The sequence below is a fragment of the Phodopus roborovskii genome, unplaced genomic scaffold (genome assembly GCF_943737965.1).
Source record: "Phodopus roborovskii unplaced genomic scaffold, PHOROB, whole genome shotgun sequence".
In the NCBI taxonomy this organism is placed as follows: Eukaryota; Metazoa; Chordata; class Mammalia; order Rodentia; family Cricetidae; genus Phodopus; species Phodopus roborovskii.
This window is the reverse complement of record NW_026125377.1, coordinates 4,580-76,668: the sequence shown is the minus strand read 5'-3', so window position 1 is coordinate 76,668 and position 72,089 is coordinate 4,580. Positions and strand designations below refer to the sequence as shown.

The 72,089-nt window shown below is 41.7% G+C and overlaps 1 protein-coding gene across 1 annotated transcript; it reads right to left on the bottom strand.

Moving 5' to 3' along the window:
- Positions 1 to 38,959: 38,959 nt before the first annotated feature.
- LOC127214614 (forkhead box protein P1-like) lies at positions 38,960 to 68,120 on the bottom strand. Its single transcript, XM_051174955.1, is given in 10 exon segments — positions 38,960 to 39,900; positions 44,963 to 45,042; positions 45,044 to 45,130; positions 49,423 to 49,492; positions 51,267 to 51,388; positions 54,363 to 54,464; positions 55,117 to 55,193; positions 55,303 to 55,504; positions 64,169 to 64,252; positions 68,040 to 68,120. Coding segments are annotated over 10 exon segments (1,050 nt in total). The 3' UTR covers positions 38,960 to 39,755.
- Between the last annotated feature and the right edge of the window lie 3,969 nt (positions 68,121 to 72,089).

The following is a 72,089-nucleotide window of genomic DNA, read 5'->3' as shown; positions in this document are numbered from 1 at the left end:
CCAGAAGGTGTTGCTCGTATGTTCATAGTGAAGCTGATCTAAACAAATTCACGGTGCTGTCAGTCAGGTCCAAATTCAGTTCACGGTTATACAGAACATATAATACTTGATAAGAAATAGCATTGTTACTGATTATGTATATTTTTTGCTCTAATTTTAAAAAGGTCCCTATACAGCTAGATGTTGGTGGCACATGCCTTTAATCCCAACACTTGGGAGGTAGAAGAAGACAGATCTCTGTGAGTTCAAGACCAGCCTGGTCTACAGAGCTAGTTCCAGGACAGGCTCTAAAGCAGTACAGAGAAGTCCTGTCTGGAAAAACAAAATAAATAGATAAAATTAAAAGGTCCCTATAGAACAACAGTTAGCTGTGCTGTGCCAGCAGCAACCTCATATATCTCCTGCTCATGGGGACTTTGCATCATTTTCTCTTGTGCTTAATCTAGTCTCCTGTTGCCTTTTTGTTATGCTTCAAAAGAAATAGACTCTACTTTATATAGGCTATACTTCTCATACACACACATACCCACACACACACACATACACACACACACACACACACACACGAGAGAGAGAGAGAGAGAGAGATACACATATGTATTGTAATACTTTTCTCATTTCTACAACCAAACATCTTATAAGAACCAACTTTAAGGGAGACAGGGTTTATTAACTATAAATAGAATGGTTCCAAAGCATTATGGCAGAGAAGACATGATGGTAGGGTGTGTGGATATCTGATCACATTTATATACATACTCAGGAAGCAGAGAGCAAACAGGAAGTGGGGCCAGCATAGAAAGCCTTAAGGCCCATCCTCAGTAACTTAGTTCCTTCAGCAAGCTTCTACCTCCTAAAAGTACCAGAACCTCTCAGAACAGTGCCACCAGCTGGGAACAAGAGTTCAAATGAAAAAAAAAAAAAAAAAAAAAAAAAGCAGTTCAAATGTATGAGCCTGTGGGGAGACATTTCATATTCAGACTACAACACAAATGCATGCACAAACACCTTATACTTCAAGTGTACAGTTGTACTATTGGGGTGGTTTGAATAGTTATGGTCCACATAGACTCCTGTGTTTGAGTGCTTGGCCCACAGGGAGTGGCACTACTGGGGAGGAGACCTTTTAAGTGTGTTTGTGCTTGTTGGAGGAAATGTGTCAACTGTGGGGGCAGATTTTGAGGTCTCATATATGCTTGAGCTTCACGCAGTATGGTAGTCTCTGACAAAATGTTGAACTCTCAGCTCCTTCTCCAGCACCATGTCTGCCTGCATGCTGCCATGCTTCCCACCATTAGGATAGTGGACTTAACCTCTGAAACTGTAAGCCAGTCACAATTAAATGTTTTCTTTTATAAGAGTTGCCATAGTCATGGTGTCTCTTCACAGCAGTAGAAACCCTAAGACAACTATTTAGGCTGTATCCATACACTCTGATGTTTGGAAGAGGACCACCTAATGAAGCATTTCTCCAATAGTATCCCTATTGTTAATTGACATATGACTCTGTGTGAAATGTAAAACCCAAAATTATGTATGCACATAAGCCAATCAGCAAAAGTATCCAGTGTTCCACTTGGGGGTATCCTGGGGGGGGGCACCATTTGATGTAAAAAGAAGTTCTTCTTTTGGATATTTGCATGTGTGTGTGTGTGTGTGTGTGTGTGTTTCCATGTGTGTATGGGTATATATGTGAAAGTGTATTGTAAAGGTCAGAGGATAACCATAGATGTTGGTCCTTAGGCGCTGTCCACCTTGTTTTTTGAGGCAGTGTTTCTCAGTGACCTGGAGCTCACCAAATAGACTAGGCTGGCTAACCAGAATTCTCCAGAGACCTGCCTTTCTCCATCTCCACAGCCCTTCCGTAGCAAGCACAGCTCCACACCTGACTTTTTTGTGTGTGTTTTGGAAGATCAAACTCAGGTCATCAGACTTGAAAGCAAGCCCTTTCTCAACTGAACCATCTCCACAGCCCTCCAGCATGCCTTACCTCAGAGATAAAGAGAATATAGCCACATTCAGAGGGCAGGGCTGGAAAAATAGCACAGGCAAGACTGGGATTCAGGAAATGGATACTCCATCTAGTTAATTAGGAGAATATAAATAGCTCATGACAGCACTGTTTTCAACACTGGAAAAATGCAGAACAGTAGGAAATTAGATTAAATGATTATCTGTAAATATGTCTGTAGCATAGTACACAAAATTCAGCCTTCTGAGAAGTTAGTGTACTCCTTCTGTATCTACAGATAGCCCGAGGCCTCTCCACTCTTCACTAGGTTAACTGTTCTTCCACAAGTACCCATGGTTCCCTGCACCTGTCTTCTGTAGCACTCAATTTGCATTTGTCACATGATGGTTATGATGTGGTTGAATAATGCCTTCGACTCCCCTGTTAGTCTATGTGTGCAGTGAGCAACACAGACCTCCAGGCTAATCATCTTCATTTTCTGTATCTAACCAAGTGTCTGCTGTATAATGGGTCCTTATTTTAAATTATTCAAACCTGTTGCACACATCCAGAAATGAAGCAGTTCACGAGTCCACATAGCATACCAACTGAAGAGAATTGCCAGTTTCTAGTAACATTTGCAGTATCTTTGGGGTTCTCAGTCCTTGCTCAGTTTCAGGGAAGAAGGAAGCTGAGTGGAGGCAGAAGGTGTGTTTGCTGGAAGATACCCCCACCCCCTCACCCCATGCCACCCCTGCACCCCGACCCCATGTACCAGCTCATTCTGCATTGTGTTTTTTACCAAGTGGTAAGTGAGGAACTAATAGTGACTCATTGGAATGCTGCCTGTTATGTATGAACAGTGATATCCTTTCCTTGAATGGTTTTAACCTTCTTTCTTAGTTACTTTAATTTTCTATTTGTGTTTATAACCATTAAAACCAAGGGGGAAAGTAGACTATTTTTATCTTAGAGAGTCGAGTACGTTGTATCTACTTTGACCCTGTCCCTCGTTCCCTCTAGACCTTATCCCCTCTGGGGTAGGATAGCCCTAGCCAGAGGCATAGAGACCACCTTCCCTAACCCTCAATGTGACAGCCTTCTGGCCACAAGGGGGTCAAGTCTCATCACTCCTATTGGGGAAATGGGAATACTGCACACATGGAGCAGCGGTGGGGACACCTCATGAACACAGTGGCACCTGCACGGATGCAGTGACAACCACAGCCCGTCAGCAATGGGTACCAGGGCATCTCTGAGTACTGCTGTGGCAGAAAGAGCAAAGCAGGAAGCTCAGTATAGGAGCAGAGGAGCAGAAGGATGCTGAGAGCCAAGAGGCAGGAAGAAATTAAAGGGTAGCTGACATTCCACTCAGCTGAAGGCATTCTTTAGAGTAAGGAGATAATAGCCATCTAGGAGAGAGCTATCTAATCACTGCTCATTTCTTCTGCTGCCACCAGCCTGGCAGAGGTCTAATAAAGTGCACGTTGTCACCTAGAGTATCTCTGATTGCTCCTTCAGGGCAGTGAACAGGCCCAGAGTACCTGGCTACCATGTGCCAGGACTCCTTGTTCTGCCACTCAGGGTTCTCCGGGGAAAGATAATCGACAGGTTACACACGTCTATGCCTGTTAAGGAGATTTACTATAGACTGTAGCTCATACAGCTATGGAGATTGAGAGACAGCAGCTCCAGGAAAGTGAGTAGTCATATCATTTAGTCTGAGACCAAAGGTCTGGAGTCCAGGAGCTGTGACATTGGAGGGTAGATAAAGGTGGGTGGCTCAGTGCCAGTGGAGGTATCACCTTCCCTCTACCTCTCAGTTCTACTGAGGCCCACCACCCATGAGAAGGGGCAGGGGAGACAGAGTGAGAATTGAGAGAACGAATCTCATACTCATTGAGATTCTTCCCCTTTTTGTCTTGAAGTCTATCCACAGGAATGGCCACATTCTGAGCAGATACTGCCTTCTTAGGTGATCCTCTCTGGAAATGCCCTCACAGATACAACCAAGACGCTCTTGAGTCATCTCCCCGGATCTCTCCGTTCAATTGAGTTGACAGTCAAGATCATCAGGGGCATTCAAGGGAAATGGGGATGCTGGCCAAGTGCACAAGCTGTAGTTGTAAAATAAATGTGATATAGGGATCTGCTGGTGAGTGTGAGGATGCTAGCTCATGATCTGGTGAAGAGGGTAGATGTTAGCTACTCACACACAGACACAAGCTGGCAGTGACACTGTGGTGCTGCATGTTTTAATTGCTCTGATTTCAGTAGTACTTTCACAGTATGTGTGTACCGTGTTGTGTGTTCATACAAGTTGTATTTAATTGTGTATCAAAAAAGCTGAAAAACAAAGCACTAATTAATGTCTGTCCTCCTAATATGCAACTAAGCTACTTAAATAAGTATGATCTTACAAAATGAGCCCAACTGTGTCACTGGTTTCTGTTAGAAGTTTTGAGTTATGTTTTCTGACACACAGTTTCCTTACTTACACTACATCCATTGTCCTTTAAAGGCAGAAGCAGGGGATGTCACAGTCCAAAGCAAGGATCCCATCTTCCTGGAAACAATGCCATTTCTTTCCTCTACCTCCATGCCTGACCCTCCTTTCACACCCAGATGCTTATTCTTGCTTTGCAGTTAGTTTGGTGCTTTCTCCAAATCCAAAACCCTCCTGTGATGGCTGGCTTTGATTGTCAACTGAGCAAGAACCAGAATCATCTTGGAGACAAATCTCTGGGCATGAACTTCTAGATCAGATTAACTGAGGTGGGAAGACAAGTGTGCCCCATCATCCATCTCTCTGCTTGTTGACTGTGGTACAGTGCAAGACCACTTGCCCCACATTCCATTTGCCATGACTTTCTGTGGCAATGTACCTTTGAGCTGTGAGCCAACACAGTCCTTTTTTGTCCCCTGAATTTACTTTGTCGGGTACTTCCTCTCAGCAAGAAGAAAGGTAACTTAACACATTTCCTTTCCTGTTGGCTAAGTGAGAATTCCCCTCACCTAAGGAGGGGATCCTTTCCTGGTATGAGCTCCCAGAGCAGTGCTGTTACCGCTAAAAGCCTTTTTCTAATAATCTGAGCACAAAATACCACACATATGGGCCAGGAGCTAGCATACAAAATAGTGAAGATGGTTAAATTGCGGTTTTACTGGGGAAGAAAAAAATCACTAATATCATAATTGTTATCTTATTTTATATCTTGTTTGTGTGTCTATAATTAGGTAATAGTGTTTACAGTATGTTGGCCTCATAAAGTAACTTTCATAAACGTTTTTGCCAAGATTTTCCACTGCTGCATTGCTGTGGAATTGCTATAGCTGCATTGCTATAGTCAGCTTGATTACCTGGTATTCACATGTCCCTCTTTGGAAACAACCCATCCATAGTGATTTATCTTCCCTTGAGAACTGCCTTAATATGGATACTCCCTTTGATAGCTCACAAGTTATTTCCACCAAAACATAAAAAATAAAAACAGACACACAAAAAAAAAAAAAAAAAGAAAAAGAAAAAGAAAGAAAGAAAAAAGGAAAACCTTTTCAGTTCTCCAAAACCAGTTTCTGATGTCAGTTTCATCAATTCCCACAACAACAACAAAAATTCTTATATTGATAAATTTTTATTACTCTAGTAGATATTTAAAATCATTTATGAGAGTGACCCCCAAACACTGAGGAGCCAGTTAGTGATGGGTGGGAAGTATTACTGAGTGGAGACGGGTCTGAGTAGCTATTGCTTTATTTGTGTTAAAATGACTTTCTTTGTTGTTTTTATTTTTGTTTCTTTGAAACTCACCCTAGGGCATTTGAAGCCAGTGGACTCTTTCTGCACACATCTAAAAATATTTGTCATAAAGCACAGATCCACTTTCAGCTTACAATTTTCCAATCTTGGGTTTGTAAATAAGAAGACTGGGATGGTTTGGTGGGTGTTAAATTCTAAAGTCAGGATTTCTGGGCATTTTAAGTCACATAAATTTCATCAGCAATGATAAACAGTCAGAGCCCTTCTTCAGAGTCTCCAGCTTTCTGTTGTGTTGTCTTTGTACCAAAAAGGTCAGTCTTGCTTAAGTTCCTCCAAAGATGGATCCGTTTGCTTCTGTTTATAGAAAATACAAAAATAGTCAAAACAATCCTTGCTGGTGAACACCATGGTGGTCACTCCTAGGATTCTTGAGTTTAAAAAAATCCTCTTCTTTCACGTTTATTGGTTTATTTTTATTGTTGTGGACGTGTGTGTATAAGGTGCACACATGGAGTTAGAATTCAAAGTTAGTCTTTCCTTTTCTGTTTAAATTGCTTGAACTTTGACCACTGAAACTATTTTCAGGTTGAATTCTGTTTCTTTCTAGGATTTTCCCCTCCCCTTTGTTTTCTGATCCTGTCTTAGTTAGGGTTCCTGTTAAAGCACTTGTGATCAAAAGCAACTTGAGAAGGAAAGAGTTTATTTCTCTCACACTTCCAGGAAACAGTCCATCACTGAAGGAAGTCAGAGCAGGAACTCAAGCAATGTAGGCACCTGGAGACAGGTGCTGATGTAGAGGCCACAGCGGAATACTGCTCACCTGGATAGCTACTTCTGGCTTGTCAGCCTGCTTCTGTGTAGCACCAAGGACCATCTTTCCAGCTTTGTCACCACCTACAAGGCACTGGGCCCTCCCATATGAATCATTAATTAAAATGTTCCTAGGCTAGCCAACAGGGCAATCTTACAGAACTATTTTCTCAAATAACCAACTCATGTGGAACTGACAAAATCACCAACCAGGACACAGCCCCTCCCACATTTCTCAAAGTATAAAGGACCTTGTCTGAGCCTTGTGTGTTCTCAAGCCCAGGCCTGAAACCAGCTACTTTTCTAAGAATCCCTGATTCCTGTTATTGGAGAGTTCTATATAATTACAGCCTCTTAGCGATAAGATTTTTGTCTCTTTATCCTTTGATCACACTTTGATATGTATAAAAGACACTGGGAGCTAGAGAGATGACCCAGAGATTAGGAGCACTTGATGCTCTTCTAGAGGATCTGGGTTCAACTCCCAGCACCCACATGGCAGCTTGCAATTGTCTGTACTTCCAGCTGTGGGATATCCAACACCCTCTTCTGACCTCTTCATGAACCAAGTACACATGTAACACATAGACAGGCATACAGGCAACACACTCATACATGTGAAAATAATAAATATGTAAATAAACAAACAATGTCACTGGCACATGGGATGCATGGATTTGTTCTTGTAGAATAAATACTTGCTTCTCGGAAGGGCCTAATAAGTCTATTCATTGATATGACATGCATATTCTAGATAGTTCATGTTGTCATTAATTGATGAACAAAGGCATGCATTTGGCACCTGGGTAAAGTTTACCATTTAATATTGTGTCTTCTTTATCCATAAAGTGGAACAAATAAAAAAGATATACCAGTTAGGAGCTAATGAATCTTTACAGCACCTGCCACAGACCGCCTTCTCAATCGGTGTTGGATCTTAGCATCATTAGTGTGTCATGCTGAAATAGGATCCTTGTGTTGGATTTTGAATCTTGCATTTCCTGTGCCAGTCCTCATTGAATGACATTAACTTCACACTTTTTATTTTTCAAGATAGGGTTTCTCTGTTCTTGTTCTGTAGACCAGGCTGACCTCAAATCCACAGATCTGCCTCCCTCTGCCTTTTGAGGTCTGGTATGAAAGGTGTGTGCCACTACCACACATCTCACACATCTAATTTTAGTTTTGTCTGCTAATTACTGCCATGTAGTAGCCTTGTGATCATTTTATACTGTAGTCTGAGAAATGGAAATGACTTTTTCTCTAGGATTTGGATCCAACTAAGGAAGAAGAAGAAGAGAGAGAGATAGAGAGAGAATACGAATTTCATACTTATAATAGGTTTTATGATTTCCTGAAGACAAGAGGTCCAAATGGCCATCTCCTTCTCCTAAGTTTGAACTTAGGGCTTGCTTCATCCTGAAGAGAGTCAAAAAAGGTGGCAGCTGCGTTGTTATCAGGTGAGACTAGAATGCCCATAAAACAGACTGCATTGGTTTAATAAAGTTACCCTGCCCAGAGAGGAGGTCTTACCCATGGGAAGTCATTTCCGCAGGACACCACCTTTCTTCTTACGAAGAGAAGCTAGTGAGCAAGAGCAGAAGCTGTCCTCTCTGCTCAGTGCTTCGAGTGAACCTGGGTGTCCACTGCACTAATGATGGGAAATGAGCTTTCCTGCCTCCCACCCCTTACTGTAAGTGTGAATCACGGAAAGCACAACATCCTTTCCTATCCATTAAGAGGCTTATGTCACATGGGAAGAACTTCAGCGGCACAAAAAGGCCTCTCTGATACACCCAAGCCAGGAAAACACAAGAGTATGATTTATTGGATATTTCACTTTCCAACCTCACTGTATTCTCAGGCCCAAAGCAAATATTATATATGGAAGTCACTTGTGTAGTTCACACAAGCACAGTTCTGTTTCCGCTGCATGAATTCAGTCCTGATAGGTCAGGAGACTTGGGTGGAAACCACAGATTTCCTTCTCACCTGTGACAGCCTGACTTGAAAAGTGAAATTTCCAGGCTTTTATGAATGGACTGATTTTATGGATGAGCTTATTGGCAGCACCAAGCCTAATGTCATGGATGCCACTTAGGTTATTGCACTCGAGGACTGGGTTTGCAGAGAGGCTGCATCTGACATGTCAACACTGATGGATTGGGAGTTAGTGGGTGGGTCTCATGCTGAGCCTCAAGAGGCCAACAGAAAAGGCAGTTGAAAGTTGCAGGAACTGGACAAGGTAAAACATAGGCAAGTGCTTGCTTTTTGTAATTCTGGATCTTACTTTTATGGTGATTTCCCAACTTGATGCACTCTTAAAAATCTGCAGTGCCCATTGGTTCATTTTTTGTTTTAGATTAGTGGTTCTCAACCCCTTTGGAGATCAAATCCATCCTTTCACAAGGGTCACCTAAGACCATCTTCATACCAAATATTTGCATTACAATTCATAACAGTAGCAAAATTACAGTTATGAAGTAGCAACAAAAATAATTTTGTGGTTGGGGGTGTCACCACAACATGAGGAACTGTATTACAGCGTCACAGCATTAGGAAGGTTGAGAACCACTCTTTTAGATTACCTTGGGAAGGTAATCTACAAGCCAGGAGGCATAAGAAATGTCAAAAGGCTACGTAACTAGAAGGCAGTGGAATTGTGAGTGTAATAAACTGTTTCCTCCCCAAGTTGCTTTTCGTCATGGTGTTTCATCATGGCAATATAGTCATTGTGCTTCATCATGGCAATAGTAACCCTGGACAGAATTGGTATCAGAATAGTGGGGTATTACTGTTATAGATCCAATGTGGTGGACTGAATGTAATTAGCCCCTATAAGCTCATAGGAGTATTAGAAGGTATGGCTTTATTAGAGTAGGTATGGCCTTGTTGGGGGAAGTGTGTCACAGTGGGGATGGGCTTTATGGTCCCCTATGCTCAAGATACTGCCCAGTGTCTTAGTTCTCTTCCTGTCACCTGTGGATCAAGATGTAGTCCTTTTTCCACTCTCAGCTTCTTCTCTAGCATCATGTATGTCTACATGCCACCATGTCCTGCCATAATAATGACTAAACTTCTGAAACTGTAAGTCACCCAATTAAATGTTTTTCTTTCTAAGAATTGTCATGATCATGGTGCCTCTTCATAGTGATAGGACTACCATGTGTTTGTTCAGAGGAATTTGGACTTTGGCACTTTGTATTAGTGAAATGCTTTAAGAACTGTTAAATGGGCCATAGTAGAAGCATGGAAGACAATTGATGCTGAAACTATGGGGGCCTGGCTCAAGAAGTTTCAGAGGAGAAGTATTTTGGTAAGTTTAATAAGTTTCCTAGAGATCATTCTTGTGATATTTTGGTGAAGAAAGTGGCTGAAGGCTAAAGTGAAGAGACTGGATTCCTCTTCCACTGGCATAGAAAAATCTCAAAACAGTCTTGTAAAAGAACTTTCCTGTTTTCTCCAAATTTGTCAAATGCAAATGGATTGAATATTGTTACTGTAATTCTTACTTAGTAACTGTGTTGTTGTACATAGCTTTAGGATATTACTAGTGTTCATACTTATAAAGATGTACAATGAAAAGGACAACCTGAGCAAGGAAAAATACAAAATGTACAATTTGGGGAGAAAAGAAGTATCAGGGAGTAAAATGGAGCTAATTTCTGTGTTCAAGGAGATAAACAGATTAATGAATGGAATACAGGGAGTGGTAACCTCAAGGCAAGGTCCCACCCAGATAAATATCCAGCTTGTGAAGGGAAACTAAAAGAAAGAAAGAAGAAAGGAAGGAACAAAGAAAGAAAAGAGAGAAATCTTAGAGCCAGGTGTGGTGGGGCACACATTTAATCCCAGTACTCCAGAGGCAGAGGTTGATGGATCTCTGAATTTAAGGCCAGCCTGGTCTACAGAGAAAGTTAAGGATAGTCAAGCTTAGGCAGTAAAGGCAACCATCAAAAACAGAAAGTTACTTGTCTTAGGTTTTTATTGCTGTGAGGAGACACCATGACCATTGAAAGGAAACATACCATTGAGGGGGCTCATGTACAGTTTCAGACATTCAGTCCATTATCATCATAGCAGGGAGCATGGTGGCATGCAAACAGATGTGGTGCTGGAAGAGTTAAGTGTTCTACATCTTGTAGGCACAGGAAATTGAACTAACACCCTGGACATAAGAAACCTCAAATCCTGTTCCCACAGTGACATAATTCCTCTAACAAGGCCATACCCACTCCAACAAAACCAAATAGTGCCAATCCCTATGTTATGGGAGCCAAATTCATTCAAACTACTAAATACACTGATAAAGATATACTTAAACAAGGAGACTATAATTCCAGCCCCAGTAAGCAGCAGACTTGGCAGCTTTGACCATATGGTTCTGATTCTAGAGTTAAAGATAGAAGGGGTCATGGAAAGCAGGTAAGACTTGGCACTGTGAGTGGCCAGAAGAGATCACTGGTGAAGATGCAACATCAGCAACAGTTGAAGCCACAGAGCTAAAGGGGTCACACAAATTGAGACTTGGTACCTTGCAGAGAGCACAGGAGAGGCTATTGGTGGAAGTACATCTCAGTATTTTAGAGCACCAGTACCATGGAATGACCACTGAGAGCTGCAGAAGCCCCCATAGGGGTGGTACTATTAGAAGATGTGGCTTTGTTGGAGTAGGTGTGGCCTTGTTGGAGGAAGTGTGTCTCTGTGAGGGTAGGCTTTGAGGTCTCCAATGCTCAAGTTACACCCAGTGTGTAACAGAGTTTACTTCCTGCTGCCTACATATCAAGATGTAGAACCCTTAGCTCCTTTTCCAGTACCATGTCTGCCTGCACACCACCATATCCTGCAATGATGATGATGGACTAACCCTGAAATAATGATTGATGTCTTCTGTAGATTCTTTTTTAACCCTGTGTATTTAGTCTCAATTTATGTTGGGTTGCTTTAAGAACACCGAAGTCTCAAAATCCATCTGGAACTGATATTTAAGTATTGCATGAAATAGGGACCCAACTTCTTGTTGTTAAAATTGAAACCCAAAATTGTTCCAACACCATTTTGTATATAATACCTCCTGTCTTATGCATCATTTCTACTCTCTCAGGGGCCGATATATGAGGGGTTTTCTTCTAGACTCAGCATTCCTCTACAGGATTTTACTTACACAAGTCTTTGACACATGGCACACTTGTCATGATCACAGCCTCACAGTAAGTGTTGGTATCTGGCAGAGTCATCTGCATCTGGTTGTCTTTCAACTGTTATAATGCCATTCTTGTTCATACAAATTTTAGGATCACATTGGCAAATTCTCTTCTATTGCCTGGCCCTCCCCAAACAAACCTTTTTAGAAGTTGTATGGAAGAAGCATCTGGTGAGAATTAATGATTGGATGATATCGGTTCTGATTTATTTGGTATATTTAAAAGAGTTTTATAACTTTCTATTGACTATAAATCTTAAAGAAGACATATCCATAAGGAGTTCTTATTTCTCTGCAAACACTTAATAGTTGTAATTCTTTTCTTTATTGAATAAACAGGACCTTTTTCATTTTGTGCATCAGTAATAATTAAAACCATAAATTTCTTGCTATCATCTTAAACACATAGTTTTTTTGATCATACATGATGTGACTAGCTATTTTCAAGTTGAAGCTGTTTCTATGTAGAATTAGGAAATTAGATAACAAATAGGTAATAGAGATGTGGTAGATAGATTTTGATCACGTTTTTAGTAGTAACATTTATAAACTTTGTCATTAAACTCTATTTTTCTTCAATAAATGTTGCAAAGACATTTCTAAAGAATTATTTGATATGATATATTTGTAATATGCTTTTACCCATTTAGGGTTCACATCTAAGAATCCATAAAAGGAAGAGGCTTGTGTCCATTATTTTCTTTGATTATTATATTTTAAAAGCAATTCTATATTTGACTTTTAAAATGAATTGTGTAACTTTCTTTCCTTCTTCTCCACCCCCTCCCTCTCTTTCTCTCCTGTGTCTCTGTGCTCATCCTCTCTCTCCTTCCTCCTCCCCTTTTACCATCCCCTCCTCTCTTCCTTCTCTTTAACCTTTCCTCCACTCTGCTCCCACTCCCTCTCCCTTCCCTCCCTAAATTCATCTCCCCTTCCGGATAAACCAAAGCAGAGTAAGGATGAAGCTTTGGAAGTTTTAGAAGGCCTTAACTGTAGAATTACTGGCCTCTACAGCTAATTGTGGAAGTAGGTGTGAATACAATTATCATTATGTTTTCTACCTTACTCTTCTATTTCATGTCAATGTCTTTCTTTTACCTTGTCCTTTTCTTTTAACATGGTTATGATTTATTTTCTTTAATTTCTGTCATTTTCCTCTTGTACTTATTGTATATCGGTGTGTGTCTATGAGCACACTCACACTCATTCTCATGTATGTGTTCTCTAGACAGTCTCAAACACGTAGAATTCCTCTCCCAAGTGGAGATGATTAGTCATCCTGGAGGTCTGCTCATCTTTACAGTGTTGTAGCTTCCCTTCTCTTAGCCTTCTTCTCTCCCCTGCATTGTATCACTGGCTATTCCTATTATGCTGGTTCCCTGTCTCCTCATTTCTCTTTGTTCTGTTTGTTCTCTAAATTTCATTTTAAGCAGTTTTATTTGCAATTGATGAAGCAAATGTAATTGCACACTTAAAGTGTAAACTTTGATATTATTTTACAAATGTAAACATACTCATAAGCCATCATAACAGTCCAAATAAACACACCTCCCGCAGCAAACTTAGCTTCCACATGTCCCCTTGTAACTCATCCCCTTCCCTCGTGTCTCCCAGTGTCCTGATCCTCATGTAACCTCTGAAATATTTTCTGTTGCTATAATAAGCTTTTATTTTATTTATTTTTATATTAACAGAGTAACTGTGTGTATTTTTTAAGCACGATATACCTCAGTGTCATCATTTGATCATTTGGAGATTGATCACACTGTTGTATCAAGTACAGGTATTGCAATAGTATCTGTTTCTCTTTATTGGTGAGGATCATCACACATGGGTAGAACAGCTTGTTTTTTCACAAATAGAATGGCTATGATTATGCCATTTACTTTGTACTGGCAATATGTACTCCTTCCTGGAGTTACTACCTAAGAGTCATTGGCTTGGTAAGTGGAAGGTATTTAAATACCTTTTTTTTTTTCAAGTAACTGAAGTTTATACTCTCTCAGTTCTGGGGTCTCAAAGTCTAAAATTATTGATGAATATTTAATTTTCTTATTAAAAGAAATCAAACAGGCTGGGCGGTGGTGGCACACACCTCTAATCCCAGCACTTGGTAGGCAGAGGCAGGTGGATTTCTGTGATTCAAGGCCAGCCAGGTCTACAAAGCTAGTTGTAGGATAGGCTCCAAAGCTACACAGAGAAACCCTGTCTTGAAAAACAACCACCTCTTCCCCAACCCCAAAAGAAAGAAAACCAACAAAGCTAATGTTAGCAAGTACCAGTTGAACACATGAATGGGGCTCTGCGTAAGATTTGCATACAAACATGTAACATACCCTGATCAGATTTGACATCCCTTTCTCCTTCTCCACTGCTCACACACTCCCCAGTCTCTAGCAATCACTATTGTGCTTTCATATTGACATTTATTAGCCTCCATACAGGAGAAAGATGTGATACCTGCCTTTCTGTGCCTCACTAGTCTCACTTAACATCCAGCTTCATCCGTTTAGCTACAGAGGAGGATATCATTCTTCTTTGTAAGTAGATGTATACGTGTGTGTGTGTGTGTGTGTGTGTGTGTGTGTGTGTATCTGTGTGTGTATCTGTGTGTGTATGTCTGGGTGTTTGTCTGTGTGTGTGTGTCTGTTTGTGTGTGTTTGTATGTGTCTGTGTATGTGTTTGTCTGTATGTATATCTGTGTGTGTTTGTGTGTGTTTCTGTGTATGTGTGTGTATCTCTGTGTGTGTGTGTGTGTGCATGTCTGTGTGTATATCTGTGTATGCCTGTGTTTTTCTGTGTGTTTATGTATATGTCTGTGTCTCTGTGTGTGTTCATTCATCTATTGTTGGGCATCTAAGCTGAGTGTCTAGCTGAGCTATTGCCCTTAGTACTCTACAGACATGGATATGTAGGTATCTTTTGTTAAGCTGACCTAATTTACTTTGTATTATATACCCAGGAATGGGAAAGCTGGATCATATGACAGGACTACTTTTAGTTTTCTGATTGTCATCTGTGACATGTACTGGTTTACATCCCCACAAATAGTGAGTAAGAGTTCTTTTTTTTTTTTTCTTTCTTACATCCTTTCCAGTGTTTGTTAGTTTCCTTTTCCTTCTTCTTCTTCTTCTTCTTCTTCTTCTTCTTCTTCTTCTTCTTCTTCTTCTTCTTCTTCTTCTTTTAATTTAAATGAGTCCTTCCCTCTGATGGGGTAAGAGGGACTCTTACTGTGGTTTTGATTTTGCATTTCCCTGATGACTCAGGACATTGAGCATTTTTATATATCTATCTATGTTGGTCATTTGTATTTCTTTTGGGAAGTGTTACTGAGATCATTTGCTCATTTTTTAAGGACTACATTGTGTTATTTTGTTGGTGGTAGGGTTTTATAGTTGCTTATATATCACAGATATGAATCCTTTGCCAAATGGATTCTTTGCAAACAGTGTCTCCTACCCTTTAGACTGTCTTTTCTCTCTGTTCATTGTTTGCTTTGTAGAAGCTTCTGAATTTAATGAAATTATTGTTTTGTTTTGTTTTTGCTTTTGTATCCCATGGTTTGGAGATCCTATCCAGAAAATTATGCCAGTGTCTAAAGGTGTGTCTGTCTGCTGTCTTTTTGTGTTGTTTGATTCATGATAGGGCTTCACTATGTAGCCCTGGATGGCCTATATAGTCCTATGTAGACCAAGCTGGCCTCAAGGTCACAGGGATCCATTTACCTCTGACTTCAAGTGCTGAGATCAAGGGTGAGTGCAACTACTCCTGGCTAAGTGTTTCTTATAGTAGGTTCAGTGATGGGAGATGTCATTCTGTAAATATGTTTCTTATATTGGTTAATGAATAAAGCACTGTTGGCCAATAGGAAAGCAAGATAGGCAGAACTAGAAGGCAAGGAGGATTCAGGAAGAGGTAGGAAAAGGGTCAACATGTAGGATCAAGGGAGCAGAGGTTCGGATCCTCTCTCTAGTAAGATAGACCATGTGGAAACACTTAGATTGATAGAAATGGGTTAATATTTAAGATAGAGCTAGCCAATAAAAAATGCTAGTAACAGGACAACAGCTTTATATCTAATACAGTGTCTCTGTGTGTTATTTGGGGCTGATGGGGCTGTGGAACCAGGCTGGTGGAAAAACTACTTGTAACAGTTCAGAGTTTTCAATCTTAGGTTTTAGATTTTGCTCCAATTTGAGATGATGTTTACACAAGGTGAGAGGTAGAGGTCTAAGAATGATATCTGGAAACTGTCCTTTCTGCAGAGTATGTTTTTGACACTTTTGCTAAGAATCAGTTCATGTTTATTTCTGGTTTTGGTATTTTCTGTTTTTTGGGTTTTTTTATTTTTGTTTTTGTTTTGATCTTTCTACCTGTTATTAGGCTACTGAGTTCTTGTGGGTCTGTCAAGTATTTTGAAATCAAGTATTATGATACCTCCAGCTTTGTGAGATGGGTCAGGATTGCTTTGGCAATTTGTTTTGTTTTTAATACTTTTCTGTGTACTTTACGATTGTTCTTTTTAATTCTGTGAAGAATGTTATTGTCATTTTGATAGGCCCACCACTGGGTCTTGAGACCAGAACCAATTGAAGCTAAACCCCAAACTCTACTTAGAGACTTCCAAAGAGTCAGTTCTCTTCCACTTACACCTCCTCTTTTTTCTACCTGCTTGTCATTGGGCCACCATACCCACTCAAGCTGATGTGGAACTTCAGCTTGGAATCAAACCTAAGTCTGAACTAGAAATTCAGGAAGTGACTCCCAGACCCAGTTCACCAGCCTGCTTGACTCTCAACCACCTGTCCTCAAAGCTGGTCCTTGGGATATCATAACTGATGCCAACCAAGCCAACCAAGAACCCTAGTGAGAAACATGCAAAGTCAGTCCCTTCCCTACCTGTCTTCTCGCCTATCAGCAACCCTACCTATTGTGCTGATCTGGGGCCATTTGGAGTCTGAACTCAAAAACACAGTGTGTCCCAAGATTGAAAACCAAGCATAAATCAGCTGATCCACAACCTGACAGATTTGGGTAACAACAAACAAAGACCCAAACATTACCCAACAAAGCAAAGGCCCAAAAAACACCACAACATGCCTGATCCAGATACCAGTTCTGATCACAAAACTACAAATGTGAGTGACCAAGACTACATGCCTCCTCCAGAAACCAGCACCCTACTCCACTACCCTCTGAGAAGAGAAATGTAGCTGACACACAAGACAAGGTCTTCAACCTAGCAATTATAAATATGTCTACTTGAAAGGGATATCCATAAATAACAGAGGGCACAAAAACACAGAGCCAAATAAAATGGTGAAAATAATATAAGATACAAAAATAGAATTTAATTTAAAAATGGGATGCTAAAGAAAAGCAAAACTAAAATTAAAGTCAAAACTAAAAGCTCAGGAAGTCAAACAAAGAGCTCAAAGGAATGCCACACCCACAAATTGGATGAAGTGAAAATAGAGCCAGGAGTATCTTCAAAACTTTTATTCTATTTAAGGTATATGGGTGTTCTGACTGCATGAATGCCTGCGCCCATGGAGGTCAAAAGGTGGTTTCAGATCTGGAACAGGAGTTGCTGTTTTGAGCTGATATGTGGATTCTGAGAATCGAACTCAGGTCCTGGTCGGTGCCTTTAACTACTGAGCCATCTCTGCAGCCCTGTGTTCATTTTAGGAGACATGTTTCCTTTAGCCAAAGAACCTGCAGCCACTTTACATCACTAATTTAGCTTGTCTTATCAGTGCTTTGTCTTTTGTTTAATAGAACAATTTCTGTATTAATATTTTGGGGATTTCACATCGCGTGCCCCAAATCTGTTCATTTTCCAGTTCCCCTTTTTCCACCCTTCACCCTTGCAGCATCCCTCCAAAAAGAAAGTTAAAACCAAACCCAAAACCCCTCTTTGGTCTTCCACCTTTCCCACCTCTCCAACATCTCTTAGTTCATCCTGATGGCATTGGGAGCCACAGGGCGTCAGTCACACAGGATACCCTTTTGTCCAATCAGCCTTACTTGCAAGTGTTCAAAGCCTCTGGTTTCTGGTACAGCATCATCACTAAACTCTCACTTAAACTCTCAGATGTCCCAGGTTGCTGGAATCATGGAGATCCCATGGGTATCATTCCATAGGACCAGTACTTCTACATACTCCGGCAGGTTATAGATGGGGTAAATGTTAGGGTAGGCCAAACTAAGGCCATGGATGTGGGCCTGGGTGGCAGCTGAGCTGGTGAGGTGGGGCACTTGGCACTGTCTACCTCAGATGAGAGGTAAAGCCAGCTCCTCTATGGCCATGCCATCAGGGCCAATTCTCCCGTGCCTGTGGTAAAGAGGTGGGGCCACTTCTCCAAAGTGGGGGGTGGGCAGTTCTCCCATGCCCAGGACATTGGGGTCAGCACTCTTGCTGCAGTATCCAGCAAGGAGCAGGACTAGCTCTCTCAGCACAGCTCTCAGATTTCATCACGCATGCTTCTTATGGCCCTCTGTAATGACATGGGCCACAGATAACAACACAGACCCCTGTTGGATCACGACCCCAGACCCAGACATGACCCTTAGCATCAACTTGGACATCACTGTTACTTCAGGTGGCAGTATAGGCTACCCAACTTAGCATAGCCCCCAAGGCAGTGTGGCCCTCAGACACCAACACGGCCCTAGGTGGCAGCCCAGATAGTAAGCATTATGGCCTTTGGTGGTAACATAGGCCATGGATTTCACCATAGATCCTGGCTGCAGTAGTACCACAAACCCAGACAGGGCCCTTGGCAGCAGTCCAGGTGCAGACAGCACCATGATCCAGAATGGCAAGCAGGCTCCCCACATCAGCCTGCCCCTTGCTGCCTTTACCTCCTCAGTTCTCCCTCTGACCACAGCACACGAATCACCCACTTCTCCCTCATTTCTCCACTGCACATTTGCTCATCAAAACGACACCCACCTGCCGGGTGCTGCAAGGTGACACAGGTTGGTCTGTGGATGTCTTTAGTCAAGCTCAGGCCTTGAGGACCCAGGCTAACCTGTGGGTGGCTTCCATCCACCTGAGCCAAATGGTATCAGGTGGGTCTGTGGATGTCTTCCCGCCAACCCAGCCTCAGTACTTTGTAATTGCAATTGTTGAATTTACATCCTCAGTTAAGTTTATTCCTCGATGTTTCATATTTTGTCACTGTGTTAGTCAGGGTCCTCTAGAGTAACAGAACTTATGGAATGAATGTCCCACCCCTCTGTGTGAGTGTATAAGTGTGTGTGTGTGTGTGTGTGTGTGAGTGTATGTGTGTGTGTGTGTGTGTGTGAGTGTATAAGTGTGTGTGTGTGTGTGTGTATGAATTAGGGATTTATTAGAATATAGGTAGATAGATAGAAAATATAAAGAATGATTTATTAGAATGACTTACAGTATAGCTAATCCAAAAATGGCTGGCTATGAATGGAAAATCTCAGCTGATTTTCAGTATATCCTGGTATCCCAAAGAAGAAGGCTCCAATGCCAGTGAAGGAATGGACTTGCTAGCAAGGTGTTCTAATTAGAGTTTCTATTGCTGTGGAGGCACACCATGATCAAAGCAACTCCTATAAAGGAAAATATTAATTAGAGCTGGTTTACAGTTTCAGAGATTTAGTCCATGGTAGAAAGTATGGCGGCATGCAGACAGATAAAGTGCTGGAGAAGTTCTACATCTGGGTCTGAGGCAGCAGAAAATGAACTGCATTCCACACTGGATATGGCTTGAGCATTGGAGACCTCAAAGCCTACCCCCACAGTGACACAGTGACAGTGGCCTCCAACAAGGCCACACCTCCCAGTAGTGCCACTCCCTATGGGTCAAGCATTCAAACAAACGAGTCTACGGGGGCCATATTTACTCAAACCACCAACACAAGATGAGAGCAAGCAAGCAAAGAGCAAAAGCTTCCTTCTTCCAGGTCCTTACATAGGCTTCCAGCAGAAGATGTGGCTCAGATTAGAAGTGGGCTGCCCCACCCCACCCATCCCCCCCACCCACCACCCACCACCCACCCCTACCCCTGCTCAAAAGATCTGGATTATAGGTGTATGTTCCCAAATCAAATTCCAGATTAGAAGTAGATCCACCTACTGCAGATTAAGCAAAATTCCCTCCCAAGTATGCCCTTCTTAATTTCTGGGTTTTAGTTCATTTCAGATGTAGTCACGATGACAACCATGAATAACCATCACAGTCGCTATAGCCAAGAGGACTGTTTTCATGGTTTCTTTCTAAGAACAGCTAGTCATTAATGATATTCAGACAATTTACTGATCCTTGTGCTTTTAGTTTGCAGACTGTTACCATACTGAATTTCTTTAATGAGTCCAATATTCCATTGAAGAATAGGAAGATTAAGTTTTTTTTTTTCCTGCACACAAAATCTTTTATAATGTTTTGGTTTTTCTTTTTTCAAGACATCCTGGACCAGGCTTCCCTCAAACTTAGAGATTTGCCTGCTTCTGCCTTCTAAGTGCTAGGATTAAAGACATGGTCACCGCTGCTGGCAATACACAGAATCTTAGCATCTCCAAACATCCAAAATATATAAAGAACACTAAATATTCAGTAGTAAGGAAATATGCAGCCCAGGTAAACACAACTAAAGATTTGGATTCTTCACCCAAAAGATATACAAATGGTCAACAGCACATGGTAAAATGTTGATAATCATTGCTTATAGAGAAATTCACATTAGAATATATATACTCTCATAATGGGATGCCAGTTTACAAGTTAAAATACTCATCATATCAAATGTTTGTTATGGTGTAGAATAACTCAGACATTTATAACACAATACAATACAACATAACTCAATACAAAATAATACATGTTGAGATTTTTTTTAATATACATACAATACTGGTAGGAATCTAAAACACAAAGTAACAAAATCACTTTGGAAAAACATTTTGTAAGGTTTTTTTTTTTTTTGGTAGTTTAAATGTCACGGTGGGCTATATTACTTCCCCTCGCTGACTCCCTATGGAGTCACTGTCTTCCTCCTAGCATTTTCAGATGCACAGTATACAACTGCTACTGCTGGTGGTCCTGATGTCTACTCTTGTCTAATCTCAGCTTCGTGCACAGTCGTCCTTTCCGCATCCCTCTTTCGCACTTACTCCCCACCCTTTGGTAACACCCTTTGTATTCTTAGCTTCTATGCTATCTGTCTTGTTATCTTCCACATTTGTAAAATATGTCCTTTGAATCTAAGATTTAAAACTTGGCATGCAAGTGTTGTGACGTGCAGGTATTTTCTTCCAGTCCATGGTGGGTGTTTCTTTTCCTGGCTGAAATAGTGCCTTTCAGAGAGCAGAAGTCTTTGTTTGAATCAAGTCACATCCATCACTCATTTTGATGTTTGTTGTTTTAATGTTACGTGCAGTAATACCTCTCTGTTTAACCCAGTCTCACCCAGACTTTTTTTTTTTGCCATATTTTCTTCTCCTTTTATTGTTTAATGCTTTATGTTTAGATTGAAGCCACATTATACATTCATCTTTATGTAATGTATAAAGTATAGATAGCAGTGATTTTATCCATGAGTATCTCATTTCTCTGTACAGTCTTCTGAAGAGGTTATATCTTTCCTGCACTGAATTGTTTTTACATTAAGAACAACATATGCCTTTATGCCCTCATCATACTTTCTGGCTAACAAGCAAGTCATAACTCTTAAACAAGTGGTGCTTGGTATCAGGATATATAGTTCAAGGGTAGGACTACTTGCCTACTGTGCATGACCAGCAGAAAGAAAGAGCGGGGAAGGGAGAGGGGTGAGAGTCAGAGATGGAAGTTTGGTTCCAGAATTATAATGGGGTGAATGTTAATTCTTCATATTAAATTTGAGAGAAGTTTTTGGGTGTGGTGGCCCATACCTTTAAACCCAGCACTCAGGAGGTAGAGGCAGGAGTTGTTTTTTTTTTTTTTTTGTTTGTTTGTTTGTTTGTTTTTTTATTCCTGGTACACTACTTTGGGAATTTCCTTTTCTTGAGTACTACATTACTCCTGGTGCCTGGCTCCCTTATTATTCCCATCATCCCTCCCTCATTTACTTCTTCTTTCCATTCTCTATTCTCTGTTATACATTTGAAACATTCCTAATACTGTCCCTTCAGGTTTCAGAAGCTTTTCTTCTGTGGTGTATATGCTGGTGCATTTTTTTTTATCTTAGTCATAGTTTACATATGTAGACATACACCCTGAGTCTTGTTTTACACATTCTCTATATCAACTTTTTCTAGCATGTGAAACAGCTATGAAAACTTACTATTATCTTCTATTATTATTTTTAATTTTCACAGATATTTGTTGTGTGTGTCTGTGTGTGCGCGTGCATGCAAGTGCATCTGCCAGAATGCATGTGTGACAGTCATAGGACAACTTACAGGAGTTGGTTCTCTCTTTCCACCATGTGTGTCCTGGGGGATTTAACACACTTTGGCAAGCTCGGTGGGAAGCACTCTTACTTACTGAGCCATCTTACCAGTCATCAGCATCAGCATCATTAGTAGTAGTACCATTAATCATTACTGAGACAATATTATCCTGTATAGGCCAGGTTGGGTTTGAGCTCACCTTGTGGCTGGATGCAGCAAAATCTTCAACTTCATGAAAAACTTGGTTATGCCTCTTTATTTGCCACTTATTGTTGTAAGATGAACAATTTAGCATTTGTAGTGCCATCTGCTTGTATTATATTTATTGATTTAGTTTCTAAGTACTTTAAAATTTTATTATGATTGCATTTGAATCAGGGTCGTTGTTTTCTAAACTAATCATCACGTAAGAAACTGTAATATTTTGCTTTTGTTTTCATGTGAGTTGCAGTGCTGAAGATTAAACTTGGGACCTTTTATATGTGTTAGGCAAATGCTATACCATTGAGCTGTAGTCCAGGCTCAAAAAATGTAATTTTATGACATTTATTCTTTACATTCTAAGGCTTATTCTTTTAAATATGTACCTACATTGAAGAATGTTTCACATATGCCTAAAAATGAGTGCTTTTATCTGATACATTTTTACCTTTCATACAAATTTATTTCATTGAGTTAACATACAGATAATTTATTCAAATGTTTCTTATTTATAGTAATTTTTTCCTCATTCTCATGCAGAGAGAAGCATGATATACTCACCCATAGTGTTTACTTATGTCTCTCTCTTAAACCTATATTGCAATTTACATTTTAACTATTTATACTTACATATGCTTTATCTCTTATTCTTCTTTGAGGTTTCTAACATTTGTCTGTCCACTGAGAATTTTTATACAATTCTTCCTGATTTTCATACCAAAATGGTTGCACTGTTTTACTTTGATTCATATTTTCTTATTATTTCCAAACTTTGTATACTTTTGTTTGCATGCTTTGCTTCTTATTTAAAAATACATATTGATAAAACTTACTCATTTTTTTAAACTCAATTAAGAGGCTCTGTCTTTTCATTTCTAAATTTAGCTTGTTTATGTTTACTATGAAACCATCATGCTAAGACTTAATCTTTGCCAGGTGGTGATGGCACAGACCTTTAATCCCAGTACTCAGCCCAGGGCAGAGGCAGGTGGATCTCTGTGAGTTTGAGTCCAGCCTGGTCTACAGAGTGAGTTCTAGGGCAGCCAGTACTAGAACAACAACAAAACAAACAAAAAAGATTTGATCTTGCTCTCGTGTTTCCTTTTCTTTGCATATTTTATGTCATCATTTGTCCTATACTGCCCTTGTTTCATTAAAATTTACTTAAATCACAAAACTTCTATAAATTCCTTCTGATTGTAAAACACTGTATATTGTCCTAAATAATAAAGCTGCTTCCACTCATTCTCTCTTTTTGCTGAACTCTCTGATTTAAGCCCATCCTTCCACACTTATTATACCAAAATTTTATTCTTGTTTAAGACTGTATATTATTTTGTATACAATACAATACTTACCTTCTGTCAAATCTAATTGTCTCCAGGACTGGTTTTCCTTTTTATTAGAGTGCACACGCTGTGTTGTTTAGAAGGTCTCTGGAAGTTTTATGTGTTGAAAACTTTTCATACTGATGTTACACAGACATGTTAGCTATTTGTCTTTCACAAATATCCTACTCTAGAGATATTTTTCCCCCTCAGAAACTGTGTCCCTATGATAATTGCTAAGTTGAGTAGCAAAGTGGATTCTGGGGAGAAGACGTTGCCTAGCAAGGATTGGGATGGGGTTCAGTGCTTGGCCCCCTAACATTATAGCCACCTGCTGGATCATGCTTTCCACTTCTCCACATGCTCAAATGAATTTTCAAGACGTCTGCTTGGGCTTCTACTGTGGATGCTAGTGTTTTCTACAATTAGAATTCCTTAGCTGTGATTTTCTATTAGAGACCGAAGAGGAAGAGGAGGAAGAAGAAGATAGAATGAATGATCATCTGAAGCTGCCTCTTCCTAAATGGACCATGCCAGGGTTTTAGACTCATATGTTACTCCCTTTCGGTTTCTAGGCTCATATTCACTTCTGGTGCTCTCCGGAAAGGAATCCACAAAAACTCTTTGTATGGCATGTCTCACTTTTGAGTCCAAGGATCCCTATTGAGTTTTCTCAAATCTTCTTTCTAGGACCTCAAAGTATCACCTGCTAATTAGAGTCCTTTCTGGACCAAACTTTCTTATTCTCTGGGTTGACTTTGAGAAAACTAGCTGGGGTAATTTTGGTTTTAGAATTTTTGAATACTTATTTGGTGTCTCTATTATCTATGCCTGCAGGAGTACTCTTTAAATTATTTGTAAGATCCAGTTATTTGGTGGGTGTTACGAGCAGCTTTTCCTCACCAGTCTGGCCCCACCACCGAGCCAGCCCCAAATAACACACAGAGACACTGTATTAGATATAAAGCTGTTGGTCAGTTACTAGTTTCTTATTGGCTAGCTCTGTCTTAAATATTAACCCATTTCTATTAATCTAAGTATTTCCACGTGGTTTTATTTTACCGGAAAGAGGGCCCAGCGTTCTACTCTCTCCATCCTCCATGTTGAATCTCCTCCCTACTTCCTCCTCTCTCTTCCAAGGAGACTAGTCCCGCCTATCTTGCTTTCCTATTGGCCAACAGTGCTTTATTCATTAACCAATATGAGAAACATATTTACAGAATGACATCTCCCATCAGGTGGGCAAGATGGCTCAGCAGGTAAAGATGCTTACTGCTGAGTCTGATGACCCAAGTTTGATCTCTAGGACCTACATGGTGGAAAAAAGAAGGCCAGTCCTCTGACTTCCATACTTGTGCCATAGTATAAACATCCTATCTTCCAGCACTCATATACCCATGCATTAAATAAATATGTATAATATAATATAATAGCTAGCCATCTAATCTGCAGTGCTCTCTCTGCACCAAGAGGTCCTTCTGCTGTTGGTCAAGCTCCCTTTCTGCTTCTCTCCTCAGACAAGCACAGAATAGACTCTGCTGGGGACTCTGAGGTGCTGTTCACAGCCCCTCCTTTCCCAAACAGAAGCTAAGCCCAGGATCCTCAGAGGCATAAGTGGACGATGATGCCGAATTCCAAATCAAACATCATCTATCTTAAACAAAACTCTGATGTATTAACCCAAAAACTTAAAACAATACAAAACATACAATACATTGCTGTCTTTGGAAACTATATCCAAGTTATATATTTTTCTGCTCACTCCCTCTTTTATTTACTTTGTCTTTGCTGCCAAGATGGCTGATTATCATTAACTGGATATGGTCTCAGGTTTCGGCATGGACAGAAACACCGTGATGGTTAGGTTCCCATTGTAAGTCTGAATACCTTTTCCTGACACCAACGTAGAATACACTTTCTCCAAGTTAAAGGGGTTGCCCAGGAGAAGACCCACCACAATCTAATTTCTTCTAGACACAATCCATAGTGCATAAAAATTAATCAAGTTCTACCCTAACTTGCTTTATTCATAATATTTAATGGTCATGTAATAGGAGTTTTTATTCAGCAGTTAAAGTTCATCAGTGCAGGTTTTACATGAAGATAGGTATTATACTGATGGTTTAATTACACACCTTTTTGCACACCAAAGGAAATAGCTTAGGAAGATTTTTATAATTAAGGGAGGGCTTCTGGGAGAGAGTGAACCTATGGTGAACTGAGATTTTCAAAAATGTTTATTTTTTAAATTAGTGACTCTTTGAAAACATCCAGCCCCAGACATGATTCCTGACATTAGGAGTTGTTTACATATACACACAGTGTGCATGCGTTCTGCCCTGGAAACACAGTTTGCTAGTTCTTACATTACAAATGAGTATGTTTTATAAACTCCATACTAAGTAGCTACAACAAATTGTTTCCCAGAGCCTACCATGAGAGGCACGTTCTCTAAGCACAGCAGTCTTAAGTTCATTAAGCAAGGCACCTGGGGTTGAGCCAAAAAAGATTCCTCTGGATGTCCAAATTTGTGTAAAATCACAATGGAATGCAGGCAACTCAGTTTCTCCTGCTATGTTCAGTTTTAATGGAACAAGGATTTAAAAAAAAAAATTAACTATTTGTGTTATTGAAACCAAAGTATAATTTACTCCTTCCCCAAACATATGCCTGTGCACATCCAGCCTCAGCCTGTTGCTAAACAGGCTCCCTTTCAGCCACCTGCTCACCCTTCCAGGCTAGATGGTTGAAAGGCATCTTGGGTGAAAAGTTTAAATGGGTGTGTTAGCATGCCCTTCTACCTATGTGCTACTATAGTCTTCTCACATTGGAAAATGGCCGTTCTGGTTTTGCAGTTCATCATTGCTAGTATCCCAGTCAGCACTGAATCTCACCAGCTGTCTTCAGACTACAGTGCCTCTTGCTAACCTTCAGTTCTTTAGCCTTCTCTACTCCAGCCACCACCACCATCCCTCAACTTTGGCATTTGCATCCCCCACATTTTCAATGCAGCAGCCAGAGGAATCCTCTAGAGCCAAGTTCTCCAATGGCTTTCATTTCACTAAGACAAAAAGGCCACTGAACTGTAGGACCCTCTATTCCCCTACTTTGACCCTCTTCCCAGGTCTCCTTGTTCCAGCATCAGGGTTTTGCACCTGTTTCTTCTGCTCTGGAATGCTGTGGTCACAGGTACCCATTCAGCTTGCTTCCTTCAGAGCTTCATTGGAGAGTCACCTGGTCTCTGTGGTCTTTGCCATAGCTACCCCTCAGCCAGTTCGTTCCCTATCTTGGTGCTTTCTAGATCATTCCTTGCCTTCTTGTTCTGCCACCAACTTATCACCAATCTAATGTTTCCTGTTTCTCCTGTCTAGAAAAGAAGACTTGGGAGAAAATGGGATTGTCCTTTCTCTTTAGTTAGCTATTGATCCCCCCCCAGAACCTATCACTGTAGTAAGTAGGCTCTCACTATGACTATATGGTGAATTGAATTTTTTTTAGCTCTAAGGTGCAATTAAATCATAGTAACTTGAGTGTGGTGATATTTTGTTTATAAGCTAACAAATAAAGCGTGCCTGAAGATCAGAGTTCAAAGCCAGCCACATTAATTAGCCATTGAGGCCAGGTAGTGGTGGCCACACCTTTAATTCCAGTATTTGGGATACAGAAGCAGATGGACATCTGTGAGTTCAAGACCACCTTGAGCTACATGAGAGCGAATCAGACTAAAAGAGAAACAGAGCTCATACCTTTCTTCCCAGCACTTGGGATGACATGCCTTTCACCCTAACTCTAGAGAAGAACATAAGGCAGGAGGAAACAGGAGCTCAGTGAAGTCTGAGGTTCAGTGGAGACAGATGTAGTCTGGAGAGGCAAACTGAGGACAGGATCACCCTTTTGGTCTGATCATTGGTAGAGGTGAGAACTCTGTAGTGGCTGGCTGCTTTGCTTCTCTGATCTTCAACCTTTAACCCCTATACCTATCTTTGCATTTTTATAACTAAGACTTATTAGAATTCATTCTACACTTGAGGACTAGGAGTATTTTGTTCAATGCTGTGAATTCAAGACAATACCTAGAATTACATTTCCTCAGAGGTGGGTGATAACTGTCTTGGCCTTCTTAGCTGTACTTCCTTTAAAAGGTGCTATTTTCACCCCTTCAATATGATTGTTTCTCTGCACAAGATGAGTCTGACAAGAGTATTTCTCATGAGCTTGAGTAACCAGAGGACACCTCTCTCTCTTATTGTGGATCACTGTAACTGGCTGAGTCAAGAATGACTAACCCAGGCTGTGTAGTTCTACCCTGGGTTGTTAGGACAGTGATACTCACTTGGGCTTGTAGAATACAGTACTGGAAGTGCTCATCTTTTTAGTGTAGAATGTTGCACAGCAGTATTGAGTGGCATGGGCAACAACTGGACAGTGGCATCACCTCAGTGGGTGCTTTTGCCAGATGTGGAACCAAGCTATGTGTTTTTGCTCAGATAGACATCAGCCTAGAGAGTTGCATAGAGAAGGAAGTAGTGGGCCTGTGTCAGATAGTCAGCATACTTTCTATCTTTTTTTTTTTTTTGACATGAACATTTGAGATCATAAAGACATGTTATGAAAAGAACACTCTTTTTGGAGAGCTTTGTGCAAATATGTGACCCTCTTCCTCTCTTTAGCTGTAATCCTGGATAAGGCCCCCTCTGTCTCATGAAGCCTCAAGCCAAATTCCCTCTGCTCAAGAAATGAGAGAAATGCTATAAAATCTCTCCAAGTCATTTTCCAGTGACCTGGGCCAACTGTCCCTTTTTGGTATCTTGCATCATGTCAGATTTTGTTAAAGCACAAAATACTCATTTTGTTTCTGCTGTAGCCTCAAAGAGCGCTTTTCTTAGTCCTGGCATCAATGTGTCTCACCACACATGTTATCTGCAGGTGAGAGAATGGTGATTCAGAGCATGAACTCAGTGTTCTCTATGGTCCTCTCTCATGAAGCCATGATAACAAGTGGTCCCCCCTCTGTGTTAGTCAAACACCAAGGTGCCCAGAAGTCCTCTTACTTCAGGCCCTATGATTATATAGACTTCCTTTTAGATTCCTGAACTCAGAGGGGCCCCTCCTACTTTAAGATCTTAATAATTGAGACTCTTGCTGTGTGACTCCCATACAGGACTGTGCGATGACCAGAGACAGAAACCAGTACAAACTGACATACACTGATACAGTTTGAGAGAGGACTTCTGAAACAAGCATGGTGTTCTGCTAGACACTGGAGAGGGGAAGCCGGTGTCTAACCCTTGGCAGTGGCCTAGGTAAGACCTCATATACAAGCACTGATTTCACTTTTTCTCAATACTCAATCCCAGTTTGGAGAACACCCTGTGTGGCCTTTACACATAAACACTACTTTATTAAATCACTATCATTCTTTAATAATCTGGGAAATTTTTATTGAGACCTAAACGAGTATAAATAACCTGCCAAAAGTTACGGAGTCATCCAAAGTCCAAGGGACCAAGTTCCATGTGTCAGGACCTAGGTCCGTGCCCCTCTCTTACACTCAGCCTTCTTCACTTTCTAACCGGCACACTCATTTTGCAAATGAATGACATATAGGAATGTTCTCTCACTGTGGGATTCTGGGTATACATGATTGCAGGCAAGGTCTTTGGCCTTGCACATACTCCTTAACAACACAAGCAATGTCTCTGTAACACGGAGAGGTGATGAGCCCAACAGAAACTGTAAAGAAGCAAGGGAGGGGTGGCAGGAGAGACAGTGGGCAGTGTGGGTACTAGTGATATTGTGTGGTCAACAAAGGCTTCTAGTCTGTGATGTGGCATGGTGGGAGAGGCAGGGAACGGATGCATGAGCCACGGGAAGACGACACTGCTTGAAATGACTTTTGAGACTTGAGGCAGCACACAGCCAGCCTGGTTAGATCAGGAAGGCCATTGTGGCCAAAAAGAAAGCATAGAGCCATGGTTCTCAACCTGTGGGTCGCCACCCTTTTGGAAAGTAGAAGGACCCTTTCACAGGGGTTGCCTAAGACCATTGGAAGACACGGATATTTACATTATGGTTCATAACAGTAGCAAAATTACAGTTTTAAAGTAGCAGCAAAAACAACTTTATGGCTGGTGTCATCACAACATTAGGAACTATATAAGGAGTTGCAGCATTAGCAAGGTTGAGAAACACTGTGTAAAGCATGAGGGCAAGGATCGTAACTCAGCCTTGCCTCTACTCTCCCCTCCAGAGAAATGACAGAGCCAGCTTGTCCATTGCACCCAGCACTGCAAACATGGAGAGTGTGCTTGTTCACTCCAGTGACAACTTTACTCAGAGTCTTTCTAGCTTAGCGCCGGCTGATCCCTGCCCTGGGATTCATTTCCTCTCATACTCCTGGCCCTTGAATTCCCTTTGATTTGGACTCTCCCTTCCTTCTTGCCATCTGACCTAAGCTTAGACATCCTTGGGGTTTTAATTAAACAGTGTGCATTCTGGAAGGCCTCGCCAGCAGTCCCCAGTGGAGTCAAGTGGTTTTCCTGTATTTTGAAACTCTGTGTCTCATTAGTACTTAGCACACTGTCACACAAACTAATGTCCCTGGTCACTTCCATATGAACAGTCCGGGACCATGAGATCAAGAGCTTTTTATTTGTCTTACTCCCCAGCTGATCTCCAGTGCTGGCTTTGGGTGTGTTATGAATGCTTCCAGCTAGATGGGCAGGTTTGTGATGGCTGTTGGGTGGAAACATGCAGGTTAGTGGCCTGTTTCAAAGAGACCATGTTATAGCAGGAGGATTCTAAGGTGATCTTAATATTGGGGAGATACAGAGTAGCACACAAACTCTCTTTGCTGCAGCTCCCTTTAAGAAAATTCCCCAAAAAGGGGATGTTATTAAATTTTGAGAACAATATAATGGGAAAGAATTCTTGTCATCTGTTAGTGAAATGTCCTGAATTCATAGGAAGAGGAAGTTGAGGACAAAAGAGATAAAAGATCTTGTCAAACCACATTGTACCTTATGGTCAGAGCTCTGAGGGGAGTGTGGCTGGCACAGTCTCCTGTGAGGATTACAGGAACCAAGTAAATTCTCTAAAGTTCCCAAGGTAAACAAGTCATGCAGATCCAATGAAAGATGATGAATTCCTGGATTAGACACACACAAGGCTTCCTTCCAATCTCCTTGGTAGGTGTTATTTTGTCTATGGTATCCTAAGGTAGCAAGCTTGAATCAAAAGTAAATTATTAGTAAACATTTGCAATTGAGCAACAAATTATTTCCCAGCACTCAGCTCCTTCCTTCAGACACACACTTAAAATTTGTAAAGACTCTATTCTGAAAGAATGCTTGAACCTCTCCCTAAATCATAACATGGGTAAACTTACTGAAATATTTTTACAATTTTATTAGAGGTTTTAATTCACTGCTTTATCTATCTCTGTTAGACTGTAAAATAGCTTTAAATATTCAAGTGGTAATTAATGAATCTTTTATGTTGCAAATCAAACATTTTTCAACTATGTGCTACTACAGGAGCAAGGAGGCAGGTTCTGGGGAAGGACCCTTTCTCCCTCATCTGTGCTGCTGACTGCCATTTATGTGATATTGGGGAGTCAGTCACATTTGCTTTCTCTGCCCTGTGGGTTAATACTCAGTGTGGACATTGTCTGTTGTCTTTCTGTAGGTCAAGATTTCTTGACATGTTGCTTGCCAGAGACATTCCCAGCTAAATGGAAAGTCTTTGGATATGGAATTTTTGCTTGAGTGCAAAATAATAAAAAGCATGTGTATTTTTTTTTAAAGGATCAGTTTAATGGCAAATGAGCAGTGGCTTAGATTAATATTCTATTACAGTAAAAACTTATATTTAATAAATTTTCTCTATTCACTTTCCCTTCCCCCTGAATCTCACATATTTTTCTAAGTGGCATGCCAACATAAAGAAAGTATATATGATACATTTGATTTATGTTAAGTCAATAGCGTGTGCAAGCCATTTAAAATTGCATTTTAAGTGTAGAAATATAACCCCAAAGAAACACATACAGTACCATACATTGAAAAGGGTTAGATGTGTTAGCCTGCTGGAGGCTGACATCTCTTCTAAATATTATTCTATTTAGAAGATATTTTTGAAATGTGGTGTTGTGTATCAACTTGCAGTAAAGCAAGCCCGAAGTCCTGCAGTTTCACTTGGAATAAGAAAGTGAGTGGGTATCAAAACCTCCACAAAACAAAACAATTTCCCATGCCTTTGCCTGTCACTAATGAGAAATGAGTGGGTGAGAAGCTACCAAAAAGGCTCACAAAAGGAGTGACAAATTCCACAACAGAACCAGTGACGGCCACCTCGTGTTTTTCTAGGGCCCTAATTAATACCCGACTTGGTGACATTTATGTATCAGAGCAAGAAGCTAAACAGGAAACAATTTATGTCACCTAAAGCTTTTTAACAAATCGATACAACTATTTGTAATTGCTTGTTTCATGTGATTAAAAGTGCCAGACCTGATCTTCGCCCATGGATTTGTGGTCAACTTGACCTGTGCTTCTGCTGAGGGGGGGGGGTGGGGAAGAGGGAGAGAGAGAAAGAGAGAGAGAGAGAGAGAGAGAGAGAGAGAGAGATGATCAGCACAGACTTCCATCAAATAATCCATATTGCTAACATTTCTGGAATTTTAATGTAGTTACAATTTATAGCTGATCAAATGTGGTTACCTAAATTGCTGTTGGTAGTAGACAGTTTAACTGTCTATATTAATTACAATATAATTTAATGTTTGACTACCACCACTTGTGTTGGTCATTTTTACAGCTCAAGTACTTATCTGCCTTATGACGAACCATTTTAGCATTTTCAATGGAAACGTGCTAAAATGATGAGTGATAAAAATGTCACGGGCTGGTAAATAATGATCATCTCTTTAGCTGAAATTAATTCTTTAAAGGCCGGTTACCTTCAATTAACATTATAACTCACACCTTGTCCTTCTCCTAACCTGCCATCTTGGTTTGAGGCTGGGGAGCAGAGGTGACTGTTGGTAGCTTCAGATGGGTAATATACATATTTGATATTAAGCCTCCAATATGGTTGTACTAATCAAAGTGGGAATAAAATAGTATAGGGATGCAGTGTGTGTGTGTGTGTGTGTATGGTGTTAAAAAAAAAATAAGTGCTGTAGAATGATTTTTGTTGTCGTTTGAGCCAGCTTTTCTCTGTGTAGCTTTGGATGTCCCGGAACTCCTCTGTAGACCAGGCTGGCCTCAAACTTACCTACATTCACCTGCTTCTCTCTGCCTGGTGAGTGCTGGGATTAAAGGCGTGCACCATTACTGCCCGGCTGAGTGATGGTTTTGTAATTCACACATTATTTTTCAGTTATGCCAGCAGTTTTGCATTTAATTTTCTTCTGACATGAATTCTGTCTTAAACTGCTCATCAGTCTAAACTAGAGCCTTAAATGAAGATTTGAGACCCAGCTCTAATTTGAGTAAGAGATACTTTGACCCAACTACAATGAAAAGCTAAATTGTCATTACTCATTTACACATAAATATGCGCACTACTGAAGAAGCCAACCTAATAAAAAAGGCTAGTTGCATTGTTTATCCATTTTCACTCAGAGGTTTATGTCACAGCTCCCTGTGCTGTTTTATAGAGAGAGCTTATGCTCTTTATATAAAAGGTCCCTGTTTAATAGAAGGAGCTGTTTTGGATTAGCTGCCTTATGAGAGGAGCAAGCTTGAGATGTATTTTTAAAGAGTATGCCTACTATGGAGTGGTTCCTGAAATGCAACTTAAAAGATGGTGTGTATGGGCCAGTTGAACCTGCACTACAGCCTCTCATACTTGCAGCACGAGTCCTGGGGTGTTTTAGTAGGAATGTGTGTGCACAGCTAATAGTATACCCTGTGAGCAACATCTGTGCTTAAGCCTAGCAATTAAAGGGATTTCAGTTAACCCTGATATTATATTCTTAGCAGCCAGGTGAGAATTAAAGGTTCAAATGTTTTGCTAATTATTAGACAAGGGTGCTTGCAGACTGGCAGAGCAATCAATGAGAAGAGGATACTGATTCCTATCTTAGTAGCAATATCTACTTGTTTAAAATAAAAAGGAGACAGGTATGGAGGCACAGATGTAGAACCCTAACATTTGAGAGGCTGAGGCAGGAGGATTGCTGCAAATTTAAAGTAGGTTGCCTGATTTTCCTAGGGGAATTCGAAACCAGTCTGGACTACATAGTGAGATCCCCATCTCAAAATGAAAACAAACGACGAGGGGAAAAAAAAAAAACATAATAACCACTCCAAACAAAATCATTCTGTTATAGCAAATGGGAGATTCATAAGCAACTGATCTTTCCCCCAAACAGGCAGGCACACTGTGCTGGGAAAGGCCCCTGTAAGACATCTCAAAGCCTTACTGATGTGCTTGGAATTATAATGGTTCTTGTGATGCTGTGGCCTGGCCACTCACAGGGTTTTTTTGTTTGGTTGGTTTTGGTTTTGGTTTGTGAGACAGGGTCTATGTGGCTCTGGCTGTCCTGGAACTATGTAGACTAGATTGGCCTCAAACTCACAGAGGTCAGCCTGCCTCTGCCTCCCCAGTGCTAGGATTAAAGATGTGCACCACCACTTGTGTGTAGCTTTGTAGTGTTTCTTTCAGCATATTGCCGGTGAGATTTGTGTTAAAAGAAATGGTTTCATTCATCAGACCTTAGAATATGTATGATGGCATGAAGCAAAGGAGAGAAAGCACATTTTTCTACACGTGTATAATTAAAAACCATCTCCACAGATGGTTTCCTAGGACCCAGGGTTCTCTCTCCAGCTCTGCTGTGTTCTCTGTGTGGTTAACACAGCACACTTTTGATAAGAGTATTTTTATAAGATCATTTGTTTTAATCTAAGCATTTATCATTATATGCAAAAGCTTTCCTGATGAGAATACTGTAGATGGTGCATGGTTTTGACGTTAGCATTTTATTTGGATGACCGATCTTGCAGATGTGAAATGTCAATGAATTATTCATGAAATTGCTTTCTTCCAAAATTTTAGTTTGGCTCTTCTTGTCAGTTATTAAGCACTTTGTTTTTTTTTTTTTTTTTTTTTTTTTTTTTTTTTTTCCTTATCAACTTTGGTGAAGAAGAGTGTGTGCTCCCTCTGACAGAGCAGGCCCTTCCACCATTCCTCAGAACCTTTCTTCAAACAGCTTCCCTTAGCCAGCTCACCAGGCTGACCCAGAATCTGGCAGCAAGCAGCTGCTGCTAAGAGTCAGCTTGCGGCATGTGCCTGCCACAGGGTCTCAGCAGGTCAGAAGTGGGGGGAAAAAAACTTAGGCTGTGGCAACTTTGTCTACCAGTGTGAACAACCAGCATTTTTATTGCATTTGAGAACGCTCTCCATGTCAGTCAATAGTACTGACTACACAACATTTTTTTTTTATTGTCTGCATCCACAGACATGGAATGATGGAATTACAGTTGATGTCAAGGAATGAGATTCTTTTATGCCTTATCGAAACAAAACAAAACAAAACAATCCTTGTTAGTGGCAGCACATATACAGAGAGCACCACGCTCACAACCCAGACCGCACCATCTCCACCCAGGCTCCTGGGTAGCAGGGACTGCATCAAGTTACAGTGGACCCATGAGACGCCGTTGGAATTGTCCATTTGCTTCTCAGGATAATAAAGTGAAACCAAATTGCAAAACACTTCCAGACTGTCAGGAGGGTATGGCATTGACCAAAAGGTACCAAAAGATTCGAAGTCATTAGCAGAGTCTGCTTTGTGCCCTTGGAGACAGAGCTCAGCTAGAATGTGGAAAAGAGGAGACTTTCAGTTTGATTTTGTGTGTGATCAAAAAAAGAAGAGCTAGTGATTTACATTACATTTTGGTTCTATTATGTTGTTTATCTTTTAAACCAAGGCTTGCTTTATTATGGCTAATGGGATGCTGGGAATGTCAAGTCAACTGTCTTGTGAAGTGGGGAGGGCACTGGCAGCTAGGTCACCATGTACATAAGTCTTGATGGTTCACCCTTTGCTGCCCCAATACGGCAGCCTAAGTCTTTTCACATGGATAGACCCTAGGGACAACAAGGGTGGGTCCTCACCAGGACTGTGTGTGCCTGACACATGGGCCCACCTCCCTCCTGTTTGCTTGATCCTTACTAAGAAAAAAAAGAAAAGAAAAATTAACAAACTGTCTTTACACCTTGGGACCTTGTAAAATTTTTTTATACAAAAATTTCAGTATTTTCAACACTTCCCATTATTAATCACTACTTTACTGATAAAACTTTGAAAGTGTGACCCTGGAATTTCATCATGCAAAAATATTGACTGCAGCAGGAGAGAACATCTTTTTTAAACAACTTTTTTTTTTTTTTTCTCTTTTCAAACTTAGGACTTAATCAAGAAGGCAGTGGCAGGGTAAACACAAGGAACAGGAATGTATCAAAAACAGATTCACACACACACACATTCACACACACACACACACACACACACACACACACACACAATCACACACACACCCCACCCCACAAACCTGTACAAAATGTTTCAATTAATGAGAATAGGAAACAAATTATGTCAACTATGTTACAATTTAAAAGCCAAAAAGGAAAAAAAAAAAGTGTTCTGGAGTTTCTTCTTTCCTCCTACATGTCAACATGTCACCCAATGTTCGTAAATCAAGGGTAATGAAATAAAATACATGTGCAGCATTGACTGCAAATCCATTACATACAGTAGATTTTTACCCCCAAAGATACTGTGGTTTTCTTCTGTTTTAAAGTATCATTAATAAAATGCAGTTGCACAAAAAGCAAAGATGTTTTGACAAACAGGTATATGCATTTATTCCTCTTTAGGAACAATACCTAAAAAATAAAATAATTAAAAAAAAAAAGAGCTGCCCTTGGCCCTCCCCCACAAAAGACAAAGATTCACACAGACACATCGGGATATATGTACAACCGAATCAACCCCATTCTAAAGAAGCGACCACAATCCTCCCCCCAAGGGACAGAATCAGAACTGTAAAAATCAGAGTGAAGATTGCTTGCTGTAAAGCCTGAGAACTTTTTTTTTCTTTTTCAGTTGGTTCTTCTGCAAGGCTGTGACACCTGCAAAGATATGTAAAATCTAATTTTTCTTTTTCTTTTTTTTTTTTTTTTTTTTTTTTGCTACAGTCTTTAGACTAAGCATGCAAGACATACGACTAAGTGCAACTGAATGAAATGTATATTTTTAAAATTTTTTAATCATTCCCTAAAGGTTTGAACTGAGGTATGCGTACTAACAGTTCTCATGCTGTTATCTTTACTCATGTCTAGCTACACATGCTGAGAATGAACTAATCTACCAGATTTTTATCCTCTTTTGAATATCTAACCAGCAACCACTCAGTTTAGAAGCACAGGCCCCCTTCCCATGACCCTGCCTGGCTACTGCCTGCACATCATGAAGCTGCCTGGAAAAGTGGGGGGTGGAGGCATGAGTAACCACAGATGCCCCTGAAGGAAGGCAGAGCAAAGCTTCAGAAGTAATTGCCAAAGACGTTCTATTCTAAGCTAATGAGTGGATGGGAATGTTACCTTTTGTGTGTGTGTGTGTGTGTGTGTGTAAATGAAAAATGCTGACCAAATCATAATCTGAGAAAGGAAAAAGAACAAAAAGCAGAAAGAATCTAGAACTAGAGGATATATATGCCAAGATAAAACAAAACTAATGCAGTGATTACAGCACAGCCTTTAAACAAAAGTGGCATACCAATGTTCTAAAAAAAAAAAATATTTTTATTCTAGAAGTGGCCTAGTGCAGTCAGACACTTTTCCGTTCTCTCTGAAGTCATCCTAAGTGTCTCCTTGATTTACACACTAATTTCAGCATCATACATTCATTTCTTTTTCTAAGATGGTAACCCATTCTTTCTGTAGGAGCTATAATACTGTTTTCCTGTTCATATTTTTCTTTTCTCTGCAGTAGCCCCATATTTTCTCCTTACAGGAGTTAGTTTTGGTCTCTGTACAAGTACAGGAAAGGAAAGGGAAAAAAAATAGAAAAAAGTAAAAAACTTTGGTTCCATTGCCTACTTAGTCTGCTAAATGAACTCTGTTGGAGGGGTAGTTATTTCCCTCCGGTTGGCAAATAGCCTGGACCTCATCATTTGCCTCTGAATCCTTTTGCCTCCTTTGATCAACAATAAGAGGATATTTGGCTTCATCAGATAAAGCATAAAAGAAAATAATTTACCTTTGCGCAATATCTTTGGTAATTTTAGAAATAAAAGGTACAAAGTATATAAATTAAGCTTCGAAAGGCTCTCCAACTAAACCCAAACGAAAGCTACAGCCCTAGATAAATAAACGCCAGGGAAGTGGGTGCAGATGGGGTGTGGAGGGGTTTGAAGGGTATACCAACCTAGAGCCATTGCATTCTGTGGGCCCTTGTTCCAGGAGCCTCCGTCTGCCTACTGTTATCACCTGTTAAGTTTGTGCTACTAGGGTGGTGTGATTCTATCACACTGCAGAGTGAACTGCAGTGCCGACTTTGCACACTGGAAACCCACACATCAGCATCTACTGGGCTCAGTGCTCATTAGCTCCCATAACAAGTTCAAGGTGAAGTCTCATTTGCATTAAAACAGATGAACGCCACCAAGCTGGTCTCAACTGACTGCAAACTCAGCGCTGTCACCATGGTGAGTAAAGTTAGTTAGGGAAGCTGGCTTTCTTTTTGGTCATTTTGCAAACAAAGCAACCCATGCTGGTAAGGACAACAGAGTCTGTGGTCCTGGCCACTTGCTTATAGGGGGGAGAGCCTTCCATGGTCATCGTGCCAGTCTAATTATTAAGGGTTGTTTACTCTTTTCATTGTCTCTCTTGGCTGTGTTTCCTGATGCTGAGAGAGTGTGGCAGCAGTTACTCACAATGGTGGGCACAATGAAAAGATCTCGAACGTTCCCATCCCACCCCAATACTGCTCTGTGAAATGAATCTGCTATGTTCCTAGAGTATGTGCGTGTGTTTCTCTCTCCTTTTCTGTCAACCCCTTCTCCTTCGGGCAGGACACCATGTCCCTGTGAGAGGACCTTCAGATGTAAGGTGCAGCCTTTGGGATCTTTTCTCTTTTCTTTCTTTCTTTCTTTTTTTTTTTGAAAAAAAGACCAAAATGGAATGTTTTGTTTTGTTTTTGTTATTTTTTTTTTTTAAACTTGAGAGAAACGTGGCAATGCCTATAGGAAAATGGAATGAGTGCCGGAAAACTACAGACGAGAAATGACATTCAGCTTTGTATAATAAAAACACCTATTAACATTCATCACAAGGTACAGAAAACGTGAAGCCTCCAAGAGGCCATGGGCCCAAATGGAGGCCTGAGGTCAGAACTTAAAATGGTACAGAAGAAGAAAAGGAAAAAAAAAAAAAAGAGCAATACATTAAAAAGTTTGGGATAATTATTTTTAACCCCTCCCCCCAATAAACACACAAAGGCCTTCCCCATCCCAACTGGAAGCAAAAACAAAAACAAACAAACAAAAAAGAAAACCAAAGTGAGTGAAGGCAGTGATATCAACATGCAGTGCTGTGCAAATAGGTCGTCCACTGGAATCTGGAATTCGGGCGAAGGCTTGGTCTGCGGCCGGCGCAGGTGCGCGAGCTCAGTCGGGTGTCCTCGGTGGGTGTCGGCCTTGGCAGGACAAAACTGCAGTTCAAAGTCTGCTGCGAAAAGTGAATCCGTTTACCGAATTTACAACACTGATGTTGACTCAAAGAGGAAAATCCCAAGTACCAAACAGGTCCATCCAATGCACAGAGTACAAATCCCTTTTGTCAACAAAAAGTAGAAAAATCAAAAATACTCCCAAATGGGATTCTTGATGGCACTAAGAGTTAACACATTTCAGAGTTGTCAAAATGTAGCGAAAAACCCTCCAGACCGTACAACGAGCGGAGAACGGCTTCACTGCTAACTTCTGACCTGTTTTTTTTTTTTTTCTTTTCTTTTTTTTAAATTTGTTTTGTTTTGCTTTTTTTCCCAATCTTCGGTCTCGGGGGTCGGCCCGCCCAGAGGTTCACTCCATGTCCTCATTTACTGGTTCATCTTCATAATCTCTGTCATGGTCAAAATCTGGACTGTGGTTGGCTGTTGTCACTAAGGACAGAGGCCCTTCTGCTTCCTCGGGGTCAAGGGGTTCCTCTTTGACGTGTACGGGATGCCTATATATAGAGAGAGATAGAGACAGATATGGAGATGGAGATGGGGGGGGGGGAGAAAACAGGCTTAGAGGGGCATCTGGATTGATGTATAGCCGGAGTTGGGGCAACCTAGAAGACGCGTCCTACAGCAATGACACTGTCCTGTAGAGACAGAGTGACCCTGGCCACATGTGTTTTCAAATATAGTGGGAAACTTGCTATGACCTTATATCTGTTGATATTTTCACTGCCCACATCCCAAGGGTCTAGGGAACCACATGTGGCTAGGGGCTTCTGGACTGCTCAGTATAACAGCACTGGTGCTCAGAGACCCTTTGGACATCTCTGTTTTAGGAAGGATTCTGGACAGAAATCACTTCTGCTTTTCAGGACACACAAATTACTGGACGACCTTGTGACAGTGCAGTGTATGGAGCTCAGACTCTCTGTTTCTAAGAGATTCAGGGTGATGGTGCTAATCCCAGGACCACACTTTTGAGTGCCAAATAACAGGCCCCATAGCGACATCCTGGGTGGATGAATGCCACCCTGCAAGTAATTACGTGAAAGGGGAATCTGTAATACGGCAGTGGTTCATGGGGACCACTGAGCACAGGAGGCTGGCTGGGCTAATCATGACTTGCTGTGTGTTCTGCTCTGCTAGTTAACATGCAGAACCTATGAAAGAACCCTCCAGAGGACGACCCCAAGTGAGGGCCTATCATTAATCAACTTCAAGCAAACACAGCAAAGAGACACCATGATACATGCTTGAAGCTCCAAATTAATGCATATTTTTACAAACTGTCAATAAGGCAAGAAAAGCCCTGCCAGGAAACACAAACGGAAAGGAAAAGGCTTGCTCAACACAAGGGTGTGATAAGAGAGCAGAGCCCCAATCAGAATAATAACACTGTCAGCTGTAAACAAGGCAAAACATGAGGCCCGGCTGGTAGCCGCCACCGGGACGCTCTAGCTACCTTGAGAGCTGCCAACTTTCTCATTATGGACTGGGGCTCGGTTCATCTAAAGGGGGCTGGCATGATCACACAAGACCACTCTGATAACAACTGTGAAAAGCTGTTCGTAAATCATATTTACAACTGATCTCTTGCAAATACAAATGACTTTCTGTTGTGGGGGGCCTTTTGATATGTAAAAGAACCATTCAAGTTAAAATGTGCCCATCTCTGAGACACGCTGCAAATGGGAGGGACTTATATTGGACATTATCAAGTATTAGTAATAAGAGGTGGTACCAGAGATTGGCTGGCTTCCTAAATAATTGATGCTGTATGCAAGCCCCAAAGGCCCCAGGAACCATTTAAAAACAAACAGAGGCCTGCCCTGGAAGACAGGAACCTTCAAAATCAATTGACACTAAAATTAGCACAGCATAAAGGGAGTTGGGGGGGGGGGCTAGATGTCAGATAAATAGCTTTAAACAATTATACCCATATTCTTACATACCATTTGTACAACAAACCAGAGATGCACAGTATATTTTATACATGGGTCCTTGGCTATTTAAAATTCTTAATAGTCGTGCTTGTCTTTGTTTCTGAAATAAGGCCTAGGCCTAGCTATCTAGTCTGCAGAGTTCCTGAATGGAAAATATTCACTTCAAGAGGAAAATCAAATACTGCAAAGAGGGCAGTGTCCTTCCATGCTTGGGGTACCATGTCACTGAACACGTCACATGCCTGTGTAGTCAGCCCCGATTATGGTTACTGCCAGTCCCTCACTTCCCTTTGGGAACATATTATTACATGCTTTAGACACAGCAGGAATTATTTTCTTACTTTTGTGTATTTTGTCAGGCATTCTGCAGTCCCTTCCTTCCCCTCCGATGTTTGCATAGTACAGTGAGCCACTGCTAGCCATTAATCTTTCTCCTTCTGTTGATTTACCTCCTTGGGATAAATGTCTAAGAATGCAATTGTTGGAGCAGAGGCCAAAACATCTTTATGGCTCTCCTGATTTATTGGGATATTAATTTGCAGAGGGGTGCTATCAAGTGAGACTCGATGTCAGTGCCCCAAGTGTTACTTTGAAAGAACAGTTTGTGGTCTCACAGGTGTGCGGTATAATCCGAGTTACCTTAAACCACACCCCCTGCATTACCAGCCACATCAAATGTTTAGTTCTGTCTCCTGATTTCACTACAGGGAAAACTGTGACTTTACCAATCATTCCATGAACTGACTGTGGGCTTGGTAATAATGTCCAGCAGCAGGAATTTGCCTTTTAAAAACATTTTTTTAAAGCAGTTACTGAGGCTCAACTGCTATTCTCCAGAATGCCACTTTTCAGCTTAAAATTTTTAAAGCTATAATACTTAGTACTTAAAAATCTCTGGTTTCCAAGGTGCAGTGTTACACAAAGTCTCAGAGGTATGGATCGGAAACGCTAGGAAAATATAGACTCATCTTAACTCGTTGTTGTTGCTTTACAACTGTAAATCATGGCCCCCAACAACAAGAACAACAAATGGAAGGCTTTCCCCAAATGAGGGTTCTTAACACCAGAGACTGTTCTGTTCTCCCAAAAAACTCATTGAGTATTTACTGTGCCCCAGACACGGGTAATGATGCTGACACATCTACATGGTCTAGCCTAGCGCTTAGCATAGAATGGATGGATGGATAGCCAACAAATACCACCAACAAGATCTGCTGTGCAACGACCTACAAGTCTACACCAGACATGACAGTAAGGGTTCTTTAGCTTTCCATGTAAGATTCAGACTGTCGTTAAAGGCTTCCCTCCCACTGGGCATATACATAGTGTGCCAGCTACAGAATAGGGCTAAACAGTGGGTGCCTCTCTTAAGCCCCCTACCAGGCCTACTATTTCCAAAAGGGTTCCCAATGAATAATGGAGCAAAATACCATCTCTCTGTTCCCCTTACATCTGAGTAATCCTTTTGTACAGCCTTCCTGGAAACACAAGGGTTTTTAAATTATAGACAACTAGTGTTTCAAGGCATTGTGTCCCTCCCTGTTCAGGGTATACACACATCACAGAGCCTTTGGTACGGTGGCCCTTTAGCTCCTACTGGAATGAAAATATGCTGCCCCCAAATCATTATTATGTGACTACCTTCTACAGGGTTTTTTTTTTTTTTTTTTTTTTTTAAGAGAAAGGCAATGCTGTGCTTTGTATCACAGCAAAGTGAAGAGCAGGGAGCTGTATTACAACACCAGCTTCCTAACAGTGTCTTGTAAGCCTTGCTGTAAAGTTTATGGCTTGATTTATTCCAATAGACTGGAACAGTTAAAAAACAATTTGCATCCTAGCAGGGTAATGCACACTGGACAAGAATGAAATCTCTGTCATTACAGAACTCACTTAATGGAAGTACGGGGTCAGCAAGTCTAACTGGCTATGACACTGATAGGAACACAGTGAAGCTGTTGTGGGCACAGAGCACCACGGGGGGCACATGGCGAAAACCTGATGTGTGAGCATCACGCTTTGATAGCACAATGCAGGGGCTTTCTCTCTCTCTCTCTCTCTCTCTCTCTCTCTCTCTCTCTCTCTCTCTCTCTCTCTCTTTCAAGCAGTTGAGCCTTTGTTTTGTTACACACTAGGATGACTGCTGTAAAACACAGTGTTTTGGTACCTCTGCAGTTCATTCACTCTTGTTAAGCAACTGAACTTCCATCTCCATGAACCAACCTACCTTTCCTTCCTTCCCCATGCTTTCTTTCTTTTACATGGATTACACCTTGAGTTTGAATAGACTGTAAAAAAAAAAAAAGCGCTGTGCCTTCCACTCAGTAACTTCATATAGCCTTCCTCAATGGCTGTGTCTTAGAGTGGCTCTTATGCCTGAACTTTAATGTTGTTCTGACAAACTGTCCCAACAATGTTGAATATCGGTGAGATAACAAAAGAGTCAGAAACACCAGCTTGCTTTAGGGAAGATGAATTTGGTGGCAGTAGTGGGAAAGACACACACATTCCTAAAATGCTAGAATGTCAGTGCTGTCAGACTATGCCCACAAACTAAAAACCATCACCCCACCTCTAAAGATCCCCTTTAGAGCACTCAGGGCATGGGATTAAAATGCTAGAAAGCAAAATCTTAGATTTCCCCAGAAGGCTACCATTCCCCCCCCCCTTTCACTATATGCCAGTTTGTTCCGTGTCTCCTTGTTAAAGGTCACATTTTCCATTCCCGTCCCTTGAATTTCCTAAAATAAGATGTTGGTCAGTAATCCAGAAAGAATGTGCAGACAAGTGGCCTATTCTTGGAGCGGACAGCACTGGAAAACACTGAACTGGTTTAGTCCCTCAAAGTGGGCCATGGCTTTGGAGAAACTCGCTGAAAAGGGAGACTGCCATTAGCCGCTCTTTCTTTTCTGTTTTTCAACCCTTCCTAGGAACAAAAGAGGGGCTACGGCAGAGGCGGTAGTTTTCAGCCTTCACCTGCCACAAAGGGGCACCCCACCCGGGTGGCCTTGTTGAGATTTGTGTGGTCCCTGTGCCATTCGCATCCAGCCCAGGCGACCATCACCCATTGCTTCACTCGGTTATATGTGCTCTCATTATCCTGCCGTCTGCTGCTGTAATGCTCCTATTAATTTTCCTTTTGATATTTTAAGAGCAATCTATAAATCATGCCTCCTTTCATGTGTGCCATCATTAATGCTTGGTAATAATGCTGTGGTGTCGAGCTCAAGTGGTTAAACTTAGCGCACGACCACGTAAACATGCATCTTTTCCCGGGCTGGGTTCGGCTTGCCTGGAAACTGAACACACCATGGGCTTTCTCAGAGGTGTATGCTGACTTTTAGAGGAAAAAATCACAGTGTGACTTAAAAAATGGTCTGAGACACAAAGTGGAGGGACTGCTCATTTTCTTGCTGTGCACACTTACAGTGGATGAAACCCATCTATCTCTTTTATGAGAGAGCTACTAACTAGTTCTTTTATGCACTAACAAGTGACACTGAGGCTCTTAAGGAATCAGAAATGATCAGAAAGGTATACAGAAGGGCCGGAGAGGAGCATCCTTGAACATTTAGCAGGGAGACTGGGATCAGGTGACAAAGAGCTCTGGGTGGATGGTACTCACACAGCTTGCATAGGGGATCTGCCCGGACTGCTGTCGCTCTCGTTGCTGTTGGTGTGCTCCATGGCCCCATTCAGCTCCTCCCCGGATGGCACTGGCCAGGTTGCCCAGAGTGGGATTTCCCATGGAAGCGGTAGTGTACAGAGGTATGCTATTCTCAGCCATGGAAGCCTGCATCAACCAAAAGAAACCCAATGAAATTGTAGGGGGAGACAAGACAAGAAAGCTCTGTGTTAGGAACATGTGGTGTGTTTGACCGCCTGTGATTCAAGTTCACTGTATCATGGCTGACAATTTCCAGGAGCTGTGAGATTTTGCTTGAGAGCTGTAGGAGCCCTGGACTTCATTTGGATAAGCTATCTGAGCACTGCTGAGTCCATGGGTGAAGTTGCCTGCTGGCCCTGCCTTGTGGAGTCATACAGTTTAGACAAAAGTATTTAATATGAAGTGTATATCCAATGCCTTTTTTTTTTTTCAAGAAGAACTGAATATTTCCAGCTCATAGTGAAATATAATGGAATTTTCATTTCTTTATCCACTTTGATGACTCCACTATTGGATATCCAAGAGTTGATCAGATTATATGGCCACATGGCTCAAATTTATGAGAACTTCCATAGATACCCATAGTAAAGGAGGAGGTTATAGAACCGGAATCGCTTTTTCTCTCCCATCATTCCCATTTTAATGATTTTTGAACCTGCTTAGTGAAGGTTGACATAACCAGATGAAGGCAACACCCTAGGCTTCCAGCCTCGGACCAATGATGGAGGACTTTGAGAGCAAAGAAGAATCTCTAACAAAAAGAGAGGCTAAATCTTATTTCCTTTCCAACTAAGTATTTCAATATTACAGGTGACAAAGTCATTCTAAATATGAGTGTCAGACAAAAAAAAGAAGGGGGGGGAGGACCACTCCCTACTCCCCCCAACTCAAAAAGAAGCCCACCCCCAAACTCAAGTTTGACAGACTACTGTTCATTTTCTGTCACACCAAATGTAACTATTATGGCCACACTGTCTACAATGTGGACAATTGTCCAAAAATACCATGGGACTAACAGAACCCCATTTATTTCACTTGGGTAGGAAGTGTGCCCCAGTGACTTCTCATTTTATTATTCAGGAGGACAGACTTGGAAAAAGAGGCAGCTGTAATTAAGATGAAGATTTATCAAAATTGTCTTCTTGCAGACTACACTATGCCTGGTTTTCCATCCTAATGAGAGAGAAGTACGATCACAAGACAATCTGGCAGAGTGGCTTCAGTTGGCCCATCATGTGAGAGTCCTAACTATTCTAGAAAAGCTGGCACCACAGAGAAGGTATGAGCCAGGAACAAAGGAAAACAGGAGCGGATCCGGGCTGCAGTGAGTCTGCCTCTTAGTCAGTTACAGTCCTGCTCCCGTGTAAAACCCAGCGTCTCCCTCTTTCCCCTATGGACTTCTCTTTTATAAGTCAAGGGAAGAGGGTACCATCTCCCTGCCTTCCCAGCGTGGTGACCAATGCCCATACTTCTGTGGCATGTTGGATAATCTGCTTGCATCCAGCATCTTTTATAAAACCAATAAAACATTTCTATGCTTTCTGGGCACAACAGTTGGCAAAGTAATATTACTGCCAGCTGCAGCCGGGCTGCCATCTCTAGCTGCCTTATGTGAGCCTACATAGTGGTCACCCTCCCCTGCCATGTAAGTACTGCCTGGACTGTCAACTGTGTAGCCCTCTCTCTGGAAGTACCATGGGATCTGCTCTCACTGAACATGTTGCATGTTAAGGATGGAAAGAAGCTGATGCCATTGTTACCTTGATAATTTATTGGATTCTAAAGTCCCAGACTGAGAAATAAAAACCATGGAAACAACTAGAGTCTATTAGGATGAGTGTCTGTTATTCTTTTTTATTCTCAAAATATTATGGGTAAAAGACACTTCTGATTGTAAAGACCTTGTCTTGGTCCTTTAACTCTCAGACACAACCTAAGTACAGAGAACCAGTCTTGTGCCTTTAAACAAAACACTAGCCACTGGGCTACAGTAAGATCCTGGAGCCTGGTCTACCACCATGACTCCTGAATACTCTTTTTGCAGAGTGAAGGATCAGAGCAACTCACAAATTATCACCTTCTAACAGGTCCTTCCTGTAGCTGATGCTCTTAGGAGCAGGTATGTCACAACGTTTATAATGGACTTAATTACATAAATGATCCTAGGCACAGTATGTGGCTTCATATCAAACCGGCACCTCTGCAAGGAACACAAAGGTTCTTAAGTGATGGCACACGAGTCCGTAAGTACCAGTGTCTGGAACGTTAACTGCTCTGAGCTCCCCGGGGAAAAGGCAGTCTATAAATATGAAGCTTTACAGTTACCCGTAGTTACTTCTCTTTTTCAGAACATAATGCAATCTGTCCCAAGCCCCATGTTTTATTTCTGTAGTGGATTCTGCTGTCCTATTTTATAAATTGTATATCATGCCGTTATGTCGCTCTAGTAATTTTTTTTTTTAAGATATTGTTGCACTGTTATTTTTACTCGCCGTGAAAAATGGAAGTGGGTGATAATGGAAAGGAAGGCCTGCTGGTGGGGTCTTTATTTAATTTGCATGGCAGGAAGCTGTCTTGTATGATTGGCTGTCTGCTGGTGGGGAATCCAAATTCAAGAGGAGGGGCCAAGGAGATACTCCTTAAAGAGTTCCTGGAAAGCTGCAGGACAGTTCTGGGTGAGCAGGGAGACACGAAGTGTGCAGTGCGTGCAAAAACAAAGGTTTGGGAGATGAAGCATGAACATGTCTGTAACAAAGCACGCTAATTGAAGGCAGTCACATAGTTAAGGGAATCCAAAGGACAGGGCTCCTTGCTTATTTTTTTCCCCCTTTCTGCCTCGTGAATGTAAAATGTGCTTGTAATTTTAATACCCATCCAGATAAAGCTGCCTTTAAATTCATACTTCACAAGACTCCAGGGAAAATAAGTTACTAATGCATGGTATTTACAGAGGCAGCGTGTAAGCGGGCTTTCATTTGCTCTTCTAAAGTTACTACGTAAACCACAAGTAATTAAAAGAAATGCAGAGAGTAGTTTCTCCTAGTAAATTTGGTTCAGGCTAAAAAGAAATAAATAGAATTACTGAGATGCTCAGTTCAGCGGGTCTGCCTTGAACTGTATAAGGGGCACATTATCCTCAAGGAGCCTGAGGATGCCACGGGTGAGCTAGGAAGACAGGTCTGTGGCAAGCAGAACAGGGGCTCAGTCAATATTTGTTTAGTAAGTGGTGAGAATCAGGCTGCTGTCAATGCTCTTCCTTCCCCATCCAGTTCCCATAATGCCACATGTTCCGAGCCTTTTCCCACTGGCATCCTTCTGGGGTGTTTGCTTCTCTATTCCTGCCTTTACTTGGGCTTTTCTGAAGGACCATAACACTTCCGAGACATCACAGACTCCAACAACCAATTCTGCTGCAGTATTCACACTGAACAGTGCTAGAAGTGCGTGATTGCTAAAGCAAGATAAGTGGCCTATCTGATGTACATGTTTCAAGATTCTTTTTGTCCTAGCTTTTTAGAATAGTCGAGGGTAGGTCTTTTTTTTTTTTTTTTTCTTCCTTCCTTCCTTCCTTCCTTCCTTCCTTCCTTCCTTCCTTCCTTCCTTCCTTTCCCTAAACAGATAGATCCTGGCTACCTCTGAGCTCTTAAGGGAGATCTGAGTATGGCATTAGGTATTTAAAAGAAGTGATGCCAGATGCACTGTTAATCTTAGAAATAACTTGGTGGTGTGGTAACTGTGAGAAACAAGAAACTCAAGACTGGCTAGACACCTGGGTCTTTCCTCCCGTCACTCACACCCAGGGCAAACACCTTCTAGGACCTGCATTGAGGTAATATGTGCTTTATTTGCCAGCAGGGAAAGAAACATTGTGTATGATGATGATTAGGTTTTCCTGAACAACTGTCTGGAAACGTCTACTTTCCTGCTTAAGCAGTTGACTTACACAAGAAGAAACAAACCCAGACCCCACTCCCACGGAAAGAAAAGGTGTTGAAATGGACTTTAATAAAGCCTCGCTTTCTCTTTAAACCTGTGAACAATGGAAGGTCATGTGACATGGTGGCCTATCATCCAGCACATTAATAGCTGTGCTAGAGTAATTACACTTGTGGTATTTTTGCCTCAAGTGAAATTCTGAAAATAAGACGATGGAAATTATGATACTGCTGATAAATATTAATAAGTGAACTTTTAATTTTTTTTTTTTTGCCACAATATTCAAAATGCTGAGCATCCTGCTAACGCTGAAGCAGCCCGATGTGTTTGCCTCCGGGGGAGAACGATGCTTTGCGCACTTAAGAAAAAAAGTTTAACGGAATTAAAATTTAATATCTAATTAGAGTGAGGCTAATATATTTTGGAATGAGTGGGGGAGCTCTGCTCCTGTGCTGCGGATTGGGGATGGCCGTTAATCTTACCTGTAAGGCTGCATTGAGAGGTGTGCAGTAGGCGTGGCTGCTCTGCATGTTTTTAATAAGGGAAGGGTTACTGTGTAAGGAAAAGATAAAGACTCAAAGTTAAATGCAATCCACCCATGGGTCCATGGTCAGTTTTGTCTTTAAGCTTGCTGGTAGCCTTTCCACATTAGAAATTCTTCCCCCCTCCCAGTCACCAAACTGAAGGGAAAGTTAGAGCTTATCTGTGTCTGGGGATCGGTCTGGTGAAAACCTTTGGGGATGGACCTAGCTGCTCACCCCGGAGAAGCTGTCTTGTATTATAACACATGGGTATTTCCCTCAGAGGCCAATCTGCAAAGGGGTGGCTGCTGCCCACACTCCAATAGGAAGGAGAGAGCCTGGCACAGGGCAGGCTGCCTGGCACTGCACAAACAGTCTCTGCTAGGAGGCTTCACTCTTAGTTGAACTTGACCCTGACGGCTGGGGGAATAACACTATTATTCCTACATTGTAAAGCAGGAGCTTAGGCGGTTGCCTTTCCTGCACAGCCCAGTCTGAGAGAGCACACTCTAATTTGGTGTTATTTCTGTTGAGAAGGTAAAAGGAGACAAGATACTTTTTTTTTCTTTAAGAAAAGCATCTCTGCCCTAGTTAAAACAAAAACAAAAAATACTACAAAATTATACTGGACATACTGAGGGAAAAGCACGGCTTCCAGTAGGTAATGAGGTTCATTTATCAACAGACTTTGAAGGAAATGACATTATCAATCTTTTCCCTGTGCTTAGGACAATTTGGTTTTCAGTTTGGGAGACAGGTCTCTGGACAAAGTCCAGGCTGTGCTGGAGTGTGCAGCCCTCCTTCCTCGGCCTCCTGGGGGGGGGCTGTCATTACACGCACTCACCCCTATGCCCAGCTTGCTAGGCATATTCTTAGTTATTCATATTTACTATTACTTGATTGTTCACACAGAGAACACCAGACATATACTGCAATCATCACTTCCTTTCATTTGCAGGGGTTGGGGTAACACAGGAAATACCTAGCTGTGAGGGTCCCCGTAAGCTGCTGAATCAAAATACAGTCAATCGTTGGCATTAAAGACATTAAAAAAAAAAAAAACAAAAACAAAAAAGCATCATTCTAGGCACTGGCGTTCCAAAGAGAAACGAGCGAGGTACATGTACAAGTCACACCATTTAGTTTCTGTTGCAGAGAGCTGTGGCACTGCTCTGGGGTGAGATGTCATACTACATGGGATGAGTCAACCATGCAAAGCCAAAGCAACAGCAGAAACAAAAGAACAAAGCAAGTAAAGGCTCTTACTGTGCGCCAAGCTCGTCAGAGTTTTCACCGGGGCAGTATTTGCGAGGACGGCCTCGTTGAATATGGCGGCCACGTATAAACTCTTCATCATCAACTGTCCAAAAGGACCCAAACTCATCCTCTACTCTGATAAAGCACTTATGCAGTGAGAGGTTGGTGCGAATGGCACCCTGGGATAGGAGCAGCAGCAAAGGAGATGGAGTGGCAACAAAAGGAGACGGGGTTGGGGGCGGAACAGACATCCAATACAGGGAACAGGAAAAGAAAATAAAATGCAATAAGCATAAGCAAATGGCTTGTGAGGGTTAATATGCATCGCCGCCTAAAAGCTACTAGCATGTGATGTAACAGAGACCAGCAAGCAGGGGCAGGGGGACTGGTGGGTATACGAGACAGGAGGGATGAAATGCTCTTTTGCTTCCCTTAACTGAGACAACATGGAAACCAGTTCTTTGGTCTGACGCCGCCTAGCAGCCTCTACGTTACACTTGTTAGCACAATCCGAGCTGGGCTAAGAAGTTCAAACATGGCGGACGTACCCACTGATCTTTTGTGGCCTCCGTTTTTGGAACTCTACTTCATCCACTGTCCATACTGCCCCTTTAACGTTCTCTACTCGCACAAAACACTTGTGAAGACTAAGATTATGACGCACTGCATTCTGCAGCAAGTATAAAAGAGAGAACATTGACATTTTTTTTTCTATAAGAAAAGACTCAAAAAACAAAAAAAAAAAAAAAAAAAAAAAAAAATAAAAAGCCAAAAACACAACAGTACATTAGGCCCCCCATCTGTAAAACCATCCTCCAGAGCTGTAGCCACCCCACCCCCACCTCGTGGAGAACTTTCTATGAGTGTCTTTTCCAAGAAAAACCCCAAATTATGGTCTAATAGTACTTTGGCATTGAAGCCTAATATCTGGTACCATGTGATAGATGTTACACTGGTAAATATGCATGCAAGCCCTAAGCAGGTTCCTCCACATAAATCTAAAATACTGTTAAAACGATGTCAAAATCAGGAACTGTATAAAGTATAAAAGCTATTCTTTACGACCCATCTATGTGGGATTCACAAAAGGGTGTTTATTTTTAAATCATGAAAGGTGAACACTTTGAAATACATAGCAATGTCTGGCTTAGAAACCATGTATAAGCTTTATTAAGGGAAAGTTTAAAATAGGATTTTACCACTGAGAGTACCATTGTGTATAGCCAAGATGATTAGGGGCGACCTGAGCACCAAGAGATCTGTCTCAACCATCAAGCTAAGCCTTACCTTCCAGAATGTTTATGAACATGGTAATTACTAGGGGAACATGTTAAAGCAACTGAACAAATGCCAAGAACCTACAAGTAGGACTCTCGGTGGCAAAAAAGACTATGTTCTTGCACTTGGTTTTTACATTTAAAAGTCATTGTTGGCCACTGCTAAGTGGGATACTTCACAATCTAACAAAAAAGATGCTCTTAATTCTTGGGGAGAGCTTTAAATGTCTCCTATTTCCAGGAAAATCCACAACCCTGCCTGGATAACCAAACTGGATAGACTTTAGTCCTGCCTGGCAGATTTCCTGATCTGCACTCCATGAGACTTTCACCATAGACTTGTGATGGTTTTTCTCATACAGAATAAGTGGCTCAGTCCGGGCAGAGGAACTTGACACATCTATTGAGTTTCTGGCACCTTATACCAGCATTGCCATGGCTCAGATAAGCTACACTCTTCTTCTATAGTAATTTGTTCTGTTGGTGGCAAATCTTGAAACTCTGAGAGGCTTTTCAGATTTCTGGACAAGGATAACTGGTGACTAAGAGGATTCAGGTCACCTAAAAGTTTTTCTTCTGTATGATAAAGTACTGAGAAGGTAACAGGACAAATTTGATTGCATATGTGATGATGTGTGCACTAGTGAGATCCACAGAAAGACCTCACAGGGGGCATGTGAGTACAGCTGGAAGTAGATTTGTGATACCAACGTGACTAATCAAAAGATGTCCTTGATTGAAAAACTTTTTGATGAGCTGCTGAATAACAAAACCCTATGCATATAAATGTAACCTAGCTTTTAAGGAAATAATTTCATCTTTATATTTCACAGGGAATTACTTCCTCCAACAGCATGGAGGACACAAAAGTAAATAAAGCCAGTTCCCTTTCCAAATCAAGACAGCACACGGACACACATGTGAGAGATAGCTGGGGAACAAGGCAGCATTAATCACTGCTGGAAATTTTACCTAAGTATCAAAGAATGACTATATATGATTTTGAGGGCATTAAAACAGAAACTTAAAAAAAAAATCAAAAAGCGTTTTGTTTTGTTTTTAAGAATAAGCAAAGATGAATGACTCTCTTTTGTTTTTGTCTTTTAAATCACCATCCCAGTAAGGACACACAGAGAAAATTTTCTATATTGATGAGTCATTGGGTACTTTTATGAGACTGCTTGTATTAGTGATAATTTATCTTTCCTCTGCAAAGCTAAAAAAAGTGAGGAGTTGAAATTCATACTCACAACTGGCAATTATTTTTAAATTTGATCGGCTGGTATTTACAAAAAGTAATTTGAAGAATATGCCTACTTCAAGCTTCTTCTTCTTAAATTTTTAAAAGAGCCTTTGTATTTTATTTCCTGAGGCAGGCTGGGAAAGAGGCTAAGATCTGCAAATACTGTTTCCTGTCAGTCCCCATGGGGCTACTGAATTAATTCTGTGCCTATACTTATTTTCTTATAGAATGCAAGAAAACCAAAATATGTTTCTTTCTATTAAATGAAAGAAGTTGTATCCTGTAATAGTACCTACTGAAATTAAGGATAAGGACAAAGCCTAAATACTAAATGGTACTAAAAGATCTACCTGGCAGAGTATAATAAATTAAAAGTAGGAAGCTGAAAAGATGCTGTGAAGGCTATTTGTGTAGCCCAGCTTGGCCTTGAACTCACAACCTTCCTACTTCTCAAATGCTGGCATTATTGGCATGTACCACCACGCCTACCCAGGAAGGCTTAAGGTAACGTACGGAGTAAGGACCAGTGAAACCTAGAAGGGACTCCAAGCATTTTAGGGGGTTATCTAGCAGAGTTATGGAATTTGACCTGTTCTATGGCAAATGGTGTCATATTACATAGTTGTGAAATGACCTTTCTTCTTCAGGGTAACCGTGAGCACTGAATGGGAAGCCTTGCATTCTTCAGAAACCACCCTAGTTACTGTGAGCACATGATTACATAGCCTCCTCTACCTATGGGGCTGGTGAGCTATGATCTAACCACTGAAGGATCTTAAACAGTTTGGCTGTGTCTCTAGGTTCCTAAATGCAGCCCTGTAAATAACTGTCAGTTACCCGATAATCAATGACATGTGGTTTGTGTAAGCAAAAAGGCCAACCTCAGAGTTAAGGATCAGTGTCCTCTCCTTTCCCTGCAGAGAATTCTCCAGCTGGTTTAGCCACACCTCTCTCATAAGGGCCAGGGGTGGGAGCCTCTTCTATTTGAGCATTTCAACCACAACAAAACCTTTCTCCCAGGCACATTCCCAGTACAAATGGAATATTCTCCTCACCCTGTAACTGAATTTTCCCAACTAGAACCTCTGTTCTATAAAGGTCAAAAGCAAGACTGCAAAGCCTACCTTCCACGTGGCCGCGTTGCGTCGGAAGTAAGCAAACATCCGTGTGAACCAGTTATAGATTTCATTTAGTGTTAGCTGCTTTTCTGGAGATTCGAGAATAGCCTGCGAAGCAAAAGGGATCCAAAGAAGGTAATTTTTATGACCCAAGTGACAGAAGCATTCGACTGTTCATAAAAATGTTAAAGATAAAAAAAAAAAAAAAAAAAAAAAAAAAAAAAAAAAAAAGACGAGCATACAAACTGGGACTTGGAGCAAACTCCTCAGACAGGTTTCACAAAATGATCAAAGATTAATGGTTGTATTTAAACAGTTCAATAGCAAAACTCGAAATGGAATTATCTAATTGTTTGGAGTTTTTATTTCTGTTTCCGTACAGAAATATTAATTTATTAGTCATTCATAAAGCAGAATCAAAGAGAAATGCAAAACATTTCACTAGCTGATTAAAGCTCAGTAATTATTTAGAGCTCAGATTAATTCTAGGGTTCAGAGATTACTGTAGCTTTGTGATAATTGACTTGCCATCTTTAAACAGCCTCATTCGCACTGTTGTGTGAAATGAATTCCCTAATAATCACATCGTATTGTAATACTTAATCAAAAGCAATTATGTTATATATTGCAGTTTTTAAAAACCTTATAGAAAAGGTTTTAGCATGCTTGCATACTAAGTGGTTTTAAATCTACTTCATCAATATGATATACCCAGGAACACCTTTTGGGTAGCATTTCATGGTCTGTGTTATTTACTTACCTGCCTAATTAAAGATGCATATGTAAATGGTGGTCTAACTTCTGCATTCTTATAAAATTCTTGGTTCTGCGCAATATCTGCTAAATATAAGAATCATTGTCCTATTAATGATCACTTTTTAAAAAGGGGATCACTGACAGAACTGCAGATTCCCCATGCCGCCCCGGCAAAGACAAGAGTAGCTACCTGAAGAAATGGGGACGTTGTATTTGTCCGAGTACCGCCTGCGGATCGGTCCCACCGTGTGCATACTGGTGGTGGTGATGACAGAGGGGCCTTGGGTGACAGGAGTTAGCGGGGCAGTTGGGGTCGTGGGGGTGTGAGGTAAGCTCTGTGGAGAAGCCTCTGATGCAGACTTGGAGAGGGTGACACTTGATACCAGATTCAGCTATGAAGAGAACAAGGTTGGTTAGGAGGACTTGAGAAAAGCAAAACCAAAACAAATCAAAGACAGAAACCCCAGCAACCAAGGAAGCCTCTCTCCTCCCAAAGGAAAGACAGGCGGACACCTGCTATGTTTACACAGGATTCACTTCCAATTAAAGGTGTTCTCCTTTGCATGGCAGGGAGGTTGAGGACTGAAGGGACACCAGCTGGGCTATAGTGTAAACCTGGCTTGTCCTGTGCTACTTTCAGTGGTATGCTACCACAACTGGAAAGCTGTACCTACTGCCTCAATATATTCCCCCTTTAAAAGTGTAGCAGATTTGCTAAGTGGCCACTTAGGGCTCTGAGCCACTAGAGACCAGCAAGAAGTTGTAAGACTTGAGTCCATCATGGAGCTGAACAGACTGTGTGGGTGGGACCTGCAGCTCCCATTCAACAGTGGTACTTACTCAGAAGGCCCACATCTATTTCTTCAAAGTTGTAACATTTGGTTACTTTTTAAAGTTTTAAACAGTCCAACTAGAAATGACTATCATCTGAAGAAGTGTAAAGCAAGCAGCATTCGTGAACAACCCATCCTTTCTTCCAGCTCTTACACTATGGGGAGGCATGGCCTTTCTCCAAAATTGACTGGGACAGGAAAACTCCCTTGAGTTTGACAATGCAGAAGAACCTAGTGTTTTTCAACATGTTTATGGAGGTATCAAATACTCAGAGAACTTCTCCAAACCTTTCCCCAAAATTCTACAAAGTACATTCTTACTTGGCCACATTCACCACATTTCAGATCAGTCATCACAACGTCGACTTTGCCACTGTCAGCTTCAACATTAAGCACAAGTATTACATATGGATGGTATTACAGTGAGTCCTTAGCTCCAGTGTACTGGGAAGACTAGATTTTAATTCACACACTAGAAGTGAAAGAGAGCACAAAAATCTTCCCTGTGCAGTAAGCCCCAAGGGAAGAGAATGGAAAGATCTGAACATTAACAGAAAAACCCAAATTTGGTGCTCTGAGTTAAACAGTGGGCTGTGAGCTTCCAGCTCTGCTTTTCTTTCTGTGTTCAGGTTGAAATACTGACTCAGCACACCACAAGCCCCCAGTGTCCAAGAAGAGCAAGCTGGGGAGGTGGCATATACTAGCTGACCTTCAGCAAGCAGGAGCAATGTGGTAAATTACCCTCTCAATGGTGCTAGAAAGTTGACTGTGACACACATTTGCAAACCAAGTGTTAATAGTTCAAAGTAGAGGCCAGGAACAGGGCACAGCAAGGTGCCAACGGAGAAAAGCAAAGGCCAACCTCTTCTTCACCTCAGGCCTTAATAAGTGCCCAAGTCTGGGAACTGTATGTATTAGCATCTGCCAAAGGGGGCGGTGTCAAGAAAATCAGTATAGGAAGAACCCAAATACATCACTTTGATCATTCAGCTGCTGTAATGCTTAAGCATGAGGAGACTTTGGAAAGTCACGGGTATCATTTACAAAAATATATGTTCTGAAGCACCTGCCCCGAAAGTCTTCCCTTTATTCACACAAATGGCTCACATTTTATAGGGAATGAAGGAAAAGCTTGCCAATATCCTTACCCAGACCCAAAGTCAAACCACATCATTGTGTGCCCTTGTTATTGCTTCTGTACCTTCTACCTGTGTTCAGATCATGTCTAATATCAACACTATAGCCATTCCTACTTTTTTGTTGTGCTCGCTTTTGGAAATGCTTCCATGAACAGCTTTGAACCTTGCTTACAAATGGCACTCAATAAATAATACCAAGAACTTCTAAAGGCCTGGAAGTGGGGCTAAACTACAGAACTTCTGTCCCTGACGTGCTTGGTGTGGAAAGCAGACATAAAATCCAACTCTGGGGTCTCACCCTGGTTCTTGACTTCTCCTTTTATAGCCTAAAAAACACTGTCCCATACACACTGACTTTCTCAGAAAACAACAAAAATGATGAGCACAAGAGTCCACAAGCTCTCTTGCAGTTTGTTAAGGAAGTTTGGCAAGTCCTATGGAACCATCCAGCAGGTATAAACTGAACGCCCAGATCTGAGAAGAACTGATGAATCCATACAGAGACATGCCATTAGATGCGTGCGAATTTGACTCTTGTAGCTTTCATAAGTAGATTAATACTCGAACCAGTTCTGCTGGAGACAGCAACAAGGAAAAAAACAGAGCCTTCCAGGTTTTCTGGGTGGTTTTGAATGTAGGTAGGAACTGGAAATAAACACTGAGCTGGAAGTGAGGGGGTTTACCAGGCTTGACAAATGACACCACGATTCACACCCACTGCTGGGCTGTCTCTAATAAGCCACAGAGGAAGCAGCCAATCTCAGCTAATTACCAGATAAAAATGTATTGTAAGGACTCTAATTAGGAGATGCGGATGGAGGTGATCTAATGATTAAATGGTGCGTTCCACTGACCCCACCATCCATGTGCAGTGGTGCACAATGTCTCTGGAATATTTTGTAGAAACAGTCATTTTATTTCAGGGAGGGGAGACAGTAATATTTGTAATGATGGCTATGAGGTAAACTAATTAAAAGACGGTTCCTAGAGGAAAAGGGTGTCTGGGAGCAGCTGCAGCCATTCCAAACCTAAGTGCCAAGTCTCAATGGAAGGGCTTCAGTCAAGTGGAAAATTTCTGCCTGACCTCTGCCCTTGCTATTAATTTGCAGAAAAACTAATGACACATATACATATTCCCACAAAATTGTTCTAATTGCTAATTTGCCAAAGGAGCCTAGACTCTAAATTAAACATGACTGTAGCCTGGGAGCGAAGAACAAAAAACTGGGAACTCCAAACAGAGCGAGCTTTGCCATGCAAGACCATCAGAAGGGTGGACCCACTACTTAATGACACAACCCTGGCAGCTGCTGCTCAAGTTTCTCAACTTCTATACTTCTGTCTGGTGATCACATGGGTGTCTTGAGGAGAAACCATCTTTTTGAAAAGAAGGATTCAAATTAACACTTCACATCAAATCTACTCTTACAGTGGAAGGTTCTACCAAAAACGTTGAAAATGAAATAATAAAGTGCCACCACAGAGTTAGAAGAGCAAACCCAGCACTCGGGGGTGGGGGTGGGGGCACTCAGTCAGGAAAGAGTTTGCCCAAGGATGGAGGGAACCCTGGTATTTGTTGGCAAAAATAAAAAAACAAAAAACAAACAAACAAACAAACAAAAAATCAGTGTTCAACTGAGTGAGAGATCCTGTCTCAAAAATAAGTTGGAGAAATGATTGAGAAAGACATGTAATATCAACCTCTGACTCTCTCTCTCTCTCTCTCTCTCTCTCTCTCTCTCTCTCACACACACACACACACACACACACACACACACACACACACACCCCAGGAACATGCACACACACTAGAAACATGCACACAGAGGCACATATATAGACACAGATAAAAGAGCATATCAGTGGTGTGAGTTTTTTACTGCTAACTTGAAATATGCACCTTAATTGTAAATTATTAAATTTTTAGCCAATCATCAAGGAGAAAGGAAAACCTCCTTTCTATATCTCTAAGTGTAGGCAAGGATTTAGAAGTGATTTTCTTCCAGGGCATGAAGCAGGAAGGGATTGGACTGGGAGGGTTTCTTTCCCTGATGGAAAGCCCATTTTTCTCGTTGTGTTCATTTTTCTATTTAAGAAGAGGTTGCTATGTTTAGAAAAGCTAGTAACGCAGATATTTTTCTCCATGGCAAGTTGCCATTGAAGGGATGATCTCAGCAAAGATAATCTCTTTCAAACTCTGGCCAGGAGCTAAATTCTTGTGTCACTTAAAGTTGCTGAAGGCTTTTGGTTTTTAAATAAAAACACAAACAACTGTGCTATAAAGCCCTGACTTTTACCTCAGTTTGGTTACTGAAGGACTTTCCTGGAAGCTTCTACCATTGAAAGGATCCCAACTATCAGCTACCCTATATTGTACTCTGTCCTTTTGAAAAAACAAAAATCAATCTTTAGTTTTTCCACAGCACACACCCCTCAAGAGTAAGAATGGTGAGTCACCCGCATTTAAAAAAAAATAAAAAATAAAAAATAAACAAACCACTGACGCAAACCCCAGACAGAAGCAGACTCGTTAAGGGAGTATTCCCACAAGAACCCATTTTTTATTTTGTTTTTGTTTGTGCTCTTGCTTCTCATGAAAACAGATTCTGAGAACAAAAGAAAAACCTGAAACCAAAACACCAGAGAACAGCTGGGGGGGGGGGCCCCCTCCGGGCTCACCCAACTGGTTTCTCTGCTGTTGGCTGGATCGGCCTGAGAGGCCTAGGTCCTGCCCTCACCTGCAGTGTTCTGAGACTGGAGGCTGCCTTTGTAGGCATGAATCACCAGGTTCAGACTCCATGGACAGAGGGCAGGGCAGTGGATGGCAGGGGGGAGGCCTTTGGGAAGGACTCTGCGCTCTGATGGGAACCTGGCTTATTCTAGAGACTCAGAGGGTGGCACTCATGGCGGGGGACAAGAACAACAAACCTGAGCTGAGGTGAGGATGGGGACTTAACAAAAAGCAGTCTATAAAACAGCTTTTGTGTGTTGCATTAGAGAGTCCCCCTATGACAGGCCACCACTGCTGCCCCCAGGCCCCTGCAGCCCACAAATGGTCACCCATCCCTTGAAGTTCACAGGCTCTTTTTTTCTTCCCCCCCCCCCAAAGGGATGGCGGGGCTGTTCTGTTTTCATAGGAGCTAAAAAAAAAAAAAAAAAAAAAAAAAAACTATTTCAAAACAGCCCTAACTGCTATAGCTAGAGTCAAAGAAAATGTGCAAAGAGTATAATCTCCAGGTGCATTTCATTCCAAAAGTGCTGTAAGAACTTCTCATAAAGTAGGCTCCACTACCTGTGACTGCCCACCAAATCTCAAAGAATGTGGTTTCTCCAGGCCTGGGGAGTAGTTCTCACAAGTGCTGGAATCCCCAGCGAAGACACCCCCTCCCCCATTTTGAAGCGGGGGGGGGGGGGTTGCATTGCACCCTCCTAACACCAGCCTAGCAAAACGGCTTTGTAAGAAGTCACCGACAACTTAATAAAGTCCTAACACAGACATGTTCCCTTTTGTTGTCCTTCTGTGTTGAGTTACATCTCAGCCAATTCTGCATGGAGTTAAGTATAGACACGACATTGTGCTGCTCACTCTGGGAATGGAACTGGGTTTGGAACAAAGGAATGGTAGACTATTTTCTCCTTTTTGCTGTTGCTTCTCTTTCCGTGGGAAACAGAAGAACTTTTAAATCTTAAACTACAACAAATTTGGCTATTGTAAACATATGTCAACAACAGCCTTTTCTCTCTTGGTACCTAGCTGCTAGAACTTGCTAGATTTTAGCTAGGCCTTTTCCATGCAGGGCCTGGCTTGAACGACAGTAGACTTCTAAGATTGGTGAGTCCTTCCCTTCCTCTCTCAGCTGCCATCCTCAGACACACAGCTGTGTATACCTATTCCTCACCAGAGGAAGAGCTGGGAAACTGACCTCTTTCCTTGCAGATAATCCTATTTAAGGTTTTAGGTTTCAAATGACACATCGTTTTCCCAGGTCATTTTTTGTAGTCACACACAGCATTCTATGTGCAACACATAATGAGTGTATGTGTATACATGTGTGGACATATGGTGCAATTATTTGGTAGATTGTTTACAAGACTCCAAACACCTCCATGACAAGCACAGGTCTTTCCTGTTTGACCATATTCAGTGTGTCATCATTGCCACGTTACTATCCCTTGATGGAATGGTTTTGATTTCTAAGTACAGGAATTCCAATTTTGAGAAAAGAGATGAGATGGCCATCAGAAGATGTGCTACCCAAGGAGTAAGTAGGTTGGGGAGACACTGTTCCCATCAGTCATATGCTTGCAGTCCATTGTGGGTAGTCCTTGGGCACTGTCCTGGGAATGTGTACATCCCATTACTATTCAAACCTAAAGATGCACCCCACTCTGGGGTCCGGAGAAATGTATCTCTGATTTAAGAGCCATCTGAGAATGTACTGGCATCTCGGATGGGAGGAACTGGGGACACAGTGGACCACTGGGTACAAAAGACACTTACCACCCAAATGGCATTTAGCGGAGGGCAACATTTATAGCTGAGTATTCTATCACTTAGTGACTAAGAATTTTAAAATAAACACCACGTTCCTTTTAAACAGAAATGGAAAAAGAAACAACTTCATAAACTCACTGGCAAGGCTGTTAATGTGGACGTCCCCCATCTATGGTTAGATGTGAAACTCAGTGACTACTTATTTCAAACCACAGATGCTAGAGTAACACTCATTCAAATGCTCACCCATTATTTAGGGTGGAATGAATCAATTACAGGCTGTAGGGAATATTCTGAACGTTAGGATCAGTCACCAGATAGCTACCAGTCCCTAAAGTTGAAAGCATCAAGGGGCCTGAAATATGCAGGTCTTTTTTTCCCCCCATTTCTTTCTTTTCTTTTGGCAAGGAAGTGAAAATTTATGCAAAACATTACACGTCTATCTTTTATAATTAATTTCCCAATGCCTCACCTATACATATTTTAATAATTCCTGATTTATCAGATGGTATCTATAATAAAATTTTCTATTTTCCAATAAATGAAAAGGAGGCAGGTTCACTCCGACAACAGAGTGTCACACAATATCTGCGTGTCAGGCACCAATTTTTACTTCTTACATGTAAGTTAAAGGATAAGGAATTTATAATGCTGCCTGTGAGGGGACCACTTTTCATACACAAATGTGATTTTTTTCCCAAAGGGTAATACAACAGTACATTTACATAAACTAATCCAAACAATCTATGTATTTGACAATGGCAAACCTCACACAGACGGGCTATTGTTGGTTTACATCTTGGAGTTCTTTATACTGGCTTGTAGCACCGCTCTAGCTGTCAAAGGTTTGACTTGGACGCTAAATAAATGGTTCTAGAAGTGCTGTGCAGCGATATTGGACTTCTTTGCAAAAGAAAACCTGCTGTGTATGAATTCAAAAGCTATTAATTTTTCAGTCAAAAATATTCGTGCCTATTTCTTTTAATAAAGAAATACTGTGCTGAGCTACTAAGAGATAATGTTGACTAGTGGTAGAGAATTTTCAATAGAGCAGTTAAAAATAAATTTAGTAGGAGGTCCCCTTCAAAGTTATAATTTTCTAGAATGTAAAACATTTTTTTTTCAATACTAATCAAGACAAACCTTCCTTCCCTGTTCATTCCCTCACCCCCCAGCTGCTCTTCTCTTGTTTACTGACTGCTTAGCACAGGTCCACATGGAGACAGAGCATCAAGGGTCCTCTTGTGCCCATGTGGGCTTATATATCTGGTGCTCCTAGCTATTCCCAGGCCCCATTACCCACTGGGGACCCCAAGGGACTCTGTAGTCCCATCTCCTTATGTGGATTCCTCCTTTGCCTTGATCTAAAACGAGCCTATTACCAGAGTGCTACTCTATCATGGTTGTTTTTAATCCATGGAGCAAGAAGGGGACAACCTCATCCTCTCCCCCTTCCGAGGTGTGAAGACTCGGGAATCTTCAGTCTGGGGGAAGCACTTCACTAAAGCCACTGAGGACTTCCAGAGAGGTCCAGAGCAACCACTCCCCTTTGTCACTGGTCATGACATCATTTCAGGGTAGCACTGATTTGCTCAGCTGGGTTCAGGTTCTTCCCAGTGCTCATTTGAGAAGACCAGACAGGTGGGAACAACTCCGAATGGTTTGACCCTTTCCCCAACCCTTTCTCTTTTTGGTAGCTTAACCATCCTATACCACAGCCATTCACTGTGAGACCCACAGAAGCTACAACTCTTTCTCAGTAAAAATGGATGTGTGGAGTGTTTAATGATTTTATGTCCTGTATCTCAGTAATGTGTTCTGCTTCAGACATTAATTCTGTCTGCCAACTGCATCTTGGCAGGCTACCATATTTACTGGGTTAATAGTCTGACTCCATTTCATTTCTATCACCATACATCATACATATAGGGGTGTGTGTTTGCTTTATTTATAGAAAAAAAAATCAGTCAAAACAGATAAACCAATACTTTGCCATTATGCTGCATCATTGCATGTTGATTAAAATTGCTGCTACTAACTATAGATTGTCAACGCTCAATTAATTTTCACACAGGGACTCCCAGCAAAATCAAATAAAGTCAGCGTACCTTCAAATTTTACAAATCTTAAAACCAGGAACCAAGGCATGGCCTCCAATTTGAATAATCAGCTAAAGCTACTAGGAGACTTCCGGAAATGACACCAAAGCTCATGAGATCAGCATATGGTAAAGTACAAGGTTCAAGGCAGAGTGTTTGCTTTAGATATCATGTGCCTACCAAGATCTCAACTTTAAGGCCTAGCACAAAGAAATAAGCAAAGGAGACTTCTAAAAACCTAGGATGAGTATAATGTCTTTCTCATTCTACATCTGAATATTATGTCTCTCTCATTCTACATCTCTCCCTGATGCCTAGCATCCTGTCTTCTCCGCGAAAGGCCAGAAAGAGTCAGGTGAGAAAGGGGCTTCAGCATTCCCCTCTGCCCTTTCTTTCGCATGTGCTATTCTCCCAGTGCTTGAGGTGGGAGGCAGAGAAGGAACGCACTAGTTTGTGGTGCCATTTCCCCAGGCTGGGGACCAGTACTTACGGGCTGAGGGGCAGCTTTGGGTTCCGTAGACTTCACATGCAGGTGGGTCATCATGGCTTGCAGGCGCTCTTTGTCTTTTGCAAGCTAATGTGAAGAAAAGGCTTTGTTATCTCTTTGAATACAGATGTATGACTCTTGAACATCCCAACTAACTACAGCACATGACAGAATCAGTTTTATTACTTCATCATTTGAAATATATAGGACCCCTGCCAAAGTCGAAGTAACCAGAGGTGTTGATGTGAGATTTCCCAACACAAGGTGCATTAAGGCTTTAACTGGGACATTCTAGACCTGCTGGCACCAAGGAGTCCCAGGGAACACGGACAGCTCAAAGGCAAGCGTGAATCACACCCATTAGCCAAGCTGATTCATGAGGAGGCCACGGGAAGAGGAGCAGCTAGCTCACACTCATAAACTCATCTGTTGTGGTTGTAGACAAACTCACAGACACCTGGATACACTTGTGGAAAGTTAGCTGAGTGTATTACTGGGACTGACGGGTGATGATAGCTAGGAGGAACAGGGATACCAGTACAGAGGGCTTCCCATTTTTAGGTGAATAATGCATTCCCTGTTTCAGATGTTCAACATCAGAGTACCCACTAGATGCTCCCTTAAAACTCCCCACATCTTCATTCCATGAAAAGTTATCTTCTGATGTCACAGATGTTTCTAACTGGATGGGCAGAGTGGAGAGTCACTATTCATTAGATGCTAAAATCTTTATGCTGGCTTTAGACCACTTTGAGATAGTGGTAACTTTGTTATATCACAAGAAAGCTGGGGCAAGGGCCTCTAATGATGTAGTGTATAATATAGCCCCCCCCCAAAAAAATAAAACGGAAGTTGAGGAAATAGATGTATGTAGCATGAAGGGACAATGTAGACATGGGAAGGGGAGGAATATTTTTGCACAAGTGTGTGTATCTTCAAAACCTTCACAGACAGTTTGTCCCAAACAATGCCTTAAAGGTCAGGTGGGGAACCTATCTATTCCTTTAATACCTCAAAGTTGACTTTAAATCTTCAGGAAGTAAGTTTTTTTTTTTAAGTCTAAAATTATGCCAAAATTAAACCCACTTTATATTTTTAACCTAGTTATTTCTGGCGGTGGGGAGACAGGAGGTGGGAGCTCAGGAGTCAGGGGAAGGTAAAGAAGGGGGATTGAGTGCAATGGCAGAAGAAAACGCATGTCTGCCTCTTTCCCACCGGCTGCTGGCTCAGTCAACAGCCATATCACATTTGAGTTTTTATTCTTTTTATTCCCTTGTGGTTCAGAGAGGAATAAATCAGAAAGAAGTAGGAGGGAAAAGCCTTACAGGGTTAGCATTTATCTTTCAACAAACAGGAAATGAAAACGACACCATATTAGGGTCTACTTTATGTTACTCGTCCTCTGTTCTTTGGTGCATTATTGAACTGCCAAACTAAGATTCTCAAAACACATAATGCCAAAGGAATTTGGGTTTTCATCGTGGCTCAGACAAAACAATTAAAATGCTGGGAATAGCATTTTTCTATGGTTATTCATTTTTTTACGTTAAGTGCCCTAAGGGGTTTTTAGTTGTTGTTGTCTGTTTTTTTTTTGGTTTTGTTTTTTATACTAAAACTAAACTACTCTAAGATGTCTTTTTTTTTTTTTTTTTTTTTTTTTTAAAGTTTGTCTTGAAAACTATCATGGGACTGGGAAGAATTTAGCCATGAATGTCACTCTTTCTAAAAACATGAAGTAAGTAGACTGCCTATGTTGAAGAACACAAATTAAAGGGTGAGAGGTGGCATTTACTGAAGAGTCTGCTGAATATTAATTGTGACTTAATTTAAGGGTAAACATCTCCGATGTAGCAATTACAAGGAATAAGTATGGTAAAGAGAGAAAAAAAAAAAAAAAAAAAAAAAAAACCTAAAGCCCCAGCACCAGGGAAGATCCTCTCCTTAACCCTGAGCCTGACCTTCCAATAGGCGAGAGCAACCGCAATGTGTACACAGGACCACACCCACACCCTGAAGCTTACTGCCACTGGGAACACATCCCACCAACTCCTCAGTGCCACCCGCTTTTCCAGCCTCACCTCCTGACATAATGTGAGAATACAGACATCTTATGGTAGGGAATATACCCTTAGCATTCCCTGTTCACTTGGCGTTCCACAGAAAGCCAAGGAAAGGGGGATTTGAGAGACTGTCCAAAACCAACTAGCAATCTGACTGGCAAATTAAAACATAAAATATGTTGTGATGTCAGAAGTGAACTGTTCTTGAAATCTTTCCGCAGGGTAGGTGGCATTCAGGCCAGACAATGGGCTTCATTAGAGGGCACTCCTGAGTGGGGGGACACACACACACACACACACACATTGAAATTAGCTGGTCTGCATACCAACTCTCTTGAAAGATGGCAGAATGGAAGTAGATAATGGACAGGTTATCTACCCTATTGTGCTGTGTTCAAATTCTGGCCTCTGGGCACACTCTGCAATCCTTCTGAGCATTTCATTTTTCTCCTAAATATGGATTGCTCATCTCTGAACTCATACGGTTGTTCTGAACATGAGTTCTGTACAGAGCAAGCTCAGTGCAGCGGCTAATGAATGCTGCATGGAGGTTAAAAATACCTGCTGCAATTTTTTTTTTTTTTTAAAGGAGGAATTAAGTCAGTCTAGTCTACACTGGCTGGGTATATCTTTGGAATCAGGATCCACATAATGGGGTATAATGGAGTCAGCTGTGAGTCTGGGTGGGAAGAGAAATGAGCCCCCCTGTTTTAAAAAACAGAAAGCACAGCTCCGGAGATGATGTCTAACTCTGACAGATTTCTCTCTGAGCCTGACGGTCCTCAGCTCTAGACCAAGAAATTTTTTCTCCACTGGATGATATAGGTCACCCCCCTCTTCTATCATCCAAGCCTCAAATTGGGTTTTAGACAAAGTGTGGAAGCTCAGAACACATGCACTGCCCCAACAGCACTGATAAATGCCAAAGACCAGGCACTCCACTCAATGTCTGCAAAGACAAAACCCAGGGAGATGCAACCCAGGCTTCTGGCAGAGAGAAGGGAGCGAGTCTGGGGTTTCCTCAGCATCTCCCTTCTACCTTTCCAGGGCAATTGTGTAGTTCTTGTGATACACACTATTCCACAGAAATGAGTGAGTGTAAATACGTGAAAGTACTACAGTTCTTAGGGACAGACGAGGAAAAGGCATGAGTCATCTCTCTGCTTGGACAGAAGTAAAAATCACTGTGGTGGCTCTGGGTCCCCTTGACTTATGTACTGCAACTGGGGAAACCGGGGCACACGGGATGAACACCTGGAAGGCCACAGCATCAACAAGGACAGAAGTAAGGCTAGAATCCTGCTTTATAACGCTGGGCCTAACTTTACCCAAAGGAACTGATCTTCAAACTTCATTGGAACCTGAAAGACAAAAACCTTCCCTCCACCACTCCTAGCCCTGACAAAGGAGCAGGATGAATGGAAGGTGGTAGCAAGAGGGATTGAGATGTCCCTAAAGAGACCACCATTAAACCCTGAGGTTTCACTTAAGCCTGCTAGGCCACCTCTCAAGAGAAGAAACAGGAGTCTGGGCTTTTGTAAAGGCCACAGGAGTGCATGTAAAAGCCAAGGAGTGTGGGTGTCCAACTTTTCTGTGGACTTCGGCAGTGAAAGCCCTCACTTTCAGAGCAAGTTTTTATACAGTGATGACAGAAACCACCCAGTTGTACTGCTCCTTCAACTGCACGTGACAAAAAGCAAAATGCATAAGGGGTCAGAAATCAAACCCAGCACACCCTAAACAGCAGTCTCTGGAAGGAAGGAAAGCAACTTCCACCAACCTGGTCAGCTAGCTGCCAAGCAGAAACTCTGTACCCAGTTGACGGCCATGCGCATGCCTTCTGCATTCAGTACCGGGAGAAACTGGTGAATGTTTCCCAAACCATCAACTGCCATGTTCAGCTAGTGGGGGGACCCACGGCTCATTTCACCCCAACTCCAAGAATTTCCCTACTTTTATTGTGTTCCCTCACCATCTTAACATTCCTCACATGTTGTTATTAAAGACTCTCTTGACATTTAGAGCAGACACATACTAATACTCAGTCATAGTCTCGGAATCCTAATGCTTGCAGACTTAGGCAGGATTTTAAATTATGAAAAATCAGTGTCTTGGTTTTTCAAAGCAGGATGTGGAAGTGAGAAAGCCAGACACTCCCTCTCCCTTTCCCTGGCTCCAGCCTCAAAGCCCTGGCCACAGGAGGTCACAGTAATGCTGGGCCTTTGCTGTCCCTGACACTTTCTGAGCTTGCTCAGGAGAGACAAGAGCTTTAGTAAGGCTGCTGCTGCTGTGAGGAGATGTCCAGAGCCTGGCCACAAATGCGGTTAGAGAGGGCCAAAGGGGGACATATTACAGATAATATATTTGCTGAAGTCTAGGAAGCTGGTGTGATTACAAATAGCTCTGCTAATGGTGGGGTAATCACATGCAAAGCCCACACTGTAATTAATTTGTGTTAGGATTAATGTCTCCCCCTGCTACTGAAACCTGTGCACTCTTCTCTCTGTGGACACTTCCGTAAAGCTGACAGTTCCCAGTGTGGACAAGTTATCCAACTTCCCACTGGTTCCAGAGTCACTGGGCAGGGTGCCTTAGGAAGGAGCTCTAGGTGGCAGGCAAGGAAATAGCATCATAACCAAATATTAAAACCTAGCAACTGGCTCCTGAATGGGCAAGCTCAGAACCCTTCAGGGAAAGGAAGAGAGTCTGGGTAATTCTGCAGGTAGGCAGCTGCGGCAACAAAATGGTGACCAGGCTGGGGTTGGGGGGCTGGGCTTTTCTACTATTCACCACTAGCTTCAAACAGGTTTAACTTTATGTTCCAAGCTACTGGTTCTCAACCTGTGGACCACAACCCCTTGGAGGAGGGTTCAAAGAACCCCTTCTATGGGTATTGCCTAAGACCATCCTGTATAAAAGATATTTACATTACAATTCATAACAGTAGCAAAATTGTTATGAAGTAGCAATGACATAATTCTATGGTAGGGAGCCACCACAACATGAGGAGCCATATTAAAAGGGACACAGCATTAGGAAGGTTGGGGACCACTACTCTAAGAAATTCAGTGTTCTTATGTCTGGTGTGCAGACTGGTGTGACTCTCAGATGTCAGTGATGGCTAAAATCTCTACAGACAGGATGTCACCCTCAAAGGACCACAGAGAAGCACGACAATAAGTATGCCTAGTAAAGACACCCCAGAGATTGACTGATATTCCTCACATAAAAATGGATGAGAACCTGGGAAGTGGGCAACAGTTCTTAATGGAGAGATTTGATAAATTGTGGGTGCAAAGCCTCAGGGACAGTGACTTGTATACCAGGTGACCAACACCCAGCCAAGAAAATTCTAGCCTCCTCTGGGGCTATGAACATACAGGACACAGAACATCGTAGTGGAATGACCAGCTTATCCTAACTTGGCCAGGACTGTCCCATCTTTTAAACTATAAATCCTAGGTCCTGGGGATTTCCTCAAACCTAAGGGACAGGCAGAGAGGCTGAGATCCCCTAGTCACTATCTATTTGGTGCTGATCAGCTAGATTCATTTTGAAAAGGAAGTGTATTTTTTAATCTCCTTTGTACAATCTGGGCACATCCTCCAGTGGCTACCTTGACCTGGAACCTTCTTGTTAGCAGCTTTTGCCATTGTCCCCTGCACAGGAAACTCAAAGTGCTTGCCATGGCATTGGAGGCAGGATTGACACCCTTCTCTACTGCTATACTGCACGGGCCCCTTGCTCACTTCCATCCTGTGCTTCAATACAGTTAGTACATGGGAAGTAGTGACAGTGTGCATGAAACTAGTTACTGACACTTTCCTCTAGGCCCAGCCTTTCAAACAGGGGCCAACTGACTCAGTTAAGTTGCTGCCTTTTCCTCCTGCCAGCTCTCTCTCTCCACTGTGTGTGTGTGTGTGTGTGTGTGTGCGCGCACGTGTGTGCTGCTTGTGCCTGTGTGTGTTGTGATTGAACCAAAGCTCAACGCATATAAATCTAACACTCCACCAACTGAGTTACACCCCTGATTTCACTCTCAGCCCAGAGGATTTGAGGGGCTGGATGAAATTTGTCTAGAAAGGCATCCCTATGGTACACAATAAAAACATACCATCTTCAGACATTTTTTTTTTCATTCAAAGGACATAATCAACTGAAGAGGATGAAAAGTAGCAATGTCTTATGACAAAAGTAGTCTGTATGTTCAAGAAAAAGGCACCCATGCCATTCTAGTCTTCCTAAGAGGAGGTCAGTACTGCTGGACATCTTTTCTGCCTGTAATTTTAAGTAATTTTGTCTCCCATCATAGAACTATGTCCTGAGTACTGTACATTTTTCTGTGTGTGTGTTATCTCATCCACAGCTTAAAAGATGAACAAACTGATATATACCTGTCACCAGCTGGGTTCACCCAGCTGACATGGGCTACACACTCAGCTCACACCTGGCAGCCAGTGGCTGCCAAGCTTCCTCCCAGAGGTATCCCATGTTTCTCAACTCTCCTGGCTGTGACATGTAAGCTATCCAACACATTACTAGTTCCTGCAGCTGGGTCCCTTGGTCCTGGCAGAGGCAGGGTAGAGGGGAATGCTGTATATTTTGTGACCTGTGTAAGGCTGCAACTTAGTACCCCTGCAATTCCATCTCATCTTTTTATACATCATTCCTCCCCCCAAAAAAATCCATCCAAAGAGAACATTTAACAGATGGAATAATGAAAATGTATCTTCAGACCCCCCCCCCAAAAAAGAGCCCTTATCCAAATGACTTCTGTGGTCCATGTCTCTCTGTGGTCCATGCCTCTCCTCTGTGGTCCATGCCTCTCCTCTGTGGTCCATGCCTCTCTTGCTATGACATCTACATCTGCTCATATGAGCCTCCTGGGTTCATAATGTTCAGCTCCTAAGTAATAGCAGGGATTGGCCCTTATTAACTCCACTGGTGAGACATTCTAACTGGCTTTTAAGTAGTGAGACAAGGAGAGAAATGTCCAGAATCTCAGAACATCTTCTACAAGATCTTTTGGACTCTCTTTCCTCTCTAGGAGGCCAATTCAAAGGCAAACTTGGCATGGGATTGACCAGCCCCTTCTCTTCACTACTAAGAAAACATTCATCATGTACTTCAAGACACACCCCCTCCCTTTGCTTTGTAATTGATGTGGTGGCTGAAAATATGGGCTTTCCAGCCCCATTTTACCTACTGGGAGGCAGGAAAGGCTCTAGCGTACAGTGCTTCCTAGTCATCTTAAAGTCCTTATTATCCTCTAATTTAGATGTAAGGAGCCACCACACATGCACACGCCAAGATCCAGTGGGAACCTGTGTGAAACAGGGCAAATGAGTGGCCTCTGCCTCTCCCAACATACAGCCAGTGAATTAGGTGGAAGACGTGTGAGTCTAACACAACATAATTTTTGGGGGGGAGGGGGGTATTGTTCAAGCTTTTAACCGTTTGAACACAACTGTGCTATTGAGCTACAAATATTCCCTAAGTTTATGCTTTAACAACTAGCAATTTTATAATAAACTTTGAGAAACTAAGACAGTTAAGAATCCCTTGGGCTGGGAAAGAAGCAATTCCTTGGACTAGTGCTCTGCAGTACATTTTTTTTTTTTTCTAGAGCAGGGACTACCCCAGGCTGTGATGAGAGGGGGATGCTCGTGTGTACATGGACCAGCAACAGAGAGGCTGTCTGAGTCCAAGTCTGGCTCCCAGAGTATCCTTACACTGCATGTCACTGTCTGCCCCCATTACCTCTGGTTCTATGGCCATTCCCAGGTTGAGTGCTATGAGGGCATGCTTGGGACCCCAACACTCAAGAGGTGGAGGCAGTCAGACTGCATTTGAGTTCAGGGCCA